This window comes from Mizuhopecten yessoensis, unplaced genomic scaffold (assembly GCF_002113885.1).
Source record: "Mizuhopecten yessoensis strain PY_sf001 unplaced genomic scaffold, ASM211388v2 scaffold8195, whole genome shotgun sequence".
NCBI lineage: Eukaryota > Metazoa > Mollusca > Bivalvia > Pectinida > Pectinidae > Mizuhopecten > Mizuhopecten yessoensis.
In genome coordinates, this window is record NW_018407426.1 from 648603 (window position 1) to 720691 (window position 72089).

Below are 72089 nucleotides of genomic sequence, written 5' to 3' on the forward strand. Positions count from 1 at the left end.
GGAGTGCGCTACTCCAAGTTTAAGAGATAGGTATGTGAAAAAATGTCTAACATAACTACATGTACGGACATGTTTTATGTCGAAATGATTATTTTACATTAAATCTTAGCAATCAGTCTGCAAATTGATTAGGGAGTTCAAAATTAGATTAAATACCCGAAAAGCCTAACTTGGCTCCCTAGCCAAGAACTTTAACATAACGTTCAGATGTATCGACGATAACTTGTTTTGAATAACAAGCAATTCATGGACCACATCGATCGTATATACCTACCAGAGATTGAAATCAAGGACACCATAGACTCCTCTACTTCAGCCGCTTTCCTCGATATTTACAACATGACCATCAGAGACGGCTTACTCCTAAGCTGTACGATAATCGGGACAGTTTCAACATTCCGATCATGAACTTTTCCTTTCTTGATAGTAATATCCGAGCCTCCCCTACTATGGTTTTTAAATGTCGCAGATGAATGTTTCAGTGATATTTGCCCAAGGACAAACTCACAACACAGTGTGCGTTTCCAAAGATGCAGGTTGATGAAGATTATGGACAAGTTTTAAGGTCGCAGAGAAATATGGTTTTTCTTTGTGTGATGTGGAGGTTGATGTTTTTGATTACGTTCATTAGAGTGTTTTGTGGCCTCGATGTGAGGACGTGACATGGATTTGACCTAGATTTACATGGCGGATGTCCCCGATAAAGCAAAAAACACTTACCCTTCCGGAACACCTGGTCCCATTCTCCTTCTACTTCTTTAATGGTCTCCGTGTAGAACTTTCCTTAATTCGCTCATATTTGGCCCTACTTTTACAGGTTTTGATTTAAAATTATGATTTCTTGACCCTTTGATATTCTCTTGTTGATGTTTAGGGGGAGCAGTCTGGACAATCTTGTATCTACATTCAGACGGCCACGGTTACAATACCCATCTACTCATTTTGACTTCACGATTATCTCCCTTGGTAAAAATATCATCGTTCTCCAAACAATAGAGACAGAAAGGTGAAATTATCCTACCAAGCTGTAATTCTGAAAAAGACTTAGCAAGCAAGTTCAGTGATTGAATAAAATCAGCTCAATCAGGAAAAATATTGCCAGAGTGAACACCTCTGCATTTGATGGGGAACCATTGGCTAAGCTCTCACCAACAACCCAGGACGAGTTGCGCAACATTATCATGACCTCGCAATCAAAGTCCTGTGAGCTTGGTCCACTGCCTACATACCTATTAAAGCAATGTCTTGAAGCACTGCTTCCTTGGATTACCTCAATCATGAATCATTGGCTGAGTCAAAGGTTCCATCATGTTTCAAGAAGGCACATGTCAGACCATTGTTAAAGAAGCCTGGCATGGACAAGGAGGAGTTGAAAAACTACCGCCCAGTTTCAAATCTGCCTTTCCTGGTCTAAGATCTTGTAAAAGGTTGTGTCTCGGCGTTTAGAGGTTCATCTCCATGCAAACAGTCTCCATGACAACATGCAATCGGCCTACCGCATGGGACACTCTACTGAGACGGCCCTCCTATGTGAACATAATGATATAGCGTCTGCATTGGATAACTTGTCATGCTGGACTTGTCAGCTGCATTTGACGTCATCGACCATGGCATACTTTATAAACGTCTGGAATACTCTTATGGAGTGACTGATACCGCACTATGCTGGATACAGTCTTACCCGAGTGCACGACGACAGTGTGTTGCCATCGGATCTTCCACATCACATGGCAAAGTACTAGATTTCGGGGTTCCTCAAGGGTCGGTGTAAGGACCACGAAAATATTGTATGAACTCCAAACCGATTGGAGAACTTTGTCGTCGTCATAGCCTTCGTTATCATTGCTATGCCGACAACACACAAATTTACATGGTCATCAAACCACAGGACAGTTGGAATACAGTCTCAGAAAGTCTGGAAGCTTGTCTGAAAGATATCAGTATCTGGATGAACGACAACATGCTTAAGCTTAATCAGAAAAAGACGGAACTAATCGTCTTTTCCCCAAAGTGTCAGCAAACAATGGCTCTCTAGCTCAAGGTCGGTGCCAGAACTATTGAGACTGTTCCAGCTGTTAAAAACCTAGGGGTATACTTTGATAGTTCACTGAACATGGAGAAACACGTGGGCGCTATTGCCAAATCCTGTTACTACCAGATCCGGAACATCGGCTGTATTCGGCAGTTTTTAACTGCAGATGCATGCAAGATTTTGGTGCATTCACTTGTTACCTCTCGGTTGGATTATGGTAACGCCCTGGACTACTGTGGTATATCTGACAAACTAACTAGTCGTCTGCAGAGGGTCCAGAACACTGCAGCACGGATAGTTACTCGTACTCGAAAGAGAGAGCACATCACACATGTGCTTCATTCGTTGCACTGGTTACATGTACGATACAGGTCGCAGTACAAAATTCTGGTGTACACATACAAGGTACTGAATGGAACAGCTCCGCAGTACCTACAGGAGCTTGCTACCATGTATCAGCCGTCACGATCACTGCGGTCGGAGCCAGAATCATTGCTGTGTGTCCCAAAATCTTTGCAAAGACGTCATGTAAATGTGCACATTGCTTGCTTTAATGTATTAAAGTGAATGAAAACCTTTGTTTTTGTTTTCACAATTATAACCATTACTTGTATCCATATGTTGTAAAGCGCTTTAGAGTAATTTTACAAATGATATAGAGCGCTATATAAATGTTGTATATTATTATTATTATAAACAACTAATTAGAAATGGAAAATTGTTCTTAACAAAAAGCATATTTAAGATTATATCTTTTGGTTCTTAAAAGACAACCATACTGTATTTTTTGTTGGAAATCTGGTCTTCGGGAACATTGAAAAATATTTTCGACAAATTTCTCCAACATATGAAATGATTTTGTGTATTCACAGGTACTAGCCTCGTAATACACCTATACTATAATCGTATAGGAGTATTGACAGACGAGGCTAGTACCTGTGGTGTATCAAACCTACCAAGAAACGTCGTTGGTTGCCAGTGAAGTAACTACTGATCATGCGGTCACCCTCTGGATTTGCTCTAGTATAGGATATGGTAGAGGTGAGCTGTCCAATACGTGTTGGCGAGGTCCAACCAGACTATCAGCAATCTTCTCATCAGTCGACATAGGTTCCGAAAAGGCTGGTATTTCTACAGGTTGCACGTCGTGTATGACGTCAGCCGTCTAACCAGAATATGTCTTTCTACATTTACCAGATAAAATCTTTCGAAACTGTCTTATTTCCACCTCTGATACAAAACACCTGTAGATCCATCCCGCTCTTCATCTTCACGAGTTTCTTCCAAATTTCTTTCCATAATATATCCCCTCTATATAGAGCTCTTAAGTCATCTGGTCTTTTCCTGTCAAGAACTGGGCCCTTTTCGCATATCCGGTTTGTCTGTTTTTAACTCATTCACCCCCTAAATTAATATAATTTCAATCGGTTGAATGGAATGAATAAGAATGAAATTGTTTTCTCCTATTTCGGAGAGGGCCGCTGTGTGGCGTGCGAGTATCGGGTGGCGGAAAGTCACGATGCACGTGTATTTCTCATTCAGCGAGACACGTTGACAGGTAAACACCTGTGCTAGTTTGCAGATATATATTTTTACAAATTTTTAATTATGGTAGGGTATTTGAATAAAGAATGGCAGAAGGAGGGTGTTTAGGTCATGGATGCACTGGTGAGAGAGGGGTGTGTTTTGGTATGTTGTAAGGATTGTTGATGTTTTTTTGTAAAACAAATAAAACTAGCTCTCGGCGTGGTGGAGCCCTGGCAATGTTTTCGAGATTTTGTGTTATTTCTTGATATGGAGTTATGTAGAAGGCGATGGCTCGATTCAGTGTTATTGGAGAATCATGATGAACTATTCCAACCTTTGAATTGATAACTTGGTCCGACCTTATTTATAAACGAACAACTCGAGCTCGAGTCCAACCGTTTGGATCGCGATAGATGACTGCGGCCCTTTGAGAACAGTACCATGTCTGGTTATTAGAGTCGTGAGAAGCTAGCATGGCAGACTAGGTAAGCCGCCCAGACAGGTCCACTTCCATCGCCCAAAAACTCTTAATTTCACACTCTGATAAGTTCAAGCCTTCTTTAATACCTTTAAAATGATTTGATTAAATATCTATTGAATACTTCTTTTTCAATAATTTTAAGAACGTTTTAAGATGTCAATAATTTATACATGTTCTTAGCGTTTGATAGTTAGCAATACCAGGTTGAAATGCATCAATATCTGATTATATATAATTGGGGATCTTGTAAACAGCATAAGCGAAATAACAAAACGTGATGAAAACATACTTCTTAGTTAAAATATTTTATTAATTTTCTGCCCACCAGGCATTGCGTCTCCCCCACATACCAGCTAGTAATGATGGTATGAGCAACAACAATAAGCTACCACCATTCTAGACATAATCCTTGACAATTTTATAAACAATGTCTCTCTATAAACCATCCTAAATATTGTTAACAACAATATATCATTATAAATAATCTTCCACTGTCTATAACTGATTCACCAGAAATTTCTCTTAAGGAGAAACCACATTGGCACCTGGACCAATATTCTACCGAAATAAAGTTTTCAGTTTAAAAACAATTACATCATTATCAACAATATAATATCACTTAAATATTCTGTGATTACTTCATAAAAACTACAGTGAAACATGTCCAAGCTGAACACCAGCTGGACCAATATTCCAAGACGAACAGTTTTCAGATTTAACCATTTCACCCCTAGGTAACTTAAGTGGACTCTACCATGCACTTATTGGGATGAGTCCATTATGGTCTACAGTGGTGAAAGGGTTAATTACATTGCTTTACAATGAGATAACTGAAATGGTTAGAATACAATGACTCCTTCACTTGGAGACCATTCTAAATTTGGTGAAAAGTAATATCAACAATATGTTGTATATATCACATGATTACTATATTTTTCAGTGAATACATCTGTATCAATTTAGGATTAACTCATGTAAGATGACATATTTTGACATCATAAAATAATGAAATGATGTAACAGACCTCCGGAACACGTCATTATAACTAAGACAATTGATACAGAGCCAGATGGTGGAATTTTGGGATTCAAAGAATGACCTTGAAATGAGTGTTTTTCACAATATTTGCAAAAAAACTTTTTATGTGAAAAAAATAGATATCAAATTTATTTCAATTTCATATGAAATAGAGGCTCATACTCAAGTATGACACACATGTAAAATTAATTTTGACATGGAATAAAATAGTTGACACCAGTAACCTTTGGGGTTGTGTATTTTATCACCTATCTATGTAATTTTACAAAAGTAATACAACAATTTTCTGTTGATGTTTTCTTTCTCGGTTTGTATCACAAGATGTTATATGGCCATACTAGCCGGAACTGAAAAGTTCCTGGTAATTGCAAAAAAATATCAAAGTTTATAAAATCTTTGTACCTATCTCTACCAAATACCGAAGGAATGTGATAAAATCAAGATCACACACTTGTGTTTTTCTAACGAATCAGAAAGCACTCATTTATTGCAGGACGTATATATTCATCCACCGCAATAAACTGGTGCTTTCTGATTTGTTAGAAAAACACAAGTGTGTGGTCTTGCATATGTATCATTATCCTGGGGCCCGGTCATACAAGTTTCCTCAAGTATAGTGTTCAGTTAAGTCAGTGTTAGATATTGCAGTCATGATCAATGAGCATTTCATCAACAACTGGCTAACCTAGTGTTCTACATCCTGTAACGCTTACTACTTGGTCAAGACACATTTACAGAATGGTTATATAAATAGTCCATGTGTACAGTTAAGTGTATTTAATCACTAGCTGGATCTTACACCAGATTGATACTACAACACCATCTAATTTAAAGTCAAGAAACCTGGATACACTACCCCTAGTGAGCAACTCCTTTCTCTAAAAAAACGCCAATTCCTCAATTTAACCCATTCACCCCTAAAGTCACATTTGAACCTTACCAAATTATAGACTGGGCAAGTCCAATTTAAATATGTAGGGGTGAATGAGTTAAGTGACGATTTTTGTTAAGAGACCATTTTATTTTTACATATACATGCTGTAACTTCCTCTTAGTTTCATTTTCAATAAAACTGTGGACAGTTGGGCCACACCCCTTCCAGAGACCAGTTAGCTTGTCAGTAAGAGCAACTTTTTATCAATCTTAGACCCAGGGTTCGAATCCAACTTTTTATCAATCTTAGACCCAGGGTTCGAATCCAACTTTTTAACAATCTTAGACCCAGGGTTCGAATCCAACTTTTTAACAATCTTAGATCTAGGGTTTAAATCCCAAAACTAACTCCAATTATTTTTTACACACAAAACACTGTTGTTGTTTATGTTTTGTTTATTTCACCCTTCGTTTTTTATACAAGTTCCACCATGTATGTCTTTCTTTAAATTTATCAAAGTTATAGCCATTACGAAAAAAAAGAGAGAAAAAAAAAAACCAATGCGTAGTTATAATTTTTGGCAATGATATGGAGATATTTGATAGGTACATGTTTGGCTGTAAATAGGCTGACAAATCAATAACGTTGCATCCTGCTTTTGGCAACGATTATAAGTTTGACAAATTAAGCATGTTTGTACTTGATAGATGATTCATAATTATTATCATTACAACTCGGTAATGCATGCAAGCAGGTTTTAGGAAAGTAGAGGGAAAAAAATCATATATTATGGTCAGGAACGTATTTTCAGTACATTGTACTGAGTCACATGACTATGAACTTTTAAATGGAGCTGTTGACCCTTGCTGGAAATAAGTGTCGATAAATATCTATTACAGCAATGAAATATGTATAGTTCACAGTAACCTGGAGGCATTAATAAACCAGTAAATAATGAAAATGCCTACAACTATTATATATTATAATTTATTTTAATTATTGCAACACATTTTCTAGTCCTTTTGCTGTAATCAGCATACAGTTAGACAACACAAGGGAACGAAACTGGTCCCTGAACACAAACAGTCTGCTTTGTAGGGATGAGTGAAATATCATCATTGAGAGAATTGATTCAAACATTATTTATTTCATATATCTTATATAATAAGTACACAAGTTAATAGGAATATTATAGGATCTGGCAACAAGATTTTAAATCTGGTATAAAGCCATCTCCCTTGAGATGTAATTTCATTAAAGAAGTACTTCTACATACAGTTAATCAATACACGTAAATTGTTTAATTCAACAGTTTGTGATAATACTGACCATTTTATGTGATGAACCAAAAAAAAAATCAAAAAAATCGTAGGTAGGTATGATAGGAGAAAAGAACCGTAATGAAGAGAGCATGAAAAGATCCCAACTGGCACCTAGAATCTTCCAGACTCTAAAGGAAGAGGGAATGGCTTACCAGGTAATAGTATTGGTGTCTCTAGCAGATATGACTGTACTACAGGTCACACAGAGATCACGTAACAAGCTCTTATACATAACAGTTTAGTCTGTTGTTCACTATAATATTAACACTGGAGTGTCTTTAGTTAACAACTTTACTTATAAACCAAAACTGAAATCAATATGCCCAATCATGACAGCATGTTTTAAATAATTATAAGGATCAGCAATATTTAGGCTGAAGAAACGTTGATAGAATTACACTGACAAGAAAGAGCTGATGTTTTAAAAGTAAAAAGTAAGAAGTAAAAGAGGATAGCAACTCGTGTAAAAATATAGGTATCAAAATGGCAATACTAGCAAATCATCAGTGTTATGAAAAAGTAATGTACCAAAACTGGCTGAACAGTGTTTAATATCATTCTGTTGAATACACAGATTGACAAGAAGAAAAGTATGACATTTCCTTCAGGAACATATTCCAGAATTGTGATAAGACTAGAATAGACACAGTATCAGCTGTGGGAAATGCAGCTTCTAGGTCTGATCGTTTAAATTTAATTTTGATTTTCTTTTATTATTGGACCGTAGATGTCTGATAATGTAAAATTTCTGAATAAAATATAAAAAAAAAAAATCAAAATTATATTTAATTGATCGCACCTAGAAGCTACGGTTTCCACAGCTTACACAATATCAGAAAAATACGAGTTTGAAACATTTGAATAGACCGAGTGTTTTTGTGTTAAAAACTGTATAGAACAGGAGGAGACAGATAATTTCAACTATCAAAACTTCACTGAGCCTTCATAGAGAATTGACAATTATGCCATTATTCATAAAATACATGCAAGTATGCGAGTTACAGTTACAAAAACAAGTTTGTTGTTATTCATATCTTAAGTTGTCATAATTCTAAAGCAGCTAAACTTTCACGAAAAATATTATGCGATAATTTGACACAATTTTAACAAACGGAATATTTGCCATTTTGTTTGTTGCATAAAATTTCTATTTTTCAGTCTATAAATAAAACAACTTAATTTGTACTTCTTGAGTAATGATTATCTCCCTTAGAATTCCCCCCCNTTAAGGTATAAATCCTGGGGGAACTTCAAATGTTTAGGCTCATCACCTGAAAGCAGCATATCAGAATACTAGGTCTGACCTTATTTCATAAACGAACAACTCGGGTCCAACCGGTCCAATGTTATCAGTGTAAGGATTCTTGCCATGAACTCTCCTGGGGAGGAGGTAGATATCACAGTAAGGTAGCATCGTATCCTTAAGTCTCCCTGTCCCACTAGTACTGCAGGCAACACACTTGAGAATTCCAATGTAGTTTTCATACAATGAGTAATTTACAATCTCGGATTGGAAAAAAGTTTTTTTGTAGGTTTTTTTTGGTCTTCGGGTGATAATTTTGAATCTCTAGACATGTTATGTTGGTTACGAATTCGAATATTTGTAACCATCTTTTCTAATCAGGGTTTTAACAACCAGGCTCCACCCAGATAATCACACTTTTACAATTTATCAAATTATGATGACACTACTCACTGACAGCAGTATATCCTAACATGGAAGATAACAAAACATGTATTTCAGTTTGGTTTGGCATTCATCTTTCCCTGCAAAACTAGCAGGAACTGTTGTCTACAAAATCAAAACAGAGTAAACTTTATAAATGAGTTTCTTAAACGAAACTATAATCATTTTTTTAACGCAGCACATTACATCACAGCATGGCGACCCTTGGTTTGATTAAATAAAGTCCAATTCAAGTTAAATGCTTTGAATACAGCTCAATAAACACTTTTCAATTCTGTATTTTCAGACCTCTAGCAGATGTAATTCATAAAATTTGCTGTGTCAAATCTGAACCCTGTAGATCTAATAATATTAATATTTGTTAAGCCACGCCTGAGAAAAATTGGACTGCATTGTACATTATATATAAAATATGAATCTTTTCTGTGAACAATGTTAAAGAAAGGAAAAATACACTCGATCATAAGTCTGTCGATGTCCAATCACACAGATCATACGCAAACATTTTCAAAAAGAAAACATCGTACAAGGCTTAATCCAGATGTTTTCTTTATAACATGCAATAATTTGTTCATGGGGATAAAATAAAACAATCAGTCAGTTTTTCTTTCATGGTTTTTCAACGTTCATGAAAACATAATTGCATAGTTTGAAAATACATGCTTTAGAATATGAGCAATATCACAGAATTTCAGCCACATTTTAAAAATGTATTTAGGATCAATTGTTTACAGTACAATGTATTTGTAAAATACTTTTAAAATTCATAAATGTTACTAAAAATCTGCAGGAATTCTTAACTCATTCACTCCTGGCCTAAAGACACATCTGAACTCTTCCAATGGAAAGGTTGGACTAGTTCATTACAGAATTTCAGGGGTGAATGAGTTACTGTTAATGGTCTTAAGTAATGATAAACCAACATTGAGTATATACATATCATAAATAACCAGTACCAGGTAAGTGTTATTTTAACAGTGGTTAATGAAGCCTATTTTGGTTACATAATTAACAGTGGGTACACGGTGCGTAGTATTGACCCATGCTAGAAGCATCTTCAGCGTGAATCTGGTTAGTAGGCACAAGAAATAACAAGTGATCAATATATAACTAAATATTAGTTAAAGCCAGAAACATTACTTTAAATATATTTAATCTGGATATATATCAATAATATAATAGGACCGGGAAGACAAAACAAGTAGCAGAATTCACTACTCAAGTACAGTTGTATGTGGCACTATCTTGGACTACACTTCAGCCTAGTTATGATCCGTTAAAAAAGTATATCAGGAACTTCTCTAAAAACTTTCTTATTTTGGCTTTGTTGGCAAGATGATGAAATCATGACAAAAATTCAAATGCGGCAATTTGGTTTTTGACAAATCTGTGAAATTTGCATCACACATATACATGGTACATGTAATTAACCTGATATTTGGCATATATAGTTTGTGAAATTGAATTAATCAGTAATTGAGACAAATATCTTCATAAAACAATTCTAATGGTTTAAAAAAACTGCCGTTTGAGTGCCACAATGATAGTATTATATATGGGTACAATATAAATGCAGGGACATGATATATAGATGATTGTGATGGATATGAACATTTAAATTTAAAACATTTTTAATATAAATTTAAAATAGTTAAATTTAATTTTGGGTACATGTATCCGATTTGTTCACTACAGGTATTACCAGTATTTGGCCAAGTCTGGCATGAGTCTACCTACTAGAGGTGAACGAATAAATTAAATATTTGCAAATGAATAATTCAAATATGAATATTTTGAATATTATGCATAATTTATCTCCAAAGACATTCTTTGAATATACTATTATTATGTTATATCACTTTGGAATGTCAAAATATATTTGTATCAACTCTTTAGATTAGAGGGAAAGGGTGTGTGTTGGTGTTGGAGGTGAAGTGGGGGTTCGGATGTTAAGGGGTTTGTTGGGAAGGTGGGAAACTAGGTTAAATAGATGATTTAAAGAATAAGATGTCTGGTACAGTAATAGTCTTTTCTGTGAATTGATAAAACAAAGCGAAAAAAAGAGGGACCAACCCATGAAATTCAAACTAATGTTTCACCAATCAAATATATGGCTACTGAGAGACTGTTCATTGAGATATAATATAAACTTTCTACTGAGAAGATAAAAAGCATTGTTTTCTCAACTAAAAGAAGAGCGGTGTTAAATGTTTTAATTCCCACAGAATGTAGTAGCACCAAGGAGCAGAGGTCAAACATTTGTATACTTACCAGGCTTATCATATATAAAACTAGACCTGACCTGATAAATAAACATCAAATGTATCACGCTGACCCTATAGACATCCAATATCTCACACTGATGATCATATTTAAATGTTTTACGCAATCATGAAGAACAAACACCAAATATCTAAACCAAATCTTTACAAATCTTTACATAAATTGAATGCATTAAGTAGTTATATATTTCGATAGGCAATGATACTTTATATTATACTTGTAAATAACATATATCACTAGTGATAAGCCAGTGCTCAGTGATAAGCCCATGCTCAGAAATAAGCCCACCCTTTGTTTAACTCATTCACAACTGAAATTTGATAATGGACTATTCCAACCTTTGAACTGGAAGAGTTCAAATTTGTTTTCAGGGGTGAATGAGTTAACTGAATTTTCAGTCAAGGGTCTTCTATGAAGATGAACATTTCCTGTATCAATCACCTAAACTAATCTTTATACCCAATTTCAATCTTAGCTTCTTTCTAAAAGACCATAGGTGTGTGACAGGCTTATTTAAAGATAATTTATTGATATAAACTTATATTCTAAATCACATACCATTATCAATATATCTTTTACAAATCAGTCAGTATGTCAATAACATATACTACATTAATATCTCCAATAGTATGTTCTTGTAAATCATTCTAAATCTATAAAAAGGACAGGGTTGTCAATGAATTCAACAAATGCAGAATATGGCATATACTATGTAGTTAATTAGACTGTGAAAGTTAGTTGAAAAGCGTATACATGATACTGTAATGTGTTATGATTCAAGCGCTTGGTTAAGGCCATAATATATTTTCCCACATTGTAGGAGATATTGAGCACAGCAGTTTATACACAAGACATTATGAAATGAATACAATGTATGATCTTTCTGTAACAAATTGAAGCTATAGTAAAGTTGCAAAACTGGTGTCCAAATGATGCAAAAATATGTGTAGCTTGCCATGAATGTTTGCAGTCTTCAGTCATCCTGAATACTGTCACACTGATAGTCAGATAACTATTTACACAGAATAAAATTGTCTTTGATGTGCAACTACAATAAAACTTGAAGCTACCCCTACTAGACAGTAAACAGTCTCCAGATTCCTGAAGGTTGACGTCAATCCTTGATATCATGACTTACTAAGGTTATAACGAAGGGTAAAACCCAGCAGTTTGGCTGTCACACATTTCAATGAAAACTTAATGACTTAAAATGTCTTCCCTGTATCATGTCTAGTAGTTGTCACTGGTTTCAATGAGGCCATCTGCTTCATACATATAGTTGTCTGTTTGCAATAAAGTGGCTTGACCGCCCCACCTCCTATAGCAGGTATGGAAGTGTTTTCCCTTATTTTTTCAACAAAGACATGCTATTAACTTTCTTAGATATCTGTCAGTGTATATTTTCATTGATGGCTTGAAGCTTAACTCAACAAGATGGCTTGAAGTCTCTTATTTTACACTGAAAGCTTAGAGCATCAGTAAATTGGTAAAGCTTGTACATTGTATGCAATGGAAGTTTAAATATTGAAGCGTCTCCTACCATGCAGGTGTCTGCCTATTCCTACACACAACAGGCTTAACGCTACAGTTTTATACATATGTCTGGCTGTCCCTGTTTGAAAAGAAAGTTTGAAGCTTGAAGCTACCCCTACCAGATGTCTGGTTGTCCCTTCTAGGTGTAAAGCTACCGCTACAAATGTCTGGATTTCCCTGAATGCAATGAATGTTTGAAGCTTGAAGCTATCTCTGAAGCTTGAAGCTACCCCTACCAGATGTCTGGTTGTCCCTACATGCACCAATGGCTAAAAGCTACAGCTAACACATGTCTGTCTGTCCCTGTATGCAATGAAAGTTTGAAGCTTGAAGCTTCCCCTATCGGATGTCTGGCTGTTCCTTGTACATGCAACAAAGGCTTAAAGCTACCACTACCATTGGTAGTCCCTGTATGTAATGATGCTTGAAGCTAACCCCCTACTTAGAGTTTTGTTATCACATGTTTAATGGATTACCTATAGAAAACTATGCTAGATGGCTGGAAATTACAAGACTTCCTTGAAATCATGCTCACAAGATTTCTGTTTTTCTGAGCTTCTTATATACCGCTTTATCACAACCTAGTTCGTAGGTCATCTCAAAGCGGTTCACAAATTATTATCCATGGTTATAGGGCCTTTGCAACCAGCCAATATCTTTCTCAACTCCCTAGGGAGCATACAGCCAGTGCTGCCATTTCAGCGCTCACAGCTAGCATTCAAAAATTCTAGCACTGCCGAATCACATACTCATTTACAGCTGAGTAGATTGGAACAAGCGGAGTAAAGTATCTTGCTCAGAGATACAACACGGTGCCGTGGCGTGACTCGAATCGCAACCCTTCGGTCACGAGCCCAATGTCCTACCACTAGACTACCGTGCCTCCTAAAAGTAGATTGTTATATATAGGCAAGAATTTTCTAGCGAGTATGAGTTTGACTAAACAGGTTGATAGTGTTAGGATGAAGCCACCACTGGGTGTGTTGTTATGGTATGGTATAGGGATGAAATCACAGGTAACAGTTATGAGTTTATACAGTAAAACACGTTTACGTCTAACACATAAACCGTAAGTTTGCACTTGGTGCAAAAATATTGCTAAAACCCCTGACTACACAATATATTAACAATATATTACAACAAGATAATGTGTATAACACCTAACTTGGGTCCTCTAAGATTAAAACGTGTTTTACACCAGTGTATCAGTAATTATATCACAGTTGGTCAACGATTAGTTGATGATGCCGACATGCATACTTTCTTCCTCCTCCTTCAGTTCCTCTCCGCCCTCCTGATCGACGGTCTGCCTGAACGCCTCCTCTCCTGACATTGATTGTCCTATAGGGGGCCAATCTGTCATCATTATTTCATTGCGTATATACTTGTAAGAGTCTGGGTTCATTTTCTTCTTTTTACACACTGCTGTCATTTTTTTCACGCATTTAGTTGCTGTCAATGTATACTGAAAGAAAGAAGACTCGTCATGAAGTTACTAATGCGGAAAACTGAAATTCATTTGGGGTTTCTTATACACCAAAATACCATTCATATTTTAATTTCAAAATTAACTGACTGGACATTGCCGATAATATTAAAGTCTATGCAAATAATTCCTTTGAAAGATAACACTGGTATTATAATCTAGAATGTATCAGCTAATCAGACATGGCAGTCTACTATGGCCGAGCATCAAACTTAAGTAAGAGCTTTGGGTAGAATGAACAGTACACTAGGCAAGTTACACTGAAATACCGGTACTTTTATTTCTTCAAAAATTATCCGCTGGAAATAATCAGGCATCAGATCGCAGCCTCATTAAATATGCATAGAAGTATATAACTAAAGTGAGGAAATTACAGTGAAGAATTAAAGTCAAGAAGTAAGTATACCAGGAAAGTTCCATCAAATTTGGTAATTTCTTCAAAAGAAATCATTCACAAACATCTATGAAATTCTAGATAGCTGCTGGCAGCTATATTAAATTTTGGATGCAATTTAAAATTCAATTTGAGTTGGAAATTGATACTGTGAGTATTTGTTGGATTTTCATGAAAATCAAAGCACTTCTTGAAAAGTTATCAGGAAGAAACCAATGCAGGTGCCAAAATCCAAGATGGCCCCTTTTATGGGTATATTGAATTTCAGATCCAGGTCAAAATTAAACTTGAGGTGGTAATTAATACAAGAAGTATTTGTATAAAGTTTCATGAAAATCAACTTTTCCAGGGAAAACTTCAGGGCAAGTGAGCTGCAAATTGACAAATCGAATGTGGAATGGACTGTAGACCTGCTAGTACTGACTAATTACCTCTGCTATCCAGCACAGGACCAGATGTGTAGCTGGGAAGGCCAGTAACACCAGGCGAAAGTGAAAATCCTTCTCCCACAAGGGCATGATCTGAAAATTGAAAGAATTTCAAAAGTAAAATGTCAGTGTCACAGAAGTTATGTTCTTCTCGTATATGCAATATATATGAACTTCAAAATAGTTTTTTTTTAAGTCAAAGTAATATCCCACATAATTTTCTTTGTATTAACGACTTAAATCAGCCAAATCAAGGTAACCATATGCATGCTTCCTTGCAATTCACTTTCAGGTTCTTGGTTTTGTCAAGTGTAATGTGTCTGTGCTGTTTTAAAAGAATTTGTGAAATTATTTTGTACGGAATACATTCTAAAGTATTTATATATAGGCTTTGACTTCAAAAAGATATAGGGTTCTTTCGTCACTTAAAACATTACTTCAAAACGTAAAAGTCAAACTACAGTTGAACCTCTTTATCTCGAACTCTTATAACTCGAGGACCCCTTTTATATCAAAGTATTTCTCTGGTCCCGGCCAAATCTCTTCTTTATCTTAGTAAATAAAAAAGTAATAATTCGAACCCTGAACACTCGAAAAACTTGGATACCTCGAAGTAAGATTGGTTTCAACAGCTTAAATCCAACATCAAAACATTCTTCATAGTGTTCAAATTTCATACAAATAGAAAACAAAACTACGGCATCTCGCTATTCCGTGCTTATGAACATCTTTTGTGAGTAGACTAGCATGAAATCGGTAAAAACATTTTATGATAAAGTTTAAGAAAGTTAAGTGTGCGGACTGTCAACACCACGATATTCATAGATCAACAGTATTCTGTACTACCTGCGAGTCCGTTTAATGATTTGTACACCAAAACTGACGATAGTCCAAACCGGAAAATTGGTCACAAAGCGTGGTCATGCATAAAAGAGTTCCACAGTTAAAATCACAACATTGAACAGCTTCACAGGTTTGTGTTTTTACAGGAGCCAGTATGGCTTTGAAAGTTGATCGAGAGGTTTTAAGGACAATACGATAATTGCTGTTGAGTACATAGATTTGAGGTGTCAGGTGTCATAATTAGCTTTAACTAATCAATGTGTTATGGGTACAATAGAATCTGTTTGTGTGTGTTTTCATTTAAAGAATCAACTGTGCGTATGCTCCATTTATACAGTGATTTGTTTTAGACTTGCGCACTTACATTTCCGCATTGTATAGTACGAGGTCGGAGACAGCAGGATTGCTCGACTTTTAAATGTAACACTTCAGAGGTTAAACTTGACGGACTTGCAAATACAAATGCAGATCTGGAAAGTCTTAGCCAAGACTAGCCAAAACCAATATTTAATCACTATAGGCCCGTCCATATTTCGTAACGAATTCACAATATTGTCTAACCGTTTTAATCACGTTAAACAAAAACAGCTTTTTCGGATATAACTTACCCTTATTTTTGTAAGCGTGTTTATTGTAAAATAACATACCTGTATTTGTTATATTGATTATAAGCATTGGCTATTAATACACGTCAACAACCGCTAATGGTATGTCCAAACAGCAAATTTCATACCAAATATATGAACCTGCATAACTTGAATAATCGGATAACTCGAGGTTTTCCCACAACCCCTTCGACTTCAAGATAACGAGGTTAGACTCTATATACTCACCCAAAAGAAATCAAGAATCGGATGAGGTGCCAGTAATAACATCATAGTGGAAAATGACACCAGAACCACAAGTGTAACAAGGTAAGGAACTGAAACACAAAACACATATCACAACCAAATACAAAATTGGTACGTCACTCAGGGCAATGCAAAATAGCTATATCAAACTACATCTCCTGTGGTTATTTGTGTAAGCTGCTTTGTATACTGGTATAGGTGAAGAAAATTGGTGCCAAATTGTGCTTGCTTACGCTTATTTATGTTCTCCTAATTCCTAGAAAAGGTCATGATGAAATTAAAGGCATGCAGTAAGCTATTTGACTGGTTACATATAACTTACAGGTCAAAAGACTGTTTCAACTGGTTTAACCAGAAACGCAAAAGGGCCTGATGTATCTATCATCGTGTGAATTATCAAGGTTTTAGGTTACTGACTTGTGTACATACTGTTAGTGTAAATGGGTTTCCTGTAGGGTGGTCCCCGAGAGAAACAAAAGGCCACGGATATATACAGGTAGGAGGACACCAGAAATATAGTTGTGGACTCCCAACACTTCTGGGTTGCAGCATCTTCATCCGGCAGTGCCCTTGTATACCTGTATCAGAAGAAACAAAGACAGTTTAGTGTAACATATTGACATTTGCATGGCATTGTCACTAGATAGCCTACTTGAAAGCTGTGTCGATGATGGCACTTTAAATGACATCCACCACGAGACACAATTCTTAACTAATCAGCAGGTGGCAATTTAACACGCTGTTCAGAGTTATTGAACATTTGTGCAAACTGTCAATAAGGCAGGAATTCAAAATTGTCAATATAATTTGTAAGTTTAAAAAAATGTGAAAGGCGGAAAAAACATAAATATAGGCATTGAACTGTTTTGTATGGCATTCAGGGTCTATTTAAATGACAAATCGTAATGCGATAGCACACATTATGTTGTTTGCTTGCAAAGCTGTGTCATTCAAATAGATAATAAATGCCATACAAAAACTGTTCAATGCTTAAATGTTACAGGGATGTAATAATACAGGGAAGAAATTTTCAAACCACTTGCCCCAGATAAATAGGCTTCAAAAATTAATTAGTTAAAATTGAAATTCCAAAGTCAAATTGAATTATTAATAACATTGTACATATAAATTAATAAAAAGGACTAGCATTAAGTAATTAGTCCAAGAGCATGAAAATTGGTTGCAAGGATGTCACGTTTGCTTATTTTTATTTTTATATCTCCAGATAAAAAAAAATGTTGATACTGTAAAGGCCTTTCAGTTTTGACACATATTTCATTTTAATAAATGGGCCTCAAACAACTTATTTGCGAAAATACAGATTTATCCAATCGCAAGGTTTATTTCATCACTGATAATGATGTATCAACAATTACAGGTATGTGATAAACACTACTATGTGACAATATGAAGGTTTGCACACTGTAGAGTGTAACTTGTCATTCCAATATTAGAGGGACCTTCAACACTAGCTTAAGGTATCCTTTTGTCTGGTCCAATGTCCTCTAATACGGCAGTTTTTAAGTGTATTCTTTTATTACAGTACTGATGATATTGCTATTTCATTTTTTTTTTTTACATATTTGAATCTTGTATAAAGGAGATAAAAAAACTTGATTTTAAGGGATCCAGGCAGTGGCAGATCCAGAGGGTCTTTTGGGGCTTCAGGACCCCTACCCCCCACCCCCCTGATAATTTTCTTCAAAAAGTATTTTCACCATTTTCCTCAATTTTCCCCCACATGGAACCCCCCCTGGAAATTTGGATAGGTCTCTGGATCCGCCATTGCCAGGCCCGTGTTCATGAAAATATGCTCATGCTCATACTTAAAGTCTATGCTCAGGCCCAATTTCTTGTTCCCGTGATAAATAAATGAAAATCAAATGTTGTTCATAATTCGGAAGAAATCTGAAGAGACTTCAAGCAGAAAGCTGTTTAAATGTTTGCACTTTAAATTTTTCTGTGTCGCATGATTTAAGTGAGTTACAAGGAAGCTGGTTTGAGCACAGAATCCAGGCTTGAGTATGAGAACAGTTTCATGAATATTGTCCCTTGGCCAAGCACTTGACTGTCCGTAGGAGTACTTACCACTTCTGTGCCATCAGGTACAATAAGGCGCCCACTTGTACGATAGCAACAAGTAGTACATGGACAGTGATGGACAACAGATTGGACAACTTGACCAAACTACCCGGGGGCCGCTTGGGGACCAGTACCAGTGTTGGTTTGGTGTAACCCACTGAAATAGATCAACACTTTATTAAGTCACCCAAAAGAAGTGTTTTCAAGTCTATTTCTGCTAGATTATTCTGGTTTTCAAATGAATCAAAGCAAATCAAATAATCAATTATTATTAACTTTTCTGATATTTTTTTTTTTTATATCAAACAAAAAATTCAAAAATTTCCTTCAGTATGGAATCTTTGAAACAGTTCTTTAAGGAAGGGAATACTTAATACTGTCACAAGTAAATATTATCCAGCACTTTTTAAGAAATATTGAGCCGAGTGTAGCACTTTTCCATGATAACATCCATTTTCAGGCACTTTTCAAGGCCTGTATGTGACACTATGGTAATGATTATTTGTCTAAAGTCCTGAACAGAATAAAAGGACTATAATCTGAACAGAATGCAAATTATTAAATAATAATCATACTATTTGGTAATTTCGAAGAGTGCATCCGTAATATTGCATTTTAAGTTGAAATATTTGGGAACATGAATAAAACAGCCGACAGACAGACAGTATTGACCAAAGAACTTCAGGATTGTAATATTTAACATTGTAACATATCTGTTTATTGTAGCTATACATACAACAGTACTTACTAAATATTGCAATACTTGTAGTTATGACGAGATCTATGTACAAAAACTGAGTATCAGACAGGTTGGCTTCAAACTGCAATCAGAAGAAAAAGAAACATGAGGTACAACTCGAATAAACTCGTTAAGACTGACTCAATTTTGATTTGTCTATCTTTTGTAAAATGCAAATTTAGAAAAATTATCATGTTTTTAATATACAATTCAATTAACAGTACCCAAACACTTTGCAATATTCAGAATATTTTATAAATGGGCAAAATGTTTTCTCAAGAAGTGAGTTATATCAAGTTTTACATTTTTGTATATATTTTATCCATGCAGGCCTATGTTTATTTGCATATCTTGTTTTTGTTTTATTATACCCAGTTTGTCGCAGAAATATCCCTACTGAGCTAATGTTTGTACTTTTCTGGTATGCAATGTTAAATAAATATTCTTGTATCTTTATCTTGTACTGGTCATATCTCCTTTATGAATCAATAGCTGAGCCCATCTCAAACAGCAGATCTAAATCTGGGACATTGATTTCATATAAAGTACTAAATTATAAGAAAGAACACAAAACAAGGATACTTACGGAATATAAAATCATCACAGACACAAACTGTATAAAGCTATAAAGAGCCATATACTTAAAACAGGCAAAAGATGTAGTGAGGGCAGCCCTTCCTTCCCTGTAACATTACATCATACTTATTGTGGTTGTATTTTTCTTTTACCATCTCTTATGGTCTCTCTGATGCACTTATTTTGTATATCGCAACCTATTTCAATGCGATCTGAAAAAACACATCAAAAGCACATTTGCACAAGGAAAGCATCTGTGTGCTAATTAATGATGTGCTTATAGATCAGATTAATTATCATGCATTACTAAAACAATAAAAGTAAGTTTGCATTAATTCAATTCAACAACAGAGTAAATGTAAAACATCTCTTTGTGGTCTGTTAATAAAACTTGACATTAACTCAATTTATCAATTGGGTAAATGTACCCTCCCTCTCTTCCTCATGAGCTGGACGAAGATATCAAACACTGTTAACAATAGTATATGTAGTACAAAAAAAGTCAGATTGTGATTTTTTTTTTTTTTCAGTTTTCTTCTTGAAGTTCTATGACATGAGTAGAGTATGTAGTATATACCACCCTACCCTACATTTTCTCTGTGACATTACTAAGCGTATACATACCTTATAACAGTATAGACACACTCTATGTGGGGAATGCTGGAGGTGAAGGGTGCTGCTATCGACGCCTCAGCCTCAGACAGAGATATTCCTACGTGGGCTGCCTTCAAAGCCTACAACATATTTCAAGTCTTAATCCTACACCTGTTTATTAAATAGAATGCAGCGACTGTGTTTTCCTGAGAATATGGGGAATTTTCACCTTCTTGGATTGAGAGAATTTGATTGTGACTTTAACTAGATTCCTGACTCACCAAGTATATATGTCTCTATATACAAAACTGTTTCTATAATAAAAGCATATTAAACAATTTTCAATTCTTCTAGCAACATAGGCCCCTCTACAATATAATTGTTGATTTATGAAAAAGGAAAGTGAAAGAGTCCGTCACTGAGTTTTGAATAGAACAGGAAAAATCTGTGCATCATAAAACTATTTGAATGGTGGCGGCATAATTAGTGTCTGCTTGACTACAGATTACGCAACCGAGGATTCTAATGTAGATACTCTTTGATAAGTACTAGTAGTGTGTAGTTTCTCACTCACCTCGCAGTCATTAGCCCCATCACCACACATACCCACATGGTACCTACAATGACAAAGTGTTAAAATCACTGAATATCAAAACCTGAATTTTATAAGTACTTATCACTTGGGCCTAGGAAAGAGGGAAAATAACCACTAGTATCATCTCAAATTTGTCTAGTTACAGGAAGAGCCTGTTTTCAGAAATGAACCTTACTTATAAAATGTATTAATAGGTAAGGAGGGGAGAAGGATAAATGGTAAAGAGACAGAGAATAGCAGACAGAAGGAAGGAGAACGGAGAAGAATTGAAAGGAGGAAAGGATGATAATAAAAGTAGGACGAGGCAAAGTATGAGGGGGACCAGAAAGAAAGAATGATGATGTGGAAGGGAGGAGAAAAAAGGGAGAGTTAGTGGAAGGGGAGAGAAGGCAGGAGGGAAAAGGGAGTTAGTGGAAGGGGATAGAAGGCAGGAGGGAAAAGGGAGAGTTAGTGGAAGGGGAGAGAAGGCAGGAGGAAAAAGGAAAGAGCAGAGGAGGAAGACAGAAAGGAAACAGAGGATGGGGAAATGATAAAATAATGCAAAGGGGTAGGGGTGGTATTTGCCCTTGGTATTTTCATATAAAATTCAAAATTTCCTTTTTTTTCATAACTTATCTCTTTTAATTTCTTCAACTGAACTTTACACAGACAATTTCCCTTCACGTGGATTATTTGAGGACTGTGTGACTAACTTTGGTTAGTATTGACATCAAATTAAATGTTCCTCTTGAACCTACCCAAGAGATTGTAACTTGTGGATGAGTTGACATTTCTGGTCCGGCTTCATCCTAGCAAAAACAGTACCAACTACACAGATCTGTAAATAAATATAACTGGTAGTAATACTCAGGTATGTACACTAAAGAAACATATACACTGGTACATGTACTGATGATGTTTCCAATTTATTACATTTTTGCCAGTGGTATATCGGATTCTATCAACTTGATAAAACTGATATCTTTCACACAGTGTGAAAATATCACTTTTTGGTATTGTCCAATCATAACGGTATCTTTTATTTGCTGCATTCAAAGGCAACGATTTTTTGTTCAGTTTCAAATGAAACGATGGTAAAGTAGGTGCTTGTTAAGGTAAATGTTTGGTACACACACTGAAGTATACAACTAATAACATTTTTATTAGCAATCACACCACTAATTATTACGCTTCTGATTCCCGCCCTTTTTTAATTACATTTTTCATGGTTTATGCTTTAAAAATGTAATAAATAGAAATTTTAAAGCCGTCTTCAATAATAGCAAATATATTTCACTCGCGCGAGTAATATTTTGATATTTTTTACTCGTGCCCAGTAAAAAAAATGTATATCAAAAGTTAAATATCCTAGGATGACAGTGTCACTGATGATGAGGTAACTGTAAGGGACACATATTTATTGCCCAAACACATCAAAAATTTCCAAAACTTAGACACAACATCCCACCTGGTCAAATAATTTTGACTACAGGTTAACAAGAGAATCTAAGAAAAGTTCAAATATCAACAATGATTCAATGAATTATTTAAGTACATGTTACATATGTCTGCATATCTGATTCCACACAGCATCACTTTCATATTTATTTGTAGAAATATTTTGAGCAGTGTAGCAATACGCAGTTACAGATTATTAAGTATGTAGATTTTCTTGACCAGAAATCTTCACAGCTATGTTTAATATGTGAAATCATCGCAATGAAAAATAATATTTTTTCAATAAATTTATCCAGCTTGCATACAGTATTGGAACAAAGGATACCTGTTTTGAGTTGGGTGACATCAATATGAGGGATATATAGATGCTTCAAAACCAAATGAACTTTATCTTTTATCTTTTTCATTTGTAGCCTTTGTACTTCTTAAAGATGGCTTCTGTATGTACTTACCCTGGGGAGGAGATCAGGGAGGTGTTTGGTTATCACAGAAAGAGACTTCCCATTTATAGCAAAGTGGAAATTAATGTTTGAAGTTTCCATTTCTAGTCTTGAGTACTCCTGAAAATAATACAATTATAGGTACAGTTGCTTGGCATTGGTGCAAACGATTCTGTACTCAATAAATTTCACGGTTATCAGTAGGGCCTAGTTTTTACATGGTAGCTGACATAATAGTTACATTGCCTATTAACTGGTCTTTTCACCAATGAACAAGATAATTTTGGCAACAAACTGGCTATGCGAATACACTTTGCTGCCAAAGGAGGTAAATGCTGGTTTTTTTTATGGAATCAACCGCACTTGCTACCTATTTATTATCCTGATAATAAGCTGCCTTTAACTCATTCACCCCTGAAATTTCATGATGAACTAGTCCAGCTTTTAAATTGGAAGATTTCAAATGTGTCTTCAGGGGTGAATGAGTTAACACAGTCTTCTACACTCATTGTCAATATCTAACTTTTCTTGTCGTAGCTTTTATTGGAAAAGTTTAAAATTGGATTAGAGCAGAAAATCCTGGCGAGACATTACCAGAGTGTTTTCGGTATCACGGTCAGTTGGCATCTCCGAGTGTCTGTATTCCACGCGAGCAGGTCCGTTATGATCTGGGGGCACAGCCTCCACTATAATCACCTTGTCCTGTGGTGACACCATGCCACAGTTCCTGGCCACACTCATTGCCGTCTCTATCATGTCACCTACAATAAATCACAATTATAGCAGGCACATAAAACAGTATTAGCACTGGAAAGGAGTTACCAGTGAAACAAATTTGTACCAGTGTGACACAAAATAATTATTATGGGTTTTGACATACAAGTCAATTAGAATTCTAGGCGGTTATAACTCTTAAATTATTTTATTGATGGAAAACCTTCAAACTTATTAAGGTTCATGGGAGGATCCTATCCATGATGTCTCAAGTCAAATCAGCTCTAAAGTTTGTTTTTGGGTTCTATCTTAATGTCTTGTAGACCATAATGGATTATTTTATTGGTTCAAAAACTATGAAATTTATCAGTGATAAAAGAAAGATATGCATAACGGTAAAATCATATTATTGACCATTGACCCAGTGGAATTCAGTTACTGTTCACAATGTGTCAGCCAATCAGAATCCTTGGTGGCCATAATGATTATTTCATAAGTCAGAACTACAACATTTACTTATTAGCTAAGAATCCTACCTGTTATCATGACACATCGAATATTGGCTGCAATAAGTTTGCGGATCACTGGTCGTGTCTGAGGTTTAAGTTTGTTCTGCATTACAATCAATCCTAGGAATGTCATGTCCTTCTCCACCTTGTCTCTGTGAAACAGGAAAATGACACATGGAAAGGTACACACCAACTAGTACACTCATATAAACACAATGTCATGTCTTTCTCCACCTTGTCTCTGTGAAACAGGAAAATGACACATGGAAAGGTACACACCTACTAGTACACTCATATCAACACAATGTCATGTCCTTCTCCACCTTGTCTCTGTGAAACAGGAAAATGACACATGTAAAGGTACACACCTTCTAGTACACTTATATAAACACAATGTCATGTCCTTCTCCACCTTGTCTCTGTGAAACAGGATAATGACACATGGAAAGGTACACACCTACTAGTACACTCATATCAGCACAATGTCATGTCCTTCTCCACCTTGTCTCTGTGAAACAGGATAATGACACATGGAAAGGTACACACCCACTAGTACACTCATATAAACACACAATTAATAGCGAAGCAATCATCCTATTTTGAGTATATTTCTTATTTAGTTACCTTGTATAATGTCAGTCACATGATCTGCCCTTTGTACTTTTTTATCACTTACTTGAGCAACAGTATAAAGGTTAAAAATCTATTCACCTCATGTTGAAATTGCCCTCTCCTTTGATTTGCTCAAAGCAAAATATATGACAGAATTTTAGACCAATTGATCTCATGTTAAAATCCACATGTACACCAGTGAAAACAAGGCAAAGTATTGAAAGGCAATCCACAGTCCCCCAACGATAATGATTTCTATATTTAACAATTTATGTCAGGAAGCATAGGTCACAGTAAGATCATAGTGACCTACTTCTTGCACTCGCCATCCCAAGATGTCCTTGTACACCAAATCTGGTTACTACAGGTGAAATAGTATAGAAGATATGCCCTGGACAAACGTTTTCAAAAGTGAAGGTCAAAGGTCAAGTCATAGGTAGCAGTGACTTAATACTTGCACTCTGCATTCTGTCATCCTAAGATGTCCTTGTATACCAAATCCGGATACTCAAGTTGAAATAGTATAGAAGATATGCCCAGGACAAATGTTTTCAAAAGTTAAGGTCAAAGGTCAAGTCATAGGTCACAGTGACCTTATTATTGCACTCTGTCATCCCAAGATGTCCTTGTACACCAAATCTGGACACTCCAGTTGAAAAAGTTTAGAAGATGTGTCCCGGACAAACTTCTTGGACGGACGGAGTGCAAACCTAACCCCCTTGGAGCCTGTTTTCCACTCTTTTCTGCATATCATGCTACCTTCACGATCAACATAAAATGTTAAAAAGTTGCACCTTCCAAATATTGGGAAACCAAAAATTCTATTTGCTCAAAATTAAAATTGAACAAAATAATTTATATTAAAAAATAATTATGATCTATTCTGTAATTTTCTGTAAACTCGTGTAGACCTTAGTAACCTTATACCTCGATATCCTCTGAGACTGGTGCCAGGTAAGTTTGGGGTCAAGAGGTCGCCAGGCGAGGGCTATCACTCTGTGACCTTGTAAGGTGTAACTCTGTAGTATTTCTTTTATATCTGTTGGAACTGAAAACAAAATATCAAATTTTGTAATTTTGAATTAGAAAACTCTGCTCACTATGAAAAAGAGTCAAGATTTAGTATTTTACAGCTTTAGCACGATCAAAATGTTTTAGATCTTCTAGACTCAAAACGTGAAAACGTAAACAATGATTTATGTTCCCAGTAGAGGTACAAATTCATTACTTCAGTAATTTGGATAGAAAAAAAGATTGAACTGGGAATGAAAAGTTGTTTATTAACACACAACGACCCATGTTTTTATATGTAACAATACCAAATAGAGATTGTGGTCACCCTATTTTTGAATGCAAAACAACTCTCCTGAGCATGACGTACATGCATACCAATTAAGGTCTCACAAGAAAAATCTTTGCGTGAGATTAAGGTCTGGCAACCATTATTTCGGTCCTTGAATTTAACATTGCACTGTTATTATTGGGTATGTAACACGATGCATTCACGTGATGTACATGCCTACCAAGTCTGTATTCCATATACATAACAGTGGTCAAAATATCTTCAATAAGATTCATAAGTTTGGAAATATGTGATATCTAAGTTCTTCTTTTTACACAAACGATGTATGCATTAAAAGTGTTGCAACGTTTCAAAACCGACTGGTCCCTTTGTCAAGCTATGACTGAGTGAGCGATTTGTATTTTTTACCTGTACAACGATGTGACGAAATTGTATATTTTTTTTATGTCACTCGATTCAGGACCTTTCGCCTATCGTTCGGAAGGGTATGAACACTGCATCAAATAGGCTCAGACATAGCTTGACAAAGGAACCAGTTGGTCTTGAAACGTTGCGACACGTGTAATACATACATTGTTTGTTTAGAAAGAAAAACTTTGATATCAGTGGCCAAAATATGTTCCAGAATTCTATTCTCTTGATTTTGAGACCAATGGTCAGAAGAGGTATATGCACTCTCAAAGCAAGTAAAATGTACCTCTTACTTTGGTGGTATATTGCAACAAGCCATGCTCATGACTACTTACTCTTACTACTGAGCTATCTAGTCAAAACTAATCTACTACAGTAACTACTTCCTTTAATGATTAGTTATCTCCCTTGTCAATTGTGCTTTGTACTCGTTAGATATTTGGAAACACACCAATGAATTTTCAGAGGAATTGCAATGGGAATCAATCTTACAGACTAGCTAGTGTACAAATGCTGGCAAACTTACCGGTTGAAGACACACAAAGGGAGATAATTTTCTCTGGAGCACCTTTACAGTACAGCTCCATGTGTTCTTTGCCTAGTTCGCGCGTGATCACACTCATCCTTTGCATGTTAGAGGAAAATGTAAACTGGCGGATTATACCAATTTCAAGTGGAGGCTGCAAAGATAAGAACAACCATCATAGTTTATAAATCTCAGTATCAGACTTAATGTCACTAACGCTGGACCCTTTAATTTCTGACAAAAATATATATTCTAATGAAATAAATGTCAGTTTTTGACCTGTAATTGAGATCCCTTGAATTCTGGAAAATACTATAATCAAAGTAATTTGAACAGAATCTTTTCTTTATTATTCATTTTATTGATAACAACCTATAAAATTCTTTTGAAAGTAAAGATGATGTGTCTACCAACATACAGTCATTGACTGGAGGATATAAATACCTGTTCCTGGTTGGGTAAGAAGGTGTCCCTGGTACAAGGTTTTACAACTGTGGGCATCATGGTATCAAACTTACTGGTGTCTCGCCCTGGCTCCTCAAGAACCTAAAACGTAACCACAAAAATCAATAGGCTTCTTACGAGGAAAAACTTGCAAAGTTTTCTTCCTTTTTAAAACCATTTTATGAAACAACAACAAGCAAAGTACTTCAGATTCCTCGCATTTATTCATACAACAATGTTTGGCAACATAAGGGTACTCACTGACAGTGCACATAACCTAACCTAGAATTTTGAAGTCTCGACGAAGTGGCGTAGGCCCGGCTGTAAACTTGCATGCATTATCAATAGTGTCCATATATGGCAAAGAACATGGACAGTCTATATACTATAGGGCTGTATGAACAGTTTGAAAGCGCCTAGCTGTGGCGTATGTCGTAATTCCGGTTGTGACTGTTGTGACTTATAGTTAACTGCTATGAGAAATAAAGATGAGGAGATTTGTATAAACATACATATTTAAACTTAAATTAGTATAGCAGTTATGCAGTCATCGTTATCTGTTACCAGAATCCCAACATATTATGTTGTTTTGGTAGTCTTAAGGTAACTAAATCCAGGAATAAAATCTGACAGAAGATTTAATATTGATGCACTGAATGTTTGAAATTGTATAAATACCAACTAACAACAACTATGAAGTCACTAACCTGTGAACAAAACTTTAATTAAACCCTTTCACCACTGTAGACCATAATGGACCCCTCCATGTCAATGCATGGTAGAGTCTACTAAAGTTACATAGGGGTGAAAGGGCTAATGACATCACATGCCAATAAATGTCATCTATATATATATATCACGAGCACATGAAAAATACTCACCCATTTTGTGGATTCAAACATAATTAGGTCAAGAGGATCACCGGACAGTTCACCTTCCATTATGGTCAGTGAGTGACAGGTTGCCATAGCATTCAAAACGGGTCCATGGTCCAGTTTGGAGGGGTCTGTTTGAAGTGGCAGAAAACTGCAAAAAAGATACAATCAATTCTTAAGGATCATGATTTCATTACACATATACATTTTTAAAAATAGTAATTTATAATATCTTTTGACGGTCATAGATGATCAAAATGCAGGTCAAGCCTGTTAATTGTGGGTCGTTTCATTAGTATTGAAGATTGCCCTTCACAAATGCAGGTGACTAGGCAGGTACGCTAAAGAAATAATAACATGTTTATGCTGTACTATAATCGTAACCTGTGTACATGAATGGCTAGACAGTACAAGAACAATATTTACCATCAAACAAGTTGTCTGTATCTTCATACAAAATTAGAAATATAATCATTCATGAGGTTCTGATAAAAATAATATCTAATAGCTACGCTATCAACAATAGATCTTAAAACCTGACCTCATTACTTTCATGTATATCTGCAGCTAAGACAGAGGTCAAACTGGACTAGGGGAATGGATTTTTGAAATTTGTTTACTCTCTAGAAAAATCAAAGGAACGTAAATGTCTTTATTTTATTACATTTGTGTTCAACCCTTTCACCCCTAGGTAACTTGAGTAGACTCTACCATAAATCCATCTGGGCGAGTCCATGATGGTCTACAGTGGTGAAAGGGTTAACGTTTATGAGCATACATCTTTCAAGGCGACAAATGTCATTCTAATCTTTAACAATAAACATATACATGTTAAACGTATCCTTTAAAGTATGTTAATATGTTACGGAGGCACGACAGTCTAGTGGTAGGACGCCAAGGTCATGACCGAAGGGTTGCGGGTTCGAGTCACGTACCGGCAATGTGTTGTATCTTTGAACAAGATACTTTACTCCGCTTGTTTCAGTCTACTCAGCTGTAAATGAGTACGTGGTTGGGCAATGCTAGAATTGTTGAATGCTAGCTGTGAGTGCCGAAATGGCAGCACCGGCTGTATACTGCTCAGGGAGTTGAAGAAGATATTGGCTGGAACGTTGCAAAGGCCCTATAACCACGGCTAATAATTTGTGAACCGCTTTGAGACGACCTACGAACTAGGTTGTGATAAAGCAGTATACAAGAACATCAAATATTAAATTATTATAATGACCTGCTCTTGTGGACGGGAATGGTCCCCATCATGTCTAGACCATCCTCTGTCAGGGTCCCAGTCTGTAACATCAAACATAAAATTCTCAACATACAATATATCAGTAAATGTATGCCATGATATCATTGGAGACATCTTGAACTGAAATTTAATCACCTAGCTAGCTACAAATCTAACAATGGTAGTGATTTTAAAATTGAACTTATTATTTTATATGATATGGACATATAGAGGCAGTAATTGCCTGCGTCCATCATTTATCCTAATAAATCCTCTATGACATGTAGATTTTCAAAAATATTTCAGAGTGGGTCAATCACCAATTCAGATACATGTACTGTAAATTACCTTTTTCTTGTGAGATTAATTTTTGCATATTTTCTGAGGAGGCCTAGGGCCAAAATGAACTCTTTCTTGAAAATTAATCCCATAGTCAATCAATATCAATATTAAAATAGCATTCCTTCAATTATGAATTCAAATATAAGTGGAAACAATCTACAGACATACTGCAAAAATGTTTATTTTAGTTGACTCAAATTTCAGCTTTCCATCAAATTTTAAAAGATTAGCGCATTGATGGATTGGCGTACTGTCAATATATGCTATAGAAAACTAAAGACAAAAATGTTAAGAAGCACATTCATAATTCAGCAAAACATTTAAAGCACAAAAAGTGCTCAAATTACGGTGAACAATATGTATGCTTGCGGTAGTTCATGAGATAAAGTAAACGTGAAAATAAATTGATTTTAGTACCGAAGGACCTCATTTACCACTTAATAGGGACTTGGCTACCTCAAGATTAATTCACTAAATTACTGTACCTTATCAAAGCAAAAGGCGTCTAGTCGTCCACCAAAGTTAATCCTAGGTGGGCTGATGCAGTAGATGCTTTCTTTCTTGAGCCGATTCTGGGCATACGTTATGCCTATCGTCATGGCAGCAGGCAGAGCGGCTGGTACGATGATGGTTATTACATCTAGTACACGTAGAACAATCTTAAATGGATGGATCTGTAACACAGATTATATATCATAGTAACAGCTGGGACAAGTGTCTGTCCGTTACATCACATAAATAATAGATATTGAAGACTTATCAAGGTACACTACACCCTAAGAGAGTTGATATACTGAATTACACGAAATGTTCGTCGGTACTGAATGAGTTAATATATTTTCTACTCTTTTTCCTCCCATATAACATATTCAGGTAAGAGATACTGATATTTTACACTCACATCCTCCCTTAATACAAATTCAGATAATAGGTAGATGTATACATTAGATAGGTTATTCTACTTACCCCATCCTTAACATACATCACAACCGTGTAAATCATGCCAAGGGCAGCTATAAACCCTAAAAACATTATAAACTTCATGGCATCTCTGTAAAACTTGAAGTCAACTGGTTTGGGAAATAAAATTGATCGCACAAGCTCTCCTTTTGCAGTTCTGAAACCTGAAAAACAAACAACCCAACGTTAATAATCAATAAAGGACATGAACTTTTTCTATTTTGATATCATTTTCATGTATCAATTGTAAATATAAGCAATTTGACATAATACATATTCTTGTTTTGTAACTATATTCATAAAAGAAAATATTGAACAGCTAAGGTTTTGTCTATTTTTCAAGTAGCAATATTATTTTCATTTTTTTCGCCTTGAATAAATCACTCTGACGCTGTTAATGGGTGGTTTCTTTTAAGAAGCAATCCATTTTTCAAGGATTTTTCAGAAATCACCATGAATACAACTATTACTGCAGGATAAGCTTGACATTTATTCTGATATTAACAAGGATTTTTCACAATTCAAAGAAGCATTTAGAAATTAAAAATGTCCTAATAGCAATATAACGACCTACAAATAAAAAATAATAAAAAACAAGACATGCAAACGCTCATAAGACCCAGACCAGCCATGCCTCACACAAGTCAGGAAAATTAAACAGCTGATATCGAGCTTCGTGTTTCACTGATAGCAACTCTTGTGGGTAGAGTTGATCACCCAAAGAGCCAGATTTCAAGATTAAGACTAGCTTCAAAGATCTCATGGAGAAGATAAGGAGTTTGAACAGAAGCTAGACTCACTTGCTTTTAAAATGACTACATTATCACCTTTTAAAAGTTGCTCTTGATTTCATCCTAAACACATTACAGTGTACTAGTCTATGATGTCAAATTACAAACTTACTACATGTTTGTATAGGGTAATAGATCTAATTGGGAACCATGTTAGTCATCTAAACAATCATAATTCTGACAATGACAACACGTTGTTTCTATATCTACCTGTTCGCACGACCACTGCTGTGACTCTGGCTGAGCCGTAATATCGGGTTTGCATGATATGTGTGCCAGAGAACAGGGTGTGACGTTTGTGTATCTCTGGGGAGTAGACTTCCTCATCCTCCTGGTGTGTGAGGGGTGTCTTTGTTACAGGAACACTCTCACCTAGAGGAATACAAGTAATGAAGTATTCTTACTATTGACAAGATTACTTCATATATAGCAAACGATGAATTTTGTTACCTGAATGTGACTTTATTTAAAGCTTAATGGACCTGATTGGAACAAATTGAATATGTCCCTCTTAGGAATTTAAAGAATTATTCCTGGCCATCTCCGGCATTTCTAAAGAAATAGTGATGACAATAACAGCATACCTGTAATCTATAAGATATATATATACCAATATCCACATGTCTGGCAAACAATTTATAACTATAAGATGTTTTACTATTATGTCTGTGATCATGTTGAAATTGTACTTTATAATATTACTAACTGATGTTTTAATAACAAGAGGACCGACCCTGTGGTTTTATCCTTAGAAAATGAAGTTTATTATTATTATATTATTATTATTATACCAGTGAGCATGCTCTCGTTGACTATACAGGTTCCTGTTACAAGCACGGCATCACACGTCATTGTACATCCGTTCTGTGGGAGTACTATCAAATCTCCGGGCACCAGGCATGATGTTGGAACCTTTTCATATCCTGCCAGAGAAAAAAATAACACAAGCTGTTAAAAGGATGCTTAACCCAATAACACCAAACAAAACAAGATATGATACACTACAGAAAACAACAAATCATTCTTCTTCTTTTTGTCCAAGACACAAACTTTCAATATCTAAGACTTAACGACTATTTGCTAAGATTAACATCCTTTTTGGCTCATATTTTCCCTCCCACACTTATCCTGTTGTTCTATTTCCTGAGGGAATTATTTTGACTCATATTTTCCCTCCTACACTTATCCTGTTGATCTATTTCCTGAGGGAATCTTTTTGGCTCATATTTTCCCTCCCACACTTATCCTGTTGTTCTACATCCCCGAGAGAATTATTTTGGTTCATATTTTCCCTCCTACACTTATCCTGTTGTTCTTTTTCCTGAGGGAATCTTTTTGGCTCATATTTTCCCTCCTACACTTATCCTGTTGATCTATTTCCTGAGGGAATCTTTTTGGCTCATATTTTTCCTCCTACACTTATCCTGTTGTTCTATTTCCTGAGGGAATCTTTTTGGCTCATATTTTTCCTCCTACACTTATCCTGTTGTTCTATTTCCTGAGGGAATCTTTTTGGCTCATATTTTTCCTCCTACACTTATCCTGTTGTTCTATTTCCTGAGGGAATTATTTTGGCTAATATTTTCCCTCCTACACTTATCCTGTTGTTCTATTTCCTGAGGGAATCTTTTTGGCTCATATTTTCCCTCCCACACTTATCCTGTTGTTCTATAGCCCCGAGAGAATTATTTTGGTTCATATTTTCCCTCCTACACTTATCCTGTTGTTCTTTTTCCTGAGGGAATCTTTTTGGCTCATATTTTCCCTCCCACACTTATCCTGTTGCTCTATTTCCTGAGGGAATTATTTTGACTCATATTTTCCCTCCCACACTTATCCTGTTGTTCTACATCCCCGAGAGAATTATTTTGGTTCATATTTTCCCTCCTACACTTATCCTGTTGTTCTTTTTCCTGAGGGAATCTTTTTGGCTCATATTTTCCCTCCCACACTTATCCTGTTGCTCTATTTCCTGAGGGAATTATTTTGACTCATATTTTCCCTCCCACACTTATCCTGTTGTTCTATTTCCTGAGGGAATTATTTTGGCTCATATTTTCCCTCCCACACTTATCCTGTTGTTCTATATCCCCGAGAGAATTATTTTGGTTCATATTTTCCCTCCTACACTTATCCTGTTGTTCTATTTCCTGAGGGAATCATTTTGGCTTATATTTTCCCTCCCACACTTATCCTGTTGTTCTATTTCCTGAAGGAATTATTTTGGATCATATTTTCCCTCCACACTTATCCTGTTGTTCTATATCCCCGAGAGAATTATTTTGGTTCATATTTTCCCTCCTACACTTATCCTGTTGTTCTATTTCCTGAGGGAATCATTTTGGCTTATATTTTCCCTCCCACACTTATCCTGTTGTTCTATTTCCTGAGGGAATCATTTTGGCTCATATTTTCCCTCCCACACTTATCCTGTTTTATTTCCTGAGAGAATTATTTTGGCTCATATTTTCCCTCCCACTTATCCTGTTGTTCTAGTTCCTGAGGGAATTATTTTGGCTCATATTTTCCCTCACACACTTATCCTGTTGTTCTATTTCCTGAGGGAATCATTTTGGCTCATATTTTCCCTCCCACACTTATCCTGTTGTTCTATTTCCTGAGGGAATTATTTTGACGCATATTTTCTCTCCTACACTTATCCTGTTGTTCTATTTCCTGAGGGAATTATTTTGGCTCATATTTTCCCTCCCACACTTATCCTGTTGTTCTATTTCCTGAGGGAATCATTTTGGCTTATATTTTCCCTCCCACACTTATCCTGTTTTATTTCCTGAGCGAATTACTCTAATATTTGAGTCACAATCTTCTTGATTCAGATGAGTCTAGCTCCAATTGTCAGTAATTAAGACTTATCACTCCACTGCCATTGGTAATGTTTTATCTCCTCCTTATTTTGTATTTACATCACCATGTCCCAGACTCACCTCTTCCTTGTCCCAAACAAATTTCCATTGTCTGTTCAGTGACCGCCACCATATCATGAAGAGCTATACTTTGCTGAAAGATTCAAGATATTGAGAAACAGTTATTAATACATATCATAAAAGTTATATGTCTTTAGGTGTTTTGAATATAGATTGACCTGTAACTTATTCAGAAATAGTAAATAACATACATGTAGAATGCAAATGATTGAAGTCAAATTACACAGAAATCGAAAACATCAATAACAATTATATTTTTAGTAAGTGACCTTAACCTTTTCACCCCTATGTAACTTAAGTAGACTCTACCAAGCATTGATCTGAATGAGTCCATTATGGTCTACAGTGGTGAAAGGGTTAATCTTTGACCATCCATAGCCAAAATCAATAAGGCTCTTGAATGTCTTCCTCTTCTCAAGAGCAATATATAGCTACAAACCAAGTCTGAGCTTCTTTGTGCAACCATGTAATATCTCTGAATTTCTATTTTTTATTTTAGTAAAATCCACCATGTATGGATTTCTTCCTCTTTGCTGAACCCTGCACCCTGCAACATACCAATTCTGAGCTTTGTGTGATCATTTGTTTGAATCTGGCAAACACTGCTATTTTTAGAAACATTGACCCTGATCTTTGATGAACCTCACCCAAACTATGTAGGACTGGTCTTCTTCACTAGGGCAACCACTTGCCAAGTTTGAGATTTCTGCTGTCACCAGTTTTAACTTATTCACCCCTTATGACACATTTGAACTCTTCCAATTCAAAGGTTGGAATAGTTCATTATAAAATTAGAGGGGCGAATGGGTTAAAGTAGCATTTGAACAAGAAATGACTAAAATGAATTACCCAAATTACTGATTCCTTTTGAAAGAGAAGATTGAGGGGTTCATAAACACTGAACACTTCTGCAGTGTACTTTCTTTTATGTTTTTGTGGCTACATTTGAATTGGAAATTTAAGTAAATTAAGCGTACATGTAACAAATGTACTGATTCCAGATTACACCGGCCTACTGACTTTGAAAACTAGTACTTAACTACAAAGGTATTAACTCATGAATATTTCATGTTTTCATCAATAATTTGAAGAAACCATAATGAAAGCAAACCATCAGAATTTTTATTTAGCCTACAAATGACAAATTTTCCATTTTATGTGATCTGTTTTTTCCCAAATAAAGTCTATTAGGATGCTGATATAACATACAATGTATCTCTTCAACTTTGTTGTATTTTTTATATGAGCCAGGATATGACTTTACTGACATTATCCTTAATGCTGAAATAACTTAAATGTTTTCATTTGATATATCTCCTGATACAGTATCTTCACAAATGGTAACATCTGTTCAACAGATAGGATGTTGTGAAATCTTTGGATACATATTTACAACGCAAACTTACCCATAAACATAACACATCCACTGTCAATGGCAACACCACATGCAGAAGGTTTGGTGAAAACAACTGTATACTAATGAAATTGTGTCCAACGTATCAAAGTTGTTATAATCGACCCATCCAGATCAAAGCATGAAAGTGTTTACTAAAGTTACCTAGGGGTGAAATGGTTAAGATACATATCCAATTGTGTATATACATTTCTGGAGAAGGAACTTTTATGGCGATTGGCACTTTTTCGTATTGAAAAATACAAATATGATTTTAGTACATGACTGCTCCTAGTTCAAATCAAAGCAAGTCATAAGGGAAAACCCAGGCTTACATCATGGAGATCATCAAAGACAACGCTTAGGATGTGGACAGGACGGAAAAAACCGAGGCTTATAACACAATGGACATGCTAATATCATTGCCACCAATCTTTCAACACATTCCAGTCAAACAAAACCATTAGTATACCTGGTTCATATCTGAGTTAATGATGTCGCAATAAAACTCCTTCCTAAACATAAAATGTGTTGCACTCAATGTGGAGAAGATGCTCATATACCATTTTACTTTTAAAACATTGGCTGTATGCATGGTATAAGTCATATATGGCCATTCATTAATTGTACGAAACAGTAAAAGTCACATCTGTGCTACTTGCTTTAAATTATGTTTCCGTATTGATGAAATGTATATGGCTTTCAGAAATGATCTTGTAATGAAAGTCGGGTGCATTCAGACAAAATAGTTTTTATATCTCCTGCTAACTTCAATTAGGAGGGGGTATAAAACTGTTACACATTAAATACTTACCTTTCTATTAAATTACTTAACATACATAGTTAGAAGCCGAGAACGTTCAGGCTGTGTATTAATACTGTTAATCTCTAATATTTGTTTGACAGACTTTTTTGGTGTTAAAAAGGAGTGGGGGCTGAATGTTGACCCACCTTGTATGGACTAGGCAAGGAATTAAAATATCATGGGAATATTCAACATACGTGTTAAAACAGACTTTAAAATAAATATCATATATATATATTTTTTTTTTAAATGAATAATTTAAAATCAACTTTCTATTACTCAACAGTTCCATTGTAGGAACATCAGCTTGTTCTGATATCTGATCACAAAGTACATGTTGAGTATCACGAGGCTCCTTCAGATTTACATGTACAGGAGAAATGTACCACAATAGTGACCTATATCTATAAATCAATACTAAAGTCAGTCATAGCGTGACTAGGGTTCACCTGAGCACTGAGCATTAAATATAAACTTTATTTATTTTACAAAAATTGTGAAACAAGTTATTTCAACTAATATCATCACTCTTGTTGGCCCAGATGTTAGCGTACAGGGGGCCTTAATGTGAGAGGAAACCGGAGAACCTGGAGAAAACCCACGGGGTCGGGCAGGTGACCCCATACGTTTTCATATCTAATCAAGGAAGGGAACCCTTGGTGAAAGCAGCTAGTGATCATGAAAGGCAAGTGCACTATCCAGTGCGCCATCCAACCACCCAAATTGTATTAAACATGTTTTTATGTGCCTTCTGTAATACAAACGTAGCGTTGGAAGGTCAAACTTCTTGCATATACAACCAAGGACACTTTTACTTAGTGCTTTTGTTAGGAGTTGAACAGCATTGCTTTTATTAAATCTTACAAACACTTTACTCATTCACCCCTGAAATTTCATAATGAACTATTCCAACCATTGAATTTGAAGAGTTCAAATGTGTCTTCAGGGGTGAATGAGTTAACAGAATGTCTTCCTCATGACGACCTTTTATGTGTCAACTTATTTTTAGTTATGTTTTTTTCAGCAATGCTCTTTGCATATTTACCTTCTTGATCTGGTGCAGTGAGATACATATGGAGATGACAGAGATGAGGAATATACAGGCCGCATAGTAGTAATAGTCGTCCATCAACCACAGTACGATGCTGAAGATTTGGAATATATAGAAGGGATTCATCACCTATAACAAAAAGATGGGTACTACTGTATATTCCGTTCTCAACTATATATCAGTGTCATTTTAGAGTATAAACAATATTAGTGTAATTGAAGGCACAGTAGTCTAGTGGTAGGACGCCAGACTCGTGACAGAAGGGTTGTAGGTTCGAGTCACAGCACGGCACTGTGTTGTATACTTTACACCGCTTGTTCCAGTTTACTCAGCTGTAAATGAGTACGTGCTTGGGCAGATCTAGAATTGTAGAATGCTAGCTGTGAGCGTCCAAATGGCAGCACCGGCTGTATGCTCCCCAGGGAGTTGAGAAAGATATTGGCTGCTTTCAAAGGCCCTATAATAATTTGTGAACCGCTTTGAGACGACCTATGAACTACACAAATTATTATTATTCTTTATTTTAAAGCATAACATTACAGATTACTGCTAAAAACAGCGCTTGGTACACAGCTAGAATTCTATTTGTAAGATTTATCCTACCACAAAGAGAATACACATGATGATTTGTCTCTTTGTGGTTTTACATTCTTACAACAATGAAGGCCATGAGGCAATTTGGTCTACCGTTGATGATGTCACCATGTTGAAATATCATGATGAAGACATGGTAGATTGACTCTCTTGCCAGATTAATTACAATGACAATGTGATAACCAGAACTGCCTAAGCAGATACAAATGAAGAGTGGAAAAGAAAATATTGGAATATCTCAAAAGTATTACGATGGGGTCAGCAGATCGATTATGTCTCTCTATTGTTTCACGATAAAGGGATACAGAAGAAAATTTAGCAAAATTGAGTCTTACTGTACATTATTAGCCTCCTAGGCAGTGGGATACAGCAGATTATATTTAATGTGTTCACAAAATTAACAGAGGATAGACTTGATGGCCCTCCACACAGTACTGTACTCTGTATGTACTCACCTCCTCAATAAAAAGTCTCCAGTAGGACTTGACCTCCACATCTATCAGATTTGCTCCATACACAACCTGTCTGTAACATTTACAATCAAATAAACATCACATTTTTTATTTCACTTAAGTTTTTTTACTTTTACTTTTGTGTAACACATCAGAATTTGTCAATCTTGAGAATATTTATATTTCCTATGATCACAGTTTGTTTGTATAAGTTGATATTCTGTTTGACGGTATGTCTGTGATGTTAGCACATGTATAAAATTTGATGGCAGTAATTGAGGTACGTTGCAAAGCAAATGAATGGTATTATAAGTTTTATAGTGTATAAGCAAAGGTCATTTTATTGTCAGAGGTTTTATTGTTTTACAGGTAATCCATCAATCTTGGAAGTAAATTTCATGAAAAATGTAGTGCAGAAATAAAAAAAATGTGAAATAATTTGAAGAATAAGCTTTCAGAAGAAGTTGTGTAAATCTACACTGGTCACCTACTTCTGAGCCTGCTCCACCTTCGACAGGCCCTGGAATTTCTCCATAATTGTTGAACATTTTGTGTTGTGGGAGAGATCCCTGGAAAAAAACAGTCGGGTGGTCATAATACAAGTCATGGGTTGATCAAGCACTGTGAAAATTACTCCTATAACATAAGAGGCCGCTGGTCACCCTTTTTTCTATTGGATATGATTATGCCGACTGTCAAACTATCTAGCCGTGTAAACCTCCGACACTGTTGGAGTATGTGAAAATATGCCTTTATTCATTTTTTTAATAGGAATTCAAAATAATGAAGGCCACATTCCCATGATTGTATTTACACTTTAAACACAAAAGTTTTAAAATGCAACCAATTTTGATTTTTTTACCATTTTTACATGCAAACATTTTAAAATTGATGGAATGAAATAGTAATTCCATATTTCGCCAGAAAATCATATCAGAACTTTTCCAAATGTTGTAGTGCAAAAAATTAATGTTTCTTTGGGAAACTTATGAATTTAAACTTGGTTGATATTTGAAGACGATTAAAATTCTACAAGAATTAAACAGTGATTACATTGAAAATGCATCGATTCTTGCAAATTTTACCCATTTTTCGTGACGGAGAACTGTATCACAAAATTATTCACAATGAAGACAAAACAATAGCACAAATATCATCTATGCAATTTTGTTAAAATAGAATTTGAGCACAAGATGAAAAGTTTAGGGAATAGCTGTTATTACTAATATGAGAATTTAAGAATGAGGGTTAAAATCAGCAGTCTCCCCTCCAAAATACTGGGACACTTGTAACAGATACATTTTAATACTGATAAACCATAGGAAGCATATCCATAACAAAATCGGCACTAAAAAATGTTTGTGGTCAACAACTGCCTACCAGGGCTGGATGAAAACTAACGGTCCACTATTACCTACCGGAGCTGGACAAAGGATCGCACGCCCAGCTCCCAGAGATATCTCACATGTTGGTGATCAAAATACCTCAGGCTGACTTCTGGCTGTAATGGAGTTATAACAACATTATATACCGGTTACTTAATACAGGGAGGTCACGGAAAACATGGATAAAATCGGTAAACTGAACATCACAGTAAACAATATAATGATGTCATCAAATAATTACACATAAAGCATGGAAAAAGTGCCCAACAACAGTTGTAAGTTGAACCAAAGTAGCCTTTTTGGGTTTTTTAATCTTTACTTCATGTTCTTTGCAATATTCTAACAGTATGTATTGTTGATTTCCTGACATGCATTTGGGTCCAACTGCTGTTTCTGATTATTCCAAGGTTGATATCATATAATTAGTAATTAGAACACTGCTCAGATCATCAGGGCCAATGCTCCTGGAGAATCCATATACCGGTACTGTGTTTGACATAATGTGGGCACATCATGACATGATGTCTTGGCCTTGACTCTGTACCCCACACATGGATTTTACTTAAATGATAATCAACTCAAACATAACTTATCATAACTTGAACTATCATCAAGTAAATTATTTGTTGAGCTCAGTTATGATTACTGTATGGCACTCACATTTTCACTGCTCATTGCGATAAGAATTAATTGTCTTTAGACACTTTACATTTTTCAGGTTAATAATTATTATTTTATGACAATTTCTATGGATTCAAATTTGACCATAGATTATATTTGTGAAAATCACTGGTATCAATGCAAATACATATATGTTTACTCATTTAAATATGAAATAGAGAATTCGATCTTGAAAAGGCCATTATCTTTGGGTAATGGATCAAGTTGGTCTTGAAGTAAATTCAACAAGAACTGCTTTAGACTTCGTTAAATTTGTCAAATTCCATCATCTAAAGAACTTGACCAGCAGGATTTCATCCCTAAGTTATACCCACCCCTTTTAGTCTGGTGGTGTCACAACACTCTGGATCATCCTCGTCAGAAGATTCCCCAAACTGGTTGTATTTCTCCGGTGCTCCACTTCAAAGCGTAAAGAAATTGAATCAGTGTACAGAAACAGTGTCTAGTCTGTCCAACAATGAATATTACTTGACTTTGACATCCATTGTATATATGAGATCACTAATTGAATTTTGTATGGTTGAAATTTAATGGCAATACAATATAACAGTGTATCAATCTATATATAGAGGATCTCCCTTCATATCAGATTTATGATACAAGTTTTGGATTTTTCATGTTTGTGAACCTCTGGCGAGCAAATATGAAAAATCCAAAATGAGTATCACGAATTTGATATGAAGGGAAACGAATGACAGATTCTTTTTATCATAAAATACAAAGTAAACTGTATAATTGTGATCTGAAATGAATATTTTGCACTTCGCCGCCTCTGAAATGATGAAAATTGCGTCCGTGTCACAATGACGTAACGTCACATTGATTGTTCCTATTCGATTTTGACGTCATTTTCGAAGTGATATTACCCACGTTACATAAACATAATTTATCTGATGGCTTTATGACACTGCATAACACGGTATTCATATGATAAATATAAATATATATTTGATGAAATTAAAAACAAAAACTCACATATGATCGTCAAATCCCTTTGTCTCCACTTGACTTACAAACCACCGCTTCACATGATCCTGAAAAAGAAACAATAACACTGATTGTAAGGGCTGTCATGATAAGCGCATTTCCTAAATTCAAACCAGAACAACTTTATCAATGGCATTTTATGCAATTGTTACCATTAATAGGATCATTGTACATACTTTTTTTGGACAGTTTTAGATTTTGTCATGTGATTTCACTGCCAAAACGAAATTGAAGTTTTTTTTGTTTTTTTTTGAAAGGTCAACAAATATGCACATTGCTTATGAACTAAACTATAATTACCAATGGGTAGAAAACTCCAGGTACTGGCATATGGTTAGTTAACATTTGTATTTTATGTTGGGTCATGTGTAATAAACTTAAGTGAATATGAAGGCAGTGAGTGCTTGAATAGAAAGGATATGTATGTATCCAATATTTTGTATTCACCATATAACCCTTTCACCCCTATATGCAACTTTAGTCGACTCGACCATGCGTTGATCTGAATGAGTCCATTATGGTCTACAGTGGTGAAAGGGTTAATGATACTAAACTAGAAATAAGAGCATCAAACTTCAAAGTGATAGATCAATTTACTACTGTAGACTTCAAAAAGGTTCCAATGCTCGGGAGATTACATCTCCAACACACGCAGGCATACACACATAGGGAGATATTAGCCAGGTAGCATAGGATTAGTAGTTAGAATCCAATAAGGCAACTCCTGCGAATTCCTCAAAATTGTATTGATGAATGTATATATATGCTAATTGTATTAATTGTATAGCTATATATGTACTGTAAAGCACTTAAGAGTGGCTTATGTTAGCTAGATAAGGTGCTATATCAAATGTTGTATATTATTATTATTAAAAAAAAACAATTCCTGACAAGACATAATAATTCTTCTGATGATATAATTCATGCAAACATTATTTTATGATATTGAAATCTGTAAAAATTAATACTGTTGTAATTTTTGTGCTATTGAAATGCAGTTGCCGTGTCATTTTGTTAAACATAAGATGTAAGATACAAAAATGGAGAAAACTCTTCCGTTTTCATTAATGTGACAAGGGTCCTCAAAAATCCCAAACCAAGGAAAGTATTTTTACAAACTTCCCATATATTCTTAACTTAGAATGTTGTTTAGAATTGAGGTCCTAGGATAATCATCTGTATAAGGTTTCTCCGAGGCAGAGAGTGTGTGAGTCTTACTTGAATGAGAATCGTGTCTGCATCTCTCAAATGGCACTTCTTTCTTTTGATGTAGCACTCTAGTTCTGGTCGCCATAGCATCAACAGGAGCAGGAAGCCAAAGCTGCTGAAGGACAGGAGGATGAAAAGCAACAGCTTCCATCTGTTGGCCCTGTACCCATAGCAAGTCTGTAACAGAAATACAGCATATAGAATCTGTTTGGCCCTAAACCCATAGCAAGTCTGTAACAGGAATACAACATATATAATATGTTTGGCTCTGTACCCATAGCAAGTCTGTAACAGAAATACAACATATATAATATGTTTGGCCCTGTACCCATAGCAAGTCTGTAACAGAAATACAGCATATATAATCTGTTTGGCCCTGTACCCATAGCAAGTCTGTAAAAGGAATACAGCATATATAATCTGTTTGGCCCTGTACCCATAGCAAGTCTGTAACAGAAATACAGCATATATAATCTGTTTGGCCCTGTACCCATAGCAAGTCTGTAACAGGAATACAGCATATATAATCTGTTTGGCCCTGTACCCATAGCAAGTCTGTAACAGGAATACAGCATATATAATCTGTTTGGCCCTGTACCCATAGCAAGTCTGTAACAGGAATACAGCATATATAATCTGTTTGGCCCTGTACCCATAGCAAGTCTGTAACAGGAATACAGCATATATAATCTGTTTGGCCCTGTACCCATAGCAAGTCTGTAACAGGAATAGCATGATATGTTTGGCTCTGTACCCATAGCAAGTCTGTAACAGAAATACAGCATATATAATCTGTTTGGCCCTGTACCCATAGCAAGTCTGCAACAGGAATACAGCATATATAATCTGTTTGGCCCTGTACCCATAGCAAGTCTGTAACAGAAATACAGCATATATAATCTGTATGGCCCTGTACCCATAGCAAGTCTGTAACAGGAATATAGCATATATAATCTGTTTGGCCCTGTATACATGTACCCATAGCAAGTCTGTAACAGGAATATAGCATATATAATCTGTTTGGCCCTGTATACATGTACCCATAGCAAATCTGTAACAGGAATAAAATAATCTGTTTGGCCCTGTATACATGTACCCATAGCAAGCCTGTAACAGTAGTAAACTTTGAACAGAAAATACAATATGTTGGCCCTATACTCAATACAAGGGTTGAATAGAAATTACAATACATTATTATCTGTTGGTCCTGTCCTTTATAGTCTAGATCACAAGTTACATAATCTGTTTCATTCTGTACCCATAGCATCAAGTCAGCAGCAGAGTTGTACTGTTACACTTTATGTTGGCCTTATGCCAATAGCAAATCTTTAAAAAAAAAATCCAACACCATCTGCTAAGGTCAATCAAAGAAAGTCCATAAAAGACCTGTTGGCCAAGTACCTATAGCAAGTCTGTAACAGAAAATATAATGCCATCTGTTGGCCTTCTACCTTTGACCATAACAGTCAACGACCTAGTAATTTCAAAACAATTCCAAAATCAAGGTCTATGACTGTTCAATCAGCAACCCATTTATTATGTATGATCACTTTGGTATTCCTGATGGAAATTTAAAACATAAGTTGTAGAAATTCAACGAAAAACAATTTCTCACACCGAATGTACCATTTTCCCTTATTCCACCATTCGCAATGTATGCATGTATGACCCTATTAATTATGTTGATGGGAAGTTAACAATACTTTATATTTCTACCTGTATAGAGAGAGCATATAAGATTAATAAAATCTTTCATCCCCTTGGGGGTGAGATAGGGGGATCTCAACTTGAGGGGGGAAGATTCTTAATTTGCCAAACATGAGGCTTTGCCGAATGTTTGGCAACTTCAGAATATTCCCCCCTGAGGGCTGAGATCCCCCTATCTCATCCCCGAGGGGGTGAATGATTATTTTTCTCTTACCCTGTTGTTCCTGTCCAAGTGTAAGACGAAGCATATTGTTTGTAAACAGGAACACGTGGATAGCGTATTAATATTATATGTATGTGTTGGACGGTTCACGCATCATATTTTAAACATTTTAAAATCAATCCCATCTTCTTTGGTGTCAAATGTAAACACGACAAGATTAGCAGACAAACTTTTGTATGTGTGTGACCTCATAAAGGTAGTTCTTCTGGGTCACGTCAGATTTATTGTGGAGATCAATGTGCAAAAAGCATGTGTAGCTTGTCTCAACCCTAGGATGATACAAGGAAATCTCACACCGGTAAAAGTAAGGATAAATCTGTCCAGGGTAAGAGAAATTAGGGACTCACCAGCTGGTCCTCAGTGTCGGGGTTGAGCACTACTTGTGTAGGATTGGTCCCGCTGAACAGCCGGCTGTACTCGCTCATGCTATAGCTACCTGTAAGTGTAATGTACATATAACATCAATGTCAGCAGCTGTCATAGGAAATTAAAGTTAGGCAACACAGTTTACGGTATCTTCATACAATTTATCACTGGCACTAATTATAACCATGAGTGACAGAGTCCTGTGTTCTCTTATTTGTGTAGACACTTATTGGATTTTGTAATACAGAATGTAATTGTATTTCCAAAGGTTGAACATGAATAGGGACTTGTTACGGACCCAACTTCTTAGCTTAAAAGGCTAACACTAATTATAATCATTTTTATCTAGTGAAGCAGATTATGATCAGATATGATTACAGATGAATTGTTACCAAATTTTACTACATGTAATGATTTTTTTTTACTATTTTACATTTGGTGTCCACAAGATTTTTTCTGATAAGTCTTAGAATGAAACACACAACTAAGGACCCGTGGGGACCTACCACTTCTAGAGCAATAACTTACTTCAGTAATTACCTGTCAAAATTCAAGATGGCCACCAAGTGGCCATCTTTTTTCTCTTATCAGTCTAGAAATGAAACATGAACAAATACAGACAAGGTGGAACTTTCGTACGAAATTTGAGAGAAAGAGTGATAACAAGAATGGTCTAGTATGGATGATGGATAACAGATCCAGAGAAAAGTTGATTTGAACAGCCTATATAGCTACCATCACCAAAATGGTGGTTAAAATTTTGTTTGACAATGATGACCAAGCTTTTTAACATATTAGAAAGAATGGCCGATCAAGAGATATTTTTAGCGAACATTTATTATAATTATTGGGCAGATGTCACAACATTATATTAATTTATTGCTTAAACACACAATATATATTATTATAAATTATTGTGATGTTTTAAACTCATTAATGATATAAATGAAGAATATAAATAACGAAGATTAAAAACACCAAAATGTGGAAGCTCTTTCTGATAATTTTGTGAACATCTCATTAAGCTGACAATGCTACAAATAATCTGGCCTTGGGTGTTTTTATTAAAACTATTACAAAATGCAAATAGGTAAGCAATAAACATCCTACTTGATTAATTAGTCTAGTATTTATCACATGTATGAGTCCATGGTGTCCTGTTAATTATTGTATAATGTGGTCATTTCCATATTATATTAATTGTGAGGACTACCAAAATTCAAATACGGGGATAGTGACAGTTAGACTTGGTCGTAACTGACAGCAGTATGAAGAGCAGTATGAATACGTAATTGATAATAACCCCAGAAAGAGGTATTAGATATATACAACACATATACTGAAGTCTTCATATTATATTCATGAATAAAGTCTTGGCACAACAGATTCAGTTAGAAATCTCTGAAAAATTTCTATTGTCAATGAAACAAAGTTCAATGTGACATATAGTAACTATTAAATGAAATTTTCTTCCTATAATTACATCATCCTGGACTATTTTTTCAGCCACATGCTTCAGAAGCTGATAATAAATATGAGAAAAACCCACTTCTAGATCTAGCTGAGATGTGATAGATTATATACCTAACTAATTATTAAAAGGAAATGAAATTTTATATCAATTTCCTTTGTAATACTGTAAATGTACATCATCAACTTACCCCGGTGTACACATATTTTTTATATATATATGTATATATTGTACAATGTGTAGCACATGTTCATACATCCAGAAATGATTAATTATGATCTTGCAGATAAAGACTTGTCGTCTGGTTTTTGTTATGATCTGTGAATGTAAAAGGATGCAGACACAACAGAAACATCTGTGACTATGTATATTCATTAATCCGTATATCAATAAACTAGTGTTTTTTGTTTTGTATTTGAATGTCAGTGTGTATCCCACACTATAAACCATGAAAAGTACATTCAAAATTAATTAAACCATGAAAAAGTACATTCAAAACTAATATTATGTACATGATACAAGTACGTATATAATACATACATGCATATGGTGGCGCTCACAAAACCTGACTAGTCATATATTTTACATAAAAGATTATAAAATATACAACATTTGATATCGCGCCCTATCTAGCTAACATAAGCCACTCTAAAGCACTTTACAGTACATAGATATACAATTTAATACAGTCAATACAATAAGCATATATATTAATCAATACAATATTGAGGAATTTGCAGGAGCTGCCTTATCAGGCGCTAACTACTAGTCTTATGCCACCTGGCCAATATCTCCTTATGTGTGTATGCCTGTGTGTGTGCTGGAGATGTATTGTGTTCTGTTTGTAGTGGGACCGTGCTTCCAACGGTATCATTTATAGTGCCACCTCACTTGAATGCTACAGCACAGATACCGCAACACCCACCCCAGACCATTTTATACTCCACCTGGGTCGTTGGAGTTGTGTGGGCAGGAGAAAAACACTTTCTCTAATATTCCATGTGTACGGCGACTTCGGGGATTATATCTAAGATATAATAAGATTGAAATAGAAGCTGACTCATAAGATGGTGATCTGTGATCAGAATACCCCTGTACTCCACGTTCGTATATGAAAACATATTGTATAATGGTACAAAATATTGACCACAAGACCTAAAAAATAGTTGACTGTTTTATGGTTTCATCCTCTAAAAACTTGCGCGTCAGCAGGTAGGAAATATTTTATCGCACGTTTATATTTAATTCTGCTTCAATATCTACCGGTATGTATACTTGTAAGAAAGCGAGTGCATGTCTTAATTGGTTCCATATACGTAACTGTAAGATAGTATAGTCGAAATCAAAATAGTTAGTAGAGAAACAAAAACCACACAATTAATTTTCTCAGGCCTGATGAACTTACTAACATATATGGTCTTAATATGAACCTTTGGGCGAGATCTGTGTAAAAGGTCAAATAGTGGTCGCATTGTTACCATTTTGGTATGCATTTTGCTAACACTTTCTGGGTTCTTGAGATATGCCTGCATACCAAGTCTGAAGTAAGTACATGAAATGGTGGATGCGATATGCTCCAGAAACCTATATTTTGTACCCGAGAGTGAAATTCAAGGTCATTAAGAGTGTGATGACCTATATACATGTAACACAGCGTACCTTTTCATGTTGTAACAACATGTATCATTAGACCAAATCTAAAGTCCATGGAGGAACAGGGGCGGAGATACTGTATGCTCAGGAAATCTATAATTACACATTTTAAGTCAAAGATCTAGAGAACTGAAGAGGTAAATGGCAACCTTTTTTGTATGTGACATATTGCATCTCTTTATGACATGCATACACATAATGATATCAGGGTTGAATGTCCATGAAAGTGGCTGAGATATGCTATGACTGAAAACCTATACATAACACTATCACACAGAGGATTTGAAACATCACGTCTGAAAACGAACCAACTTATAAAGGTCTGTGGCAAATAAACTCATGGTTTTGAGGCACTGATTAATATTTTCAAAAGAGGGTACATCATTTAAATTATATTTCATATTTCTTTTAACACACTCTTACAGAACTAGTCAGAAATTTGCCTGGCATTTCATGTCCTTTAAAACTGAAATGATCATGTTGCTATCACAGCAATAAAAATATCACATGTTCTTATATTCTATTAGAAATGGTATAATAACACAGTCATCTACATGTTGATATATACCTGATCATGAGCTGCAGTATATACATATAGGATCTAAAATGAGTTTTCATTTCATATGAGATTTTATGAAACAATTAAAACTTCGAGACGAGTTTCATAAAAGCTCAAATGTAATGGGAAAAAAAAGTAAGATACTTTTTATCACATAACTCAGAAAACTAACATTTTGACAGGTTTTAAAGCCAAAATGTAGAGGGCTATAATCTAACAGAGACAGACATTTTGTTGCGCCATTCACAATTTATGACGTCACGTCATTGTCCATATTTATTATGACGTCACAATCAATTTCTGACTGGCACAGCCAATGAAAAACGCTCTAGGGTATATTACACTAGTGATATATGTAAAAATATTACATGGGTGGATTCACTGCAGGGTAACAGGCCGATTATGTGATAAACATGCATGTAGGTCTATATATAGTGTAGGATAATGTCTTTCTACCAAGTGTTTGTAAAGTGACAAATTATCTTTTACATGTATGTGTATGTAATTTGAGATGACCCTAATGATAATTTATCTGAGATGACACTGACAGTTGTAGATCACTGTTACTTTTGTTAAGTCTCAATTTAAGCTATCTAACTATACAACAATGACATTGTGCACATGGTCTTCGCCAGAGTTTTCTTTGGTCCTTAATTAACACTGCTGAGGACAGAAGAAACTCAGGATAACGTCATGGCCTTATATATATGTATACTGTCTAGTTCAGGAAGGATAGGCTTTATCTTTTCTGTACTGTTAGATTTGTGTCACTGATAACACAGACTTCACTGACATTGAATCACTCAATAGTCCTTGTGTCAGCAACATGAGGATTTTGCCTCTATGCCCCATAACAGCAGTTCCTCGACAAGGTGATCATGATCACATACATTGATAAACTCTTATATTCATATCAATGAAGATGAAATATTGTGCTTGTATCTGTCTTACAGATACCTTTTTAAGTAATTAAATAAATATTATCAATACCAAAATGACGAACTGTTTCTTGTTTTTTTCTACAACCATGATAACTTAATTGCCAGTTTTGGTAGGGGTTTGCTTTTGTTAAACCTACGGTTTCAAATTGTGCTGCACCAGCCAAATGATGGGCCACTACCACAAACATTGAGGGATGGGATTTGAAAATTTGCATTCAATCAACTAATAATTACTCTTAATATAAGTGTAACAGAAAAGGAAAAAAGCATCACCAGACAGAGGTTTGAACCGGACAGGACCTTCCGAACTGTAGACGGAGCTCAACCAATAGAGCTATCTGGTTGCCGACGATCGACCCAGTCCAGTTACGCTACATTCCTCCCTCATTTTTTCGCCCCCAAAGACACAACTATTTACAATCCAGGTTCAGGTATCCCCTTGCCAACCATACACAAGGGTTGGTCACAGGCACCAATGTAACAGGAGAGGAAAAACGCACGGTCAGACTCAGGTTTGAACCCAGGACCTCCCGAACTCTAGACGAATGTACAACCAATTGAGCTATCCATTTGATGACGATTGACCCAGTCAAGATCTGCTACGTACATAAAACCCTGTCACACCTAGCCACGTTGCCACTGCACGGCGTTGTTAATTATCCCAGAGCGGCGTAAGATAGAATGAAAAATTTATATTTTTCATGAAGATGGCATTGTCACAGTGTTTGCACAGTGACCTTGGCGTTTCTACGTTCCTAAGGAATTCTAGTTGGCGAATCTCTGCGCTCTCATGGCGCTTCCACGAGTTATCACGGTGCGCACTGTGCTGAGGGCGTGTTGTTTTGGACTACTTATAAAAACGATACCTCCATCAGTGTTCCATTCTTCCATTTTATCTCGAACAGTTGAAACCATGCCCGCCAAAAGAGGTAGAAACATGAAGGCAGGGAAAGATAAATGCCCACCGCAAACAGAAGCAAGTTCACCACCACCACCACCTCATCAACCAAATAAAACTCCTTGTAAGTGCCGTAGACGCAGTGTCATCTCAGAGAACACCGTCTGATCGCCATGCAAGCGCCTCCATTGCGACCTCTGTTCGCGCCCGCGTCGATCCTGTGGCGTTGTAGGAGACCCAACTGCGCTGTTACGGCGACTCCACTGCGCTCTCATCAGAACGCTGTGCAACGGCGTTTGTTTTGGTGATATGCTCAAAGTCGCTCTGCATTCTATGCGATCCCACTGCGTTGCCGAAGCGATGCTCGTGATTCCACTGTGCACAGATCGGCGTTCTGGATTTTTCTTGGACGTCGGGGGGGAACGCGGCCCTAGTGTGACAGTCATTTAAGGAACACTTTTCTACATGTATTTTAGTCTGATTTAAAGATGATACTTAACTTGAGTTAGCAAGAAGAATATAATTCCTTAGATGGCTAAGCTATTTATTCAATCTTTGCTTGCTCTAATCACGATATCAGCCCATTAGCTGACCTAGCAAGAAAACTTTATTTTGTGTATACCAGGTGAAATCACAATATCACTTGTTGACATTAGTGTTACAGGACCCTGCAATGTTTACAAGAAAGAAGTAGTGATATAGTAAAGACTACAATGTCAGTGAGTTGTTGATAAAGGTAAGATAGAACACAGATTGAGATATATGCTGGGAAAGAAGACAGTTTTGTTAATAAAGTTTTATCAATACCAATTCACATCTAGCTGTCATGGAAATCATCAGCAGTACATGGTCTTAAAACTTCAACGTGGATTTTTTAAATAACTTACCCATGATACAGAATTCTCTGACACAAGTTTCAATCGCGATGCCTCATCAGTACAACATCGAAAAAAATGTTACTCGCAAACATTAGGCCTAATCACAAGACATAAACACAGGGACGTCCATTCATTGATTCAAAAGCAGACGAATTGCAAAACCTGATGTAAACTTTACGAGTTGTTCACGCTGTCGTTGTCGTCATATCTCCTTATGTAAATGGAGATAAGTCTACATATAAATTTCAATGTAAACATATATTTACCTGTGTTAATCGGGTCCTGTTATCGGGGTATCATAGTGTCAACTTTACTCGAGAGTATAAACTTGTCTACATAATTGAGCTCCGGTGCCACATGCATGTCAAAATACTCGACGGAACAGCCTTCAATTTAAGATACGAATCATACAGCTCATTTAGGATACTTAGATATATTTATTGAAAAATACCTTCTTACTATATATACTAAATAGTTACATTGATTGTTAAAAAGGGAAAGAATGCATTAATCATTTAAAAATACTTTATAAATACTTTCACAAGTACTATTTTGAAAGGGAATGTTCAAGTAATGTAACAGCGGAAGTGATATAGAATCAGGGCAAAGGGTAAAGTGCGGAATGAACGCATCACTTTAGAGGGAAATTCTGAAATTCTGAAAGAAATATTCATTCAGAGATTTTGTTAACAAGAACAAATTTCCGAGGAAAACATCAAAATGTAACGCAACCTTCTACCACAACAAGGGAAGTACATGTCCAAAATAAATCCTGATGCAACGAAAAAACCCCAATGGATTTTGTTCTCTTAACTGTTACGAGTAGCACGGACTAAGACTAATCTAATTCCGTGCGAGTAATAATTAAATCTCGGTGCACAGTCTTAGCTTCCAGAGGATGCGATATCAACACCATCAGTAATTTACTAATTACATTAAAAATAGACTTCATAAACGCGTGATTGATCAGGAGTCGTGGTAGTTCAATGACAAATATACCCAGGTATAAAGATTGGATATCGAAGTCAATAAACAGACTTGTGTTTTACTTTCATGTTGAATTTCAAGGTTCGTTTTTGAATGATAGACCTGGTATATTAAACCCACGCTGAAAATTAACAAACTCAGCATACTCTCATCTTGCCCATTTTCTGGCGTACGTAGTTTTTCGAGAGAATCTTTGCCCTATACCATCTGGATACTTTGGACCCTTCACGAAAAGCTCTTGTATCTTTGCCCTATACCATCTGGATACTTTGGACTCTTCACGAAAAGCTCTCATATCTTTGCCCTATACCATCTGGATACTTTGGACCCTTCACGAAAAGCTCTCGTATCTTTGCCACATACCATCTGGATACTTTTGACCCTTCACGAAAAGCTCTCGTATCTTTGCCCCATACCCTCTGGATACTTTGGACTCTTCACGAAAAGCCCCGTATCTTTGCCCCATACCATCTGGATACTTTTGACCCTTCACGAAAAGCTCTCGTATCTTTGCCCCATACCATCTGGATACTTTGGACCCTTCACGAAAAGCTCTCGTATCTTTGCCCCATACCATCTGGATACTTTTGACCCTTCACGAAAAGCTCTCGTATCTTTGCCCTATACCTTCTGGATACTTTGGACTCTTCACGAAAAGCTCTCGTATCTTTGCCCTATACCATCTGGATACTTTGGACTCTTCACGAAAAGCTTTCGTATCTTTGGCCTATACCTTCTGGATACTTTGGACTCTTCACGAAAAGCTCTCATATCTTTGCCCCATACCCTCTGGATACTTTGGACCCTTCACGAAAAGCTCTCGTATCTTTGCCCTATACCATCTGGATACTTTGGACTCTTCACGAAAAGCTCTCGTATCTTTGCCCTATGGATAATATTTAGATCGTCAGTTTTGCGTGTCCAGCTGAACCATAGTTGTATGTGGTTGTACAACAAAATTATGCTGAAGAACGAGCTGTTGTTTGTTATATACATGTATGATATACTTACAATTACTAGGAATAAATAAGGGAATGCACAGACACACGTACAAGGACAACGTACTTTTGGCGCTACCTGTAGAGTAGCCAGTCGAACCAGACCACATGACAGTTTCACAATATTACTTAGTAGACAATGATGAAAAGTTGCCTATAAATTTGATAAAAATAACTTCCCTGTGCGTATTCCTATTGTTTTCGATTTCAATAAAAATGTATTAGTATCAAATCTTTTTTCACGCATATTTTTTTTATATTAAATAGTGTTAATTTACAGCTATTGATTTTTTGCTGCATTTTCTTCAATATTTTCATATGTTTTAAATAGGTGTTTATTTTTACTACCCAAAAAACGATGACGTCAAACATAAAGGCCAATGCACAGAGACAGGTCCTCAGGAGGTACAGTTAAATAGTTTTCTCCGTTTATTTTCCTTTTATTGGTGATATTTTAATAATTACAAAATTGAATGAAGTCAGAAATATACACCCATCAATCAGAGACGTATACGAGAGATAGAAAAGCTCCATTCTGGGTTTTGTAAACGATTGCTTAGTGTCAAAAAAGTACAGGTACTGATTTTGTATATTACAAGCTTGGTAGACAGTCACGTTACATAAATAGAAAGTTAAAAGTTATAAAATACTTGTTAAAATTAAAAGAATCCAAAAATTGTATATTGGCCACATGTTTAGAAGAGCGATTAAATAATGAATGATGATTGGATAAACAATATTAAACAAGAACTAGATAAACTTGGTTTATCTTACTTTTGGACTAGTGATACTATAAATGGTTATATGTACAAAGTAGTAGAACAACGATTTAAAGATGGTTACACCCAGGAAATGAGAGCAAGAATTATAAATGCTGCCAGAGGTGACCTATACAAACATCTAATTGATCATTTTTGCATGCAATATTATTTACTGAAACCTATTGATAATATATATAAAAAATCTATAGCCAGTATTAGATTGTCATCACACCAGTTAAAAATCGAAAATGGCCGCTATCACAACATTGATAGGAGACGCAGAATATGTGAATGTTGCCAAAGTTTTGAAATTGAAGATGAGTTCCATTTTATACTGCAATGTCCGTTTTATATAGAATTTAGACAAAGGTATATTAAAAGGTATTATTATAAATCACCTAGCGTTTTCAAACTTTTGCAACTGTTAAGTATAAATAATGTTAAGGAACTAAATAATCTTGGAAAATATATTCATTTTGCCTTTAAGAAAAGAAAAACGCACTTTGGCTAAAAGTGAATATTATCGTTATATACCTCACTTATGTATTTCAGGTATATTTCGAATTCTGTATAATAGAAGTATGATTGCTGATGTTGTACAACATATATTTATTATTAAACTTAATCAATAAGTGGTACATAAGTGGTAGATTGACTCAGCGCTTATGTAATCCCATTCAAGGTAACATTGGCGCATCTCCGTCAGTATGTGTTTGTTAGTTAAATTTAACTTAGGTTAATTTTTCTTGTATTATTATGTTTATGATGTATTCTATACATACATGTTTATGTTACTCTCTGTGTTCGGTATGCTTGTCATGTGAGATCACTCTCCAAATACGTATGCAATAGGTAGGTTTTGTAACCATGTATACCTTAGCATTCTGCCGTTAAGTAAAGAAAAACATACTTTGGCTAAAAGCGAATGTTATCGTTAAACACCTTTCATATGTATTTCATGTATCATTTCGAATGCAAAGAAAAGCATACCTAACCTGAAAAATAATTATTACTTATACTTCTGTGTGTGTGTGTGTGTTTCTGTCTGTCTGTCTGTCTGTATAATACAAGTATTATTGCTAATGGTGTAAAATGTATATTCATTAAACTTAGTAATAATTGGTAGATTGACTCGGCATTTATGTCATCGCAATCAAGATAACATTGCCGCGGAGTTACCTCCCGTCTCTGTCAGTATGTTGTTTGTGTATCGTATACAGACATGTATATGTTACTTTCTGTGTTCTGTAAGATCACTCTCCAAATATGTATGTAATATTATGTATTATATTTATGTATGCCTATGGTTCGTAAGGCCACCGGAATAAACTTGAATTGAACTGAATTGAATTGTCTCTGCATCAATAAACTATTTTAATGGATTAGCTGCAATTAAATTACCTTTTTGAAAGTGTATGTGGTAAGGGTTAGACTGTATGTGGTAAGGGTAAGACTGTATGTGGTAAGGGTAAGACTGTAGTAGCAGAACCAAGACACGCCCATCGCTGATACAAACCGCCACCAATTAATCCTGACCCGTTCACCTTTGCTGTTCACACAGTAAAACTATAACCAAGCGTGAAGTAATACGTACCCAGTAATTAGGGTATTATCGAACCATCAGCTCTAACTAAGAAGTAAGTTGAGGCTAACCTGAATATATGTATGATGAATTTGAGAAACATAAAAAACTTTTAACTTTCAATTAACACATCTATATATATACACGGTCGGGTATATAGCGCGTTACAGACCAAAGCGTACTTTAAATGACATACGCTTCAGTTATGATGAACTTTTACAAAATTGTTGTTTTTATGGGTTTTTTTTTCTTTTTAAGCGGTGCTTCAAAGATGTTCGACCAGTTTTGATAGGAAATCGTCCGTAGCAAGTTCTTACGCTAAAGAGGAAAGTGAACTCGATCGCAAGTTTCAAGTTTTATTTATTCACTCCGACACACTTACGTGTGTAACAAGAGGTCACCTACATATAGTAAATATGACACATAGCGTGTGATGTACACAATTACAACATTGTATATAGCATAGTTACATATACACACGATATATATAGACCTAGTGTATGAAAGCATGACAAACACAATTAAGAGGAGCAAAATCGCTCACTCGTGAGGGTCGCAGTATTTAGCATGACAGTCACGCTTCTCTGTCACAGTTCGTGTTGTAAAAATGGAACAATTTCATTTCAGACAAAGTCGTTAACTTCATTTACATATTTCTTACAGAGCAATAAACTAAGTATATTATAAAATATAAAGGGGTTCAGATAAACTTTCGGTAATAATGCCACCTCCAATGATGATATATATACGAGTATATTTGGGTTGCATTTCTACCGGAAGTTGTTCTCAACCCTTAAAATATGTAAAATTACTCTGAACACATTAGTTAAGGTACAAATATAACTGTAACAAATTTGCAGGTCCTTGTCCTAGAATATATGTCGCAGCAAATCGAAGGCACGCTGTTTTATTGGTCTCCGGTGAAATACTGACCAATCGCTAGGCTAGAACGACACCCGACTTCAAAGCCAGTCAATTTTACCGTTACCGACCACACGATTCTTTTGATGGTCATCAAAGGGTCAAACTAGTCTTCTTGTTTCATGTCACAAACTTACCTTGGATTTTGTGAGCGTAACCCCTAGAATATCGAGAATGCGAGAGGTTAAGCCCGAGTGAGTTATATAGAGGTTTCCCAATGAGTGATGGTTGGTTATCATGTGTATCTAACTCGAGTTAAATTATTTTCAAATTGTATAAAGACACGAGGTTTTACCGATCAGTGTCTTAAACATGATAACCTACCATCACGAGTTTGTGGTCCTTTTTCTCTCATAACGTTCATATTTTATCTGGAAAGCCATAAGTTTCCCTTGAAAATACACGATGTCGGCTTCCGATGGGGGGTGGGGGTGGGGGGGTGGCAATTGCTGTGAATCATGACGTCACAATAGAAGATGACGTCGCAAAGCATTGTTACATGACGTCATAATTAAGTAAAAGAATGACCAATGAAATCACGTCCAGAGTGTTACCCACTAGTGGGTAACCAACAATGTTTACCAACTCCTAGCAGGTGTATCCAATGAATCAGGAGTGAGGAAACCTGTAGTGGTTGTGGGAGAAATTCATTCGCGCAATAAACCAGCTGCAATATGAGACGTCAGATGAATATATTTGTGGTATTTCATGCATACAATAGTATTTTATATGCAATCTACATCTCTGCAAAATACCACTCATTATCAATCCGTATTAATGTTAAATCTGCTTCCCAAGACACTTGCACGTAACAACAACGGCGGACAAAAGGAATAATGACTTCTCGTTACCATAGCGTAAAATGGCGAAAACTGTTCGGAACCCATTCTTGTATTGATCAGCGAGTACAAACTGACGAGTTCCACCCAAACATGGTGTTCTAGCTACTGGGGTAATAAAGTATATTGTTTTATTACATTATGAAATACAGGACATTGCATTGCATGAGTTGAAAACTGGCTGCATCTATTGTAACGATATTCACCAGGCATGTAGTAACTATGTATAGCGTATATATTACAGCTATAAACCACGAAATCGAAAAGATAGTATTTTACAATCGTCGTATTAAATCAAATTTCCGTCACATTATGTCATAGCATGCTCTTGATACAACAAACTAATTTTGTTATATGTATGATATACATTTAAAAACATGAAAGGCTTTACAGATCAAAGCATGATCCAGATAGAATATGATATTATTTTACAGCAATTATTAGACGTTTTCCACATCTTCCATAAATCCCTCTCGGTGGCCCGGATGATGGAAGCGCGCAGGGTGCTAAAGTGGAAGGAACCGGAGTATGCGAAGGAAACCCACGTGGTCGATAAGATTATTAGACTCTTTCATGCACAGGATAGGGAAAGTCCACCCTTGGGGTTTTTCAAATTTGGTAAAAACCCGATACCTTTCACTTTCGTTCGAGGATTCGAACCCCGACCGTCTTGGTGAAAGGCAAGTGCGCTACCCACTGTGCCAACCGCCCACCCAGATATAAATACCTTCATTAACATAATTCGATTTTGTTTGTTTATTTTAAAAGATGCCCTTGTTATGTTGCTCGAACAGCTTTGATGGGAAAGCGTCCAAACAGGTATGTTTTTAAAAGAAGACCATGAACTCTATCATACAATTTAAGGCATGATAGCTATTAGCTGACAAACACAATTTAAAGAAGATGAGGAAAAATACTCATTCGTGATGTTCGCTGTATTTCACAGGATAGTCACATTTCTTCACTGTCTTTCTCTATAATTGAAAAACAATGTCGTTAATTTCTTTGACATATTTCTTAAGAGCAATAAGATAAGAACATGAGAAAATGTTGGAGGGTTGGCTATAAGTTTAATTCGCTGTCTGATTTGGCTTGGTCCTTGTTTCCTAAGGGTGTCGGTAAGTTCCCTGGTCAACGCGTGTGGCTGTCTCTATGTGCAGCGGCCTTTGGGAATTACTGTCGGTAAAAAGTTGGCCCATGGTCCAAGCTCTTATGCTACCATACACAAGAAAATCTTAACAAGTTAGGTCCCGAACCAATCATCATCTTCAAATATTTACTGGCACTGAGAACACATCATAGAGCGACCTCAATAGCAACTGAGCGCCAAGAAAAGCGTCCTCACCTCTTCGTCCATTCATCCTGGCGTTCCATCACCATATCTTCCGACTACAGACTTCGCTTTGGTTCCCAATCTCACGTTAAACAAACTAATTATTTTTTTCGTCTAACTTTCCAGTGCTGACGTTTGGCATACATTTCTTTTAACTCCACTATACAGGGTCCCAATGGTTGATGTTCAGATGCCATAGCCTGCTTTTTACGTCCTCCATTGCCTTGCTTGCCACCCATTCCTTTCTTTTCACTCTTGCACAAAAGCCTCATTGCTTTTAACATTTTTGGAGAATGTCAAAGACATGATCAGCCTAGTTCCTCTCTCTTTATGTTCGTCTTCAACTTACGACAGCGGCGGCTGAACCTTGATGGGTTATGTTGGTGTACACTTGGGGAGCGTTCTGGTATCACAGGTCAACACTGTAGCTGCTTGCTTCCTCTCGACGTGAGTGGACACATCGTTCAAGGAACCAGTCTATCTTAATAATATATCCGTTTATGTAGCTTCTATAACCTCTTGATTCTGTTAAAAGCATGTGAAGTATAGTCCTGTCATTCCTTAAAACACTTCAGTTACTAAAACTATCAATGGAATTGCCTCTCCCAGATCTTTCAGTGGAAACTATCTTATGTTCCTTTACTTGTGATAAGCAACCTGGCTTCCATGGCTTGAACTTCTGTTTGTTTGTTTGTTTGTGTTTTACCTCGACCTTTTAACAGCTTTGGTCATTTAAGGACGTACCAGGTTTTGGAGGAAAGGTTGAGTTCCTGAAGAAAAACCACCGACCTACGGCCAGTGCCTGGCTTAAACTTCTTTCTAATCCATGATGTAAGTAAGATACTAGATAAATAAGTTCTTGCAAAGTAAAATATAGAATAGAATAGGCCTTTAATTCTACCTTCTAGGGCTTCTTCAGGCGGAAAATATATAAATTCTTGTAATGCCATGATCCCACATGACACTTGACACGTGTGCTAGTTGTTATTGTAAGTCCATTAAGCTCCTATGGTTATATTTACTGGATGGTCATGTCAGCCTTTGGTCTTGTTTCCGCCTTTCCTGCATTTACATGGGCGTAACTAGCCCTTGTTCAGAGTTGATTCATTTAGGGGCAGGCCCTTGGTAGGGGGACAAGGGGAACAACAGTATTTGTTTTGTTTGGCAATTTGGTGGCTTCACCTGCATACCAGTGTTTGGCAGCTACGGTTCTGATTTAGTATCATAGTCGATCCCGTTACAAACAGGATTACTGAGAATCACTTAGAAACCTGGGATATGGATACTTTCTTTTTCTGTGATGATTATTACTGGTTTTTTAAAATTAATATGTGATTATCTCTCTTTACTTGTAATATAATATGTTATTGTTACTTTACATAGCCTTTTCGCTACGAGGCCGCCCGGGTGTGGAACAGTCTGCCAAACCATTTGAGGAAGGTGGATAGTTATCCAGAGTTTGCCAGACTGCGCCACTCCTGGGATGGCCCCGTTTGCTCATGTCGTATCTGTAACTGTGTCTAGAGTTTTAATGTTTTTTCAGTGCTTTAGTCTTTTTTACTAGTTACCTGCTTTATTTATCTATTATTTATTTACCTACCTATTTAGCTTAACTTCTGCTGCGCATAGCGCTTTTATATACCAATAACTGGCAGCATAGTTTCTAGCCCTCTCTTCTAATCATCATTATAGCTCAATATCTTTTACTTACTAGACCTTGTAGTCCTATTTTAATTTACGCTATATTAGTGTATATTATGTCAATTTTTACTCTTTTGCTATATTAGCATGTATGTACATTACACTTGAAGTGTTTTAACCCTCCAATATATAGCAACACCTGTGTGATATGCAGGTGTTTCACTATTATCTCTTTAAATCATTTTTAGAATAGTACTTTAAATTTAGTGCCTGTGATATCTATTTATATGCTGCTATGTTATTGTATGTTTTACTCGCTGATTATGTGTTAGCTTTCTGTGATAGTGTATAGCTTGATTTGTTGTTTTCTGTTTACTTTTTATCATGTTTGTCGCAAAAATAGCGCTACAGCGCTAATGTTTCTCTGTTTGATATATGCGACGTTAAATAAAGTTTCTTGTATCTTGTATATGTTTGTCGCAATAATAATGTTCCTTGTTTACCTGTAGGCGATGTTAAATAAAGTTTCTTGTGTCTTGTATATATTTGTCACAATAATAATGTTCCTTGTTTACCTGTAGGCGACGTTAAATAAAGTTTCTTGTATCTTTAGACAGTGTAACCAGTTTTAAAAAGATGCCAATCGTGGTCTGCCAGAATGCCGAAATGGCCCGCCACAGAAACCTGGGGTTGTAGTTCCTGATGTAGCTACCCATCATCCTCTATACATTCAATTCTAGGTTCAACAATTCAGAGAGTTCCTCCAGTTATTCTTCAACCTTATACAGTATACTATGCCGCAGACTGTGTTATCTTTATCTTTGAAATCCAAGAGTTCCGCTCTCTATACAAATATCTTCTAAATTGATTGGCGACTTGAAAAGCAACTGAAACCAATCAAATGGGTAACCGCATACCTTCAATTTTGTCTCAATATATTTCAAAGGTTTGTGTATTGAGAAGCAGTACTCTAGGATTTCAAAGATGCATGATCTTAGTATTATTAGTCCCTAGTCTATAAGGTTGAGTTCCACCTTCAGCGAGGTTGTATTACTTAAAATAATAGAAACAAAAAAATATTGCAGTTACTAATCATTGATAGTTGAAATACAGTGTATATATATATATATATATTACTGTAAACATACATATTTTTGCAGTATTCTCATGCCATGGCCATGTGTATCACTAATGAAATATTTGAGTTTGAACCAATGTTCACTTTTTTAATAGTTACATCTCCATGGTAATGGCAGTACATGTATATAGCATCATGTCATACAAACTTACCACTGCATAACAACTTAACCCTTTCACCCCTAGGTAATTTTAGTAGACTCTACCATACATTGATCTGGATGAGTCCATTATGGTCTACAGTGGTGAAAGCGTTAACTGGGTTTTCACCATCATATCACAGACAACACAACAGAATTAAAATAAGTATCAAACCTTTTATTGATTTCCTTTACTAGTATGTTTACAAGTTTAGATGCATTGTAGGCATACACAACACAGCTACAGACAAAATTACATTCAGGCTCTTATTCCTAGCCTATGTGTCTCTTATACATTAACACAGACATTCATCATTTAAGTTGATCCGAGTTAAACATATACTAATTTACATGTAGTACATTGTACTGGGGTATAGTTGTTTGTTTGTGTTTTACGTCCTATTAACAGCTCTGGTCAACCGTCATTTAAGGACGTGCCAGGTTTTGGTGGTGGAGGAAAGCTGAAGTTCCCAGAGAAAAACCACCGACCAACGGCCAGTACCTGGCGACTGCCCTACGTAGGTCTCAAACCCGCGACCCAGCGGTGGAGGGCTAGTGGTAGCAGAATGTCAGACGCCTTAACCACCTGGCCACCGCGGCCCCCTATACTGGGGTATAGTCAGCATTTTAGATTTTGAAAACATTGCCTATGTGAGATAGCCCTGTTCACCTGCAGTTTTCATTATGGTGGTATAAGTCATTGACAAACATTATTTACTTCATTATAATGTTTTTTCTAAACTTGCAGCGAAATGTCTGTTTATATATATATATATAATATGATATTCGTGTTCTTTTATTTTGAAAAATAAATTGTGTGCCATCATATTAGATAAACACTGTACTCAGAAAGAAAATACTTACTCTTTTAAAATCATTGTAGACATGCATTCAGGATGCAAATTCATTGTAGGCCTACCCAGAATCAACAACTGACCACACACAGGGTGATTAAAGAACAAATAGGAACACAATATTTGTTGGGTCATAGGTCAAAACGTAATACAGAACATGACCATACTGGTAGGTCATAGCTCAACATTTGTACCAGACATTTATAACTGTACTTTCAGAGCATGACTAACTCGGAATGTATATATTTACATACATTGTACATGTATACATGTATATGAATTGATTTAAACACATTCTATCACACTTTTTAATTTCGAGCCAAATTTGATGTATTCCAATCAAAAAATTAAATATGGCAGATGAATAACGAACAATAAACCAGAAAAGTCAGAAATATTTTCAGTATCTTTAAAAAGTTAAGTATATCAAAATATAAACATATTTAAACATATTGCACTAGATCAATAGCTCTATTGATCATACAAGATATCACTGAAAGGTATACATACTAGAGGTATGTATAGATATGTATATCAATATTATCAACAAGAGGCCCAGCCTCGTAAAGCTAAGCAGTAGAAATTGATAGAGAAAAGATGGCCCCTTTTTTTTGCATAACAAATGATAAATCTAAAAATTCAACAAAGCTGTACAAATTTAAAGTTAAGAAGAAGTATAGAGTCAACAATCTAAAAAGATATCATTTCAACACTTGTGTGAATTCATATGAAAGTAACACAGGGGGAAAAACATGTATACGGTACAATTAACAAATCCTGATTATTTTCAATTCTGTTCAGATATGGCTTAAAGCTGGAATATTCACATAGTTACTGTATGTGGTATGAATTGGGAAAATTTACTTCATCAACCATGCAAGATACATGAACCTGAGAGGCCATTGCAAAACTAAGGCTGTTTATGTTTAGTGTTTTGTAGAAGTAAAATCTATCTTTTGATGCCAATCAATATTAACAAATTCCAGCTTCAATTCCAAATTTCGTCATCAGACAAAATGAAATCAATTAAAAACAAAGTACATTCTATTGTATACAGCAATCAAGAACTCTTTCAACTTCATGCAAAGTAAATCAGACTTTTACATAGGAGATTGGTCATACAAAGTAAAACAAGCTTTTACATAGGAGACAATCATGTCCTTGTTCCCGACACTTAACAGATTAGAATCAGTTATAATCCAAAAGAAAAGTTCCACTCAGAACTGGGTTTTCCAACTTGGAATATTCTCCCTTGCATATTCCGTCTTTGCGTATTGCAGAGTTATCTTCTCTTGGGAGCAGGTATTGATTGTTACGTCACTGGTTTGTGTGAGAAAATTAAGTCGTTTTCTCAAAAATTGATGACGTTACTCTCACAAACAAGTGACGTAACAATCAATACCTGCTCCCAAGAGAAGATAACTCTGCAATACGCAAAGACGGAATAGAAGATGGAACAACCATTTTTTTTTTTCTGACTGAGAGGGACTTAATTTTCAAGTTTTTTTTCAAGTTTGGCTTTCATTTTGATGCTGTGCGCTTATGTTTCCAGGACAGTAACATTGGTAAAGTAAAGGGATGCCAGAGCAAACACTCTGGTTTGACCCCTGCATTATTTTATACATACATGTAAATATTTTTCAAATAGTCAGGTGACCTTAAAAACAAATATTAGGAATAAAATTATTTGATTTTTTTGTAGTAAAAATCTAATCATCAACGTGGAAAAAGTCTCATTATCAAAAGATAAAGCATTTTATCTTTAATCAGTGCAAATGAAGCTTCTGTTTACAAAGACAATCTGTACAGAATATCTGTGTAAATACAGCCTTTCTGAGTATACTAAATGTCGGTATATCGAGAATATCAGAACTAGAACTGTCATCTGGAGGATAATTTATACATCATTTAGTGACCTTGACCTTGGGGTTTACGGATAAAATATTTCGCATAAAGGGCCATAACTCCCTTAAAAAGTGTTGAAATCTGAAATTAATATACAGGTGCACAACTCCATAATATACTGATCATTTAAGTGAAGTTTCCATAAAACCTGCTTATTAGTTAAGATGGCGTTTTTCTGACAGGTTATTTTGCATAAAGGGCCGTAATTCCCTTAAAGCATTTTGAAATCTGAAATTAAAATGCTGGTGCACAACTACATAATATACTGTTAATTCAAGTGCAGTTTTAATAAAATCTGCCTGTAAGTAAAGATGGAGTTTTCCGGACAAGTTACTGTGGACGACAGGCATCCAGACAACTTTGTAAAACTATAATAATATGGCAATCAATCTTCTCAGGATGTGTGTGTAAAAAGTTGGTTAGCGAGTAAAATCCTCCCAAGCACAGTTTCCAGAGCTACGTGCAGCTTTCTTGTGGCAGCCAACCTGGACAAATTTGAGGTTCTGTCTGGTAAACAGTAGGGTGTAGAGTTGGTCAGAGTTCAGTTCTTTCCCCTTTGGTAAATTCTTTGCTGCCTCTATGTATGCTGGTATTACCTCCCTTGACTTTTCAATACTGCAATAAAAAAAACATAAATCATTCACCACAGAAATCAGAAATGGTTTTTATCATACATCTACCTAATTGTACAATGAGAGCTTTTGCATATTTATGTATATGATAACTTCTATCCCCCCTGTGTGATAAGTCATCTGTAAGCCCCCCCCCCCCCCCAATTCTTCTTCCTGCTATCAGTTTCTTGTAATCCACTTCCTGTTTGGAACCCATCTGATTATTTAACTAACTAATGAAAAGGTGAAAAGATATTTACTGTGCATCCATCTCCCCTTCCATTTTATCTCTTAGTCAATCTGCTAACAATCAACAAGTGGCCCAGAGGAGCTGTATCATTCACCTGGACACTTAAGCAATCATGGTAAAATATTCTCATTAAAAGTATCCAAACAAGATGCAAGGAATAGGGCCAGTACCCTAAGCCATTCCTGGTAGCATGTGCAAATCCAAATCTTCGTGCTCAGCAATTGTATATAACTATAGGATGCATGGGGTCTCAAATGTAGTCCCTAAGGGTTGAGGGCACGACAAAAGACAATTATGATTAATATTGAGTTCATCTCTTTAAACCAAGCAGCATACTCTATAGATTATGTTATTATGTTTGGTTACGGGCTGGGATTGCAACTGTTTCAAAGTTATAATTCGGGCACTTAGTCCTCAAGGTTTGACCCAGACCCCTGAGCCATCCTAGTTACACATTTGCTTTCCTCTCTTTATACTCTGGAATTGTATATATGGTTATAGGGCGAGGATTTCAACAGTTTCAAAGAAATGACCCAGGGACTAAGCCCCTAGGGGAGGGGGTAGACCCTGGACTATCCTGGAAGCATATGTGTATTCCTTTCTTTATACTCGGCAATTGTGTTTGTGGTTAAAGGTTCAGAGTACATGTTGCTTCATTGAATGCAATATTGCCAAATGATCCCTTTGGACCCAGTTCCGGCCCCCAGGGGTGGGGGTGGGGATTGTTGTACATCTTTGATCCACCATCTCAATATGCTTCCATCAAAATATCCATTTCATAGTTCTAGAGAAGATGTCTGAAGCAATATGGCCAAATTACCCCCTTTTGACCTGCCTCTCAGCCCCATCATTTGTACAATTTGGGACACCACCTTTGGATGTTTTCAGTCAAATTTTGTTCCCGTCAACAGTTCAGAAGTAAAAGTTGTTAAACTATTTGTTGACAGATGGACAACAGAGGCTACAGTAATGCACAATCTCACCTTAATCCTTCGGATCAGTTGAGCTAAACATGTTGTCGAACCAATTCATGAGGGTGATGGGGGGAGGGGGTATTATAATTAAGCATAACTGTACTGCCTTAACCACACTGCAAGTACAATTTCCATGTATATCTTGGAATGGAATGAAATTTAAAATTTCTCTAATTAAGTTTCACCTCAGTGTTATTGTTCAAGTTTAATGGGAAGCTTGCCAATTCTATATACCTAGTCCATCAATATATAATGTGATCTAATCAATAATTGGCACTCTAAGAGCTGTTTATTTGTATATATACACTATTTGTAGGACCTGGGGTTAATACATACATATGCAGCACCTTTCAACCCCAAGCTAATGAGTTGCTTTCCGATTCCTAAATCCCTTGGGTGAAATTACACCTGCGAACACACAGGGGTCAAACAGGCCTTCCTTGTAACACGCCAGGTACAGTAATGTATCAGGTACTATAAGCCACGAGTCCATCATTTAATGGCACCCTAAGGTCACTAGGATATAGGGTTCATACTCATTTCCCAAACATTTTCATGACTGTTGATAAAATGTGTACAGGACACTGGTACTACTGGATATTGTTCGACCACACAACACTAAGTGGGGCACTTACATGTGGTCCAGGTTCCAGAGACCAAACAACTGACGGTATCCCTTGGAGGCGTAGGGGTTGATGGTGTGATACTTGTCACATGATTCACTGTCAAATGGGCCTTGGCATTTAAACCAGCCTTTCTTGTCACACAGCCGCAGCTTCGTGCCAGCGGACCGGTCAAAGTAGGTCGAGTGAAAGTCATTGTGTTTGAGTTTGTTAAGAACATCGTCTAAACTGGTGAGTAAGAGATCTTTATAATCCCCAGCAGCTTCTTTCTCCACTTGGTCCTTTGCCTGAAAAAAACCCACAATAATTTAGGTCAGTAATTTCGTAGAATTTAAACATGGCCGTACATTTTCTCAAAATTGTCTATTATGATTATAATTTATGTCAAAATACCTCTAAATGTCATGTACAATTTTACAGAGGGAAATGTAAAATACAACGGAGACAGACATTTTGTTGTGCCATTCACAATTTATGACATCACGTCATTGTCCATATTATGACATCACAATAGATTTCTGACTGGCATATTACACGGGCGAATTCATTGGATAACAGGCCGAATATGTGATAGAGTGAAATATGTGATGTAAAGTGAAATGTGATAGCAAGAGAAATGTGATATAAAATGAAATGTGAATAAAAGATAAATGTGGTATGAAGGGAAATGAGATTTATGAGAAAAAAATGTCAAGGAAAATGTGATATAAATAGAAATATGATATAAAATGAAACACGATATAAAATGAAATATAATATTAAATAAAGTAAAGATAATATATATGTTTCCAGTTAATAATAATTATATATATAAGCTAACAATCATTGAAACATTATTGAAGTCATTTTTGCTATTAAATATTTTCTGTCAAAATCAATATTTCATATAGATATTACCGGATATCATGAATTTGGTAATATTATAACATAAATATTGAAAATTTAGAGATCTGAACATAAAGATCATATTGCCTAAATAACCTATCTATTTTGTTTTACAGAGGACCTCAGAAATGTTCCCACAAAGGTAGGCATGTCAAGATTCTGTATCCCAGCTGGTACTTGGTTACTGTATACCGTAATGTTTTTTTGCCCAGTCAAATTTTCGCCATGATCCAGAATAATCCATATTTGCTCAGTTTTAATTTTGCCCTTCACATTTAATTAATACTATGCATAATATGTTGTTTAATAATGTTCACTGTTTTGATAAATTTGCCCTCATAATTACGGCTGACGAAAAAAGGCGAAAATTAGACTGCAGCGAAAATATCCTGGTATACAATATATATGTAGGCGACTTCTTGAAAAATGGGGGCGCGAACAACTGTTCTGGGCTCAAACAATATTACTACCAGTTGAATTCACATTGGTATATGTACCAAAAGCAAGAAAAGAAAAAGGCTTAGAAAATCGGTTTTCAGTACCTTCATTTTTGTAAAACTAAAAAGTGAGAATTATTATTTGTTTTATAGCTACACTTTACGTACGAGCTCTGCGACTGAAAAAACACTGTGATGACAATAATTAGATTTTTTTAAAAATATATACAGATATAAGTAACTTTGTAACAGTTGTAACAGACCTAACAAGATGTAAATGTATCCTCTACATACCAATAATGACAAAAAAAATCAACAACAAATAAACAGATGTAGGTAAATTTGAAGAAGATTTGTTTTGGTGCAGAAAGACAAAATAACTGTGCGTGAACAACAAATATTTTGCAGAATGAGCAAACAAAAAACACAGACATGTATATAAAATAATTAATGTTGTTAGCTATGTTCAATAAGTTTGATAATATCGCTAACTGTTTCCAGCTGGGCATCATAAAATATGACAAACTTCAGCAGCGCAGAAAACCCTACCAGAACACTTGCTTGATATGTTCAATGATTTATAAACTATAAATCGTAAAAGTTTTCATGTCAACCAAATATTGCAAATTTTGATAACTTTGCAACTTGTTTGCATGACAATATCAACATAAAACATATCAAATTCCAGAACAGCAAAAGGCATTTTATTTTTTTGACCTCTAGCTTACAATTGATATGTGAATAATTTGCAAAAAAATCTTAAATAATTCAAAAGTGTACCCTTTTTATGGTAATTCTGTTAAGTGAAAGAAATGTTTAAATATGTATGTGCTTATACAGGCCCCATTGATCGGTTATCTAAATAGAATGGTGAAGATATTGAGAGCAAGCTTGTGATAACATTTGTGACGTCCTAATGGTCAGTACATCGGTGAGTGTACATGTGAGGAGTCTTACTGTACCGCACTTAAATATTTATCGGGGAGGTTTTATTTTCATAGTATCCACAACCAGAACATGTGAAACATTTTAACTGTGAATACCTTATTGCCATTCTCCATTCTAATCAAGAAAACAATTCTTATAGACTTTACAGCGTTGGACAACATTCGAATTCCCCGAAAATGTTGACCCTGCATAATGAAATTGCTGTATAAGATTTTCGTGTGTACCTACCGTTGTGTAGTAGCTGCGAAGTCTCGTCTGGGCACTGTGTCTCATCACCTCACTCTTACTTTTGTACTTCTTATTGAGGCCTGAGGATCAGACAACCTAACAGTTAAACAATATAACTGACCAAATATGTATAGCTAAGACAATTTTTAAGGATCCCTGTCCCACTGCACTGTTTTTTTTTCTATATACATTAACCTCCCCTCAATTTGCTTTCGGATATAACTATAGCACAGCTGAGTTGACTAGGTAGCTCAATCAGTTGGAGTGATAGTATAATCTTTCAAAAAAGGGAAAAAATTAGCGCCAGTTTAACAGTCTGAAGTCCATGCAGGGCCCATATTCATGGAGTCGCTCTCATGCTTAAGCAATGGAATTTGTGCTCAAGCCTAATTTCTTGTTACGGTTATAAATTAATAATTAAACTTTACTTTGTCAATGATTTGAAGAAACTTTGAAGAAACTTGAAGCCAAATACTGTTTTCAATTTTTACATTTGACTTTTTGATCGTTTGACATGATTTGAGTGCGATACAAGAAAGTTGGTTTGAGCACAAAATCCATGCTTGAGCATGAGACCAAATTCATGAATACAGGCCCAGGTTTCACATCCCTACCTAGCCCCGCTGAATTTCTGCAGAACACTTGTTGATTATGTTTTGTATATTTCATCTTTATAATTTCTCATACATGCCCCGCAAGGTATGGTTTTCTTTTCAGAAATGATTTATCAAAGCTATTGTCATTCCGAAAATTACCCAGTTTCCAACACTGAGTTACAGTTTTGACAGTGGTACGTGGATCCTTAATGCATTTCCGTAAAAAGGGAGACAATTCTTTCAGTGGTTTAGAAACAAGAAGGTACAAGATTCAAGAAAATTATTGGTTACATAAAAACAAACATCAGCTACCAGAGCTGTTTTACCACAGATGACTAGAAATCAAAGTACTGGAAGTATTGCAGTGCAAAAACTAAATAGAAAAAATACATGTGTACAATACTGTACAAGAGGAAATTTTGCTATATGCAAGGTTCACCAAATCATGATATATGTGTGAGACTCCCCAATCACACTACAAACCTATCAGCTCTTGGAATACTGTTGTACCCTTTGGGAACTATAACTGTTAAGTGCAAATTAAATATGCATGGCTTTTTCTCGCTGTTTGTGGAATGGGGCCTGCGACTTTGGAATTAGGAGATATGTGTTGTGGTTAACCGAATAGGGAATCTTTGGATTATACCAAATACTTACATTTTTGAAAGGTATCATCTAAAATACTGAAACGTCCTTATTCATTGAAGATCACTTCATTTTAGATGATGCTGTTGCATTGTCATCTGAATACAAGCCGAGAATTATAAAGGAAAATGGTCCCAAAATAGCCCTGCTATTACTTGCACCAAGTTGCTTAAAAATTTGACAGTTTATAATTTTTAATAGCACTAATGTGTAAAGACCAATGTGTTCTCTATTCTTTAACAAGGCATCGTGGGGTAACACTAATATAATCACTGTTTAAGTCATGGAATGATATTGTTTGATTTTTTACACCACAGTATTCCTTTGGTACAGAATGTATATAATGCTGTATTTATAACGAGCGACTTCGCCCTTTTAACCTGAAAAGTAATCATAAGCCAGTCCTTTCAAAGAAGAAGAAATTGCATTGTGGAAAAGGGGGTGGGATAGACAGATTCAGTGTAAAACCAATAGGGTCCTACATGTAGTATTATACACAATGATGCAAAAAATGATACATACATGCTGCGTTTTGAAACAGGTTTAAAAAACCCATATAATTACATGCTATCTAGGGAAACATGCTATCTAGGGAAACATACATGTTATCAAGGGAGATAACTTACCATCAAACCAGTC

General features: G+C 35.8%; 2 protein-coding genes across 5 annotated transcripts in view; both read right to left on the reverse strand.

Annotated features, from left to right (window-relative positions):
- Positions 1-8505: 8505 nt before the first annotated feature.
- On the reverse strand, positions 8506-52502 carry LOC110455304 (cation-transporting ATPase 13A2-like). 4 transcript variants are annotated; one of them, XM_021505361.1, is made up of 34 exons: positions 52422-52502; positions 45737-45825; positions 43469-43636; positions 42239-42297; positions 41578-41662; positions 40616-40698; positions 39689-39766; positions 39201-39270; positions 38146-38280; positions 34903-34975; positions 32749-32880; positions 32168-32329; positions 31173-31330; positions 30692-30880; positions 29865-29926; positions 28643-28787; positions 27762-27863; positions 27318-27471; positions 26005-26125; positions 24493-24617; positions 23837-24003; positions 23255-23362; positions 22103-22182; positions 21345-21387; positions 20801-20910; positions 20187-20283; positions 19610-19682; positions 18868-19018; positions 17209-17357; positions 16762-16850; positions 15089-15178; positions 14038-14242; positions 11233-11263; positions 8506-8719 (listed from the first exon to the last, which is right to left on the reverse strand). In XM_021505361.1, exons 2-33 carry the CDS (start codon positions 45812-45814, stop codon positions 11253-11255), a joined length of 3552 nt encoding a protein of 1183 aa, XP_021361036.1. In that variant the 5' UTR covers positions 45815-45825; positions 52422-52502; the 3' UTR covers positions 8506-8719; positions 11233-11252. The 4 variants fall into 4 exon arrangements, with proteins under 4 accessions (XP_021361036.1, XP_021361035.1, XP_021361034.1 ...); XM_021505360.1 differs by having other exon boundaries at positions 8506-9066; XM_021505359.1 differs by having other exon boundaries at positions 8506-11263.
- A 12289-nt stretch (positions 52503-64791) lies between these two features.
- Positions 64792-72089, reverse strand: part of LOC110455324 (DNA fragmentation factor subunit beta-like) — a 22298-nt gene continuing 15000 nt past the window's right edge. The window contains exons 3-6 of the mRNA XM_021505404.1: positions 72077-72089; positions 70210-70289; positions 67724-67998; positions 64792-65868 (exon numbers count right to left, since the gene is read on the reverse strand). The exon at positions 72077-72089 is cut by the window's right edge and continues 182 nt beyond it. Of these exons, the coding sequence (XP_021361079.1) occupies positions 65673-65868; positions 67724-67998; positions 70210-70289; positions 72077-72089 (564 nt within the window). The 3' untranslated portion in view covers positions 64792-65672. The remainder of the gene's footprint in view (positions 65869-67723; positions 67999-70209; positions 70290-72076) is intronic.

What these genes read in the sequence shown, in the direction of transcription:
- LOC110455304 (XM_021505357.1), bottom strand. Translation starts at nt 45,814, where the DNA reads ATGAGCGAGTACAGCCGGCTGTTCAGCGGGACCAATCCTACACAAGTA. An exon ending in TGTTTGAATCCACAAAATGG is followed by an intron (nt 27,864 to 28,642) that starts GTGAGTATTTTT and finishes GTTACGTTTTAG; the next exon opens with GTTCTTGAGGAGCCAGGGCG. An exon ending in CACAAGTTACAATCTCTTGG is followed by an intron (nt 21,388 to 22,102) that starts GTAGGTTCAAGA and finishes TTGTCATTGTAG; the next exon opens with GTACCATGTGGGTATGTGTG.